Source organism: Protopterus annectens, chromosome 12.part0 (genome assembly GCF_019279795.1).
Source record: "Protopterus annectens isolate FY-2018-M chromosome 12.part0, PAN1.0, whole genome shotgun sequence".
Classification (NCBI taxonomy): Eukaryota; Metazoa; Chordata; order Ceratodontiformes; family Protopteridae; genus Protopterus; species Protopterus annectens.
Genome location: NC_056746.1, coordinates 2,085,693 through 2,148,192, shown reverse-complemented (window position 1 = coordinate 2,148,192; position 62,500 = coordinate 2,085,693). Strand labels below are relative to the sequence as shown.

The 62,500-nt window shown below is 38.5% G+C and overlaps 1 long non-coding RNA gene across 1 annotated transcript; it reads right to left on the bottom strand.

Moving 5' to 3' along the window:
* Window positions 1-15,355: 15,355 nt before the first annotated feature.
* LOC122817315 lies at window positions 15,356-35,370 on the bottom strand. Its single transcript, XR_006367195.1, has 2 exons — window positions 35,261-35,370; window positions 15,356-15,643 (listed from the first exon to the last, which is right to left on the bottom strand). It is a non-coding gene; the product is annotated as an uncharacterized LOC122817315 (long non-coding RNA).
* Window positions 35,371-62,500: the final 27,130 nt, after the last annotated feature.

Sequence of the window (62,500 nt, the reverse complement as noted above, 5' to 3'; positions counted from 1 at the left end):
AGCTCAGGTTGAATGGTTTGGGGACAAAGCCAGAGAGGTGAGATTGCATTGGTTTGGACATGTGCTGAGGATGGATGCTGAGTATATTGGGAGAAGGATGATTAGGATGGAGCTGCCAGGTAAGAGGAAAAGAGGAAAGTCTAAGATAAGGTTTATGGATGTGGTGAGAGAGGACATGCAGGTGGTTGGTGTGACAGAGCAAGATGCAGAGGACAGGAAGAAACGGAAACAGATGATCTGCTGTGGCGACCCCTAATGGGAGCAGCAAAAAGAAAAGAAGAATTTACAAGGGGAGAGAGAGATTTATTCATTCAAACATAATGCTCAAGTTATCCCTTCAAGTATGTGTTTGCTGCCCACTGTAATGTGACATCTCCTGTGACATCAGTTGGTAATATATAGCTGTAGAGAATGTGGACTTACATAGACAAGTGTTCATATCCAGCAATGTGTAACTACTGTGTTTTATTTTAATTGGTGGGTGATCTTCATTTATTTCTTGCTATACATTTTTGTGAGCATGCCCAGTTTAACGATGCATGTATTGCATTTTCCATTGTGTGAAAGCATAAAGCAGTATAAATAGTTAATGTCATTTGTCATTTTGTAGCAAAAAATGCTGAAAATTTGCCTTTGGCAGTATGGCGGCTGGGCTGACCATCACACAACAGAGGTAAGGGATGATGCATGAAGGACAAGAGTATTATAGGCCTGTCTTAAAATTGTGTCAATTCAAGCAGTTCACTGACAACCTGATTTAATATTGCAACTGTTTGTGGAGTATGTTGACTGTTGTGATCTATGTATTAGGAATTGTTGCACAATGCTTAGTTCAGTAATCATTTTCCAACATGTTCTCAAAAACCCTTCAACTATGCACTTTGTCATTAGTTTGTTAACTATTTATGTGTGGCAGCAGCAGCTAATACTCATGCAATGTGATTCTTACACAGGTTCACATGTAATACAATTCTTACACAGGTGCACATGTAATACGATTCTTACACAGGTACACATCTAATACGATTCTTACACAGGTGCAGATGTAATACGATTCTTACACAGGTGCAGATGTAATACGATTCTTACACAGGTGCACACGTAATACATTTCTTACACAGGTACACATGTAATAAGATTCTTACACAGGTTCACATGCAATATGGTTTTTACACAGGTACACACATAATACAATTCTTACACAGGTATACACATAATACGATTCTTATACAGTTACAAATGTAATATAATTCTTACACAGCTACACGTGCTTTCCACTTCCATCACATAACACTTTGAAACAGTGCACACAACAGTTGTTCATATACAATAATGAAATAATACACACGTGCTGTAATTAATTCTCCTCGGAAATAACTTTCATAAATGGCCTATCGCATTCATTCACGTGCACACTTACTGTATAGTCTGTAATGAGCTGCTTCCACATCTGTAAAGAACTGCCTCCACATTACTGTTTCTGACAATATTTCCATCTTTGCACAGATTTTCTGACATAACTCACATCTCCTGTGTACATGCATTTCACTTTTTAGTGGTGGATGGTTTACACGTCTGTAACAATTTATGCAGCATAATAATTAGTTTTCTGTTCTACTTGACATTCCTGTTTCTGTGGCATATCCTTGTAAATTGCACACTGTAATGATTTGGATGTGTTTTATGTCTCATTTCCTACCCTTCAGAACATTATTGTAGCCACTATTAATACTTTTCTGAGCAGTATATACAAGTGTTCCTTATTTTTTTTCCATCTGTCCATACATTTGTGTATTTTGTTTCCCGGTATTCCGACATTAATAGTTTGATACATATGCCCATGGGAATGTCAAAGCTTTTGTTACTTGCATGTCGTTTCAACCAACACATTTTCCATCTGAACATTTAATGACTGTTTTTTTAATGTGAATGACACAACCAGTGATGTTCTGCAGTTCTTTGAATTCACTCAGTGTGACGTACAGTAGTATAAACCTTCCTTCTCCACCTTTAGGTTGGCTTCCCTTTGCTGTCATGCATTCTTAATTTACCTGTCTGTTGTTGTACAGTGCTCACACACTAAATTACTGATCTCATGTTTCTTGTGTACACTCCTTTGATTACATCATGCACACACATAAGCCGACCTCTGTCTTACCTCGAGGAGGCCACAAACATGCGCAGGCGGCTTTTACCGAGGCTACTCATTTTATTATGTTGTGTCTTCGCTTCTTGCATATTTGATTAGCAATGCTGTTCACTGCACAAAGACAGTCAGTCATGTTAGCAATGTAATATATTCTTGAATAAAGAAAACAAGCATACCATTGGCCAAACCAACTTAGAAAATAACGGGTACATCACTGCATACAAATATGGTTGTTCTATTCTTCATAGGATCATAGGATCATAGGAGGTTACTAGCTAACAGTCCCAGGGCCCTTACAAGCCTAGCCAAGTTCAGCCCTTGTTTCCAATGATGCCTGGTTGGAGTTACAACCAAACTGATTCCACTTGGGAGCCTTTTGATTAGCATGTTTATGAAGACTTTGGTTACTTATTTTCAGGTTTCTTCATCTGCACTCATTCACCTGCTGTTATGCAGTTAATAAGGTGGCCAGTAACTGCCTAAAGCTATGAATCATAGTAAATAAAAATATGAGAAAACTCTTTTAACTTGAGAAAGTAAAGCAGTTTCTGCCTTACTTCATTAGTATAAATCATTTTCTTGCATTGAAAACAAGAAAGAAACAACAAATGGCAAAATGAATGCAAATTTAATGCATTAATGAATCAATTAATTAATACAAACACATCTATAACAAACATGCACAAAGACCTCATCCGTTCTCATTTTATAGACTTAATCTAAAACAAGAAAGCTATAAGAAATAAATTAAAAAGTTAAACATTTGCTGTAAAGCATATCAGTACAGTTATTACTGTTCCATATGGTTATTATTTTTATTTAAAAATTAAATATACAGATTTCTCTCTTTCATATTTAGAATATTTTGGCTATTATTTGACATGTTTTGCAATTAACTGCTATGCCCTTAGTAAACATGCTGGAATCACTAGTGTAACAGAATTTACGATACATAAAAGGGACTTTTTTAACAAAAGAAGAAATCATATAAAAAGACACACACACACACACACACACACACACACACACACACACACACACACACAACTGACATTTTCTAAGCATAAAAATGTTCTCTACATGGGTATTATAGGGAGCTATGCAATATTATACAATGACTCCCTATTAATATTCGAAAAAGTGCACGCTGATTGGCCAGCCCAACCAGCGTGCCAATTGTAAATCCCATAATATACCAATGGGAAAAGGTCCGGTCACCCAGACTTTTTTCCCTTGGTATAAACTGCCCCAAAACCTTTTTTTTTTTACAATTATAAAAAAGAGAGAGAGAAAACGGAGCAACGGAGACTCTCTTTTCTCCGTTGCTTCTGTTGTAAGCATTGATGTACTGGGTATGCTTGGGAACGCAAGTCCCATACACATGCTCAGTACATCAAAACGAAGAAGCAGTGTACCACAACCGATGGAAGAACAGTAATGTGGCATTATACAAAGACATTATTTAAGAAAAGTAAAGTTTTTTTTTCTTAAATAATGTATTGTATAATAGCAATAACCGACTCCGTGGTTGTGGTATATTGAAGATTTACCCACGGTTGCCTTTGTTTAATCACTCGGGCTTCGCCCTCGTGATTAAACCACACCAACAATGGGTAAATCTTCAATATACTACGCCACGTCATCGGTTATTGCTTAAATGTCTCATTGCTATTAAAAACATGCATGCTGATTGGACAGTCCAGCCAGCTTGCCCATTGTAAATTGTGCATATACCAATAGAAAAAGTCCAGCCACTAAAGTACCACTCAGTAGCCAGACTTTTCTATTAGCATATGCTTAGAGGACAGTGCAGAAAATCTGTTAAATTCTGCAAAACTAAAGAAACTCAGATTTACCTGATTTTCCTTGTATTTCTGTGCTGTCCTGCTTAAAGTTTCCCATACCCCTCAACTGTTCAGATTTTCATAGATGTTCAGATTTTTGCCTCGTAGTTTTTGGTCTTTTCCTCATAAAAAATGTAATTTTCTGACAAGCCACTGTGGACTGAAGTCATTAAATAATGACAGACGTGAAGTTTAGGCATCATATCCTTCAGAAAGTATGCTAACAGAAAACCTTCTATTCCATTAACTTTCTAAGTTTATAAGAGCAATAAAATGTATCCTTTTTTTGGACCTTTGCTCCTCCCATTATGTTGAACTTCGTCTAGGTTTCTTGCATTAGGAGTCTATAATGGCAGGGAAAAATTGGAATGTTGTTATTCATCTTTCTGTGGTCGATGTTTTCATGGTTAATATTTTTGTCCTTAAGGATTTTAACTGTATTCCAAATAACCTATACAGACTTACAAAGTTGATTTCTGTCTAATCAATAACCTGCTTGAAGTCAAGCATTACATGTTCTGGCCAGTAAAACTAACCTGGAGTGTAATGCCACATGTCAGTGCTATTCCTTTGTTCTTTATTCATGTCTCAATAAAAGTTTCTCATCTATATTAAGTACTCACTAATAGATGTTTTGCTTATTTTGCCTCATTGTGCTTTTGTCATCAGATACACCTTACTATGGCTATTATGCTCAAATTGTTTAACTATATTCAGTCAAAATGTAAATAATAAAGACATTTATAAATGGATTTGAACATTGAAATTTCTGTATTCATTCTACAATTGATTCATATAAGAGCACATAAAAGTCAATGACTCGAATAGGCTACAGTTTGTCTCTAATCACTGCATACACTTTCTTGGCTGACACAAGGGAGAATATCTGATAGATACAATTTGTTTGAGTGTTATAGAAAGGATTGCATTTTAGATCTGATAGCATTCCAGTAATTCCCTAATGCTCTTAGAACATTTCCCCTTTATGCTCTGAAAGAATGCGACAGTCAGTGATAGTTTTGTCCATAAGGACTCTAAGGAGGGATATTCCAGCTACCTTACATGCCAGGCACCGTACTCCCCCATTTGTAGACTTGGGTGACCCAAATGGACATGTTCATGCTACATGAACATTTCCTTCAGGTAATCATTTAGAATAAAATTCATGTGTTATATGTTATGGTTAAGCAATGCCACTTCATACACCAAACCTCAATCTTAGGGGCATGGCTAGTATGCCAAGGAGTTAGCAGCATAAACATTTTGTTCTGCCTCTGTTCAGTTTTTCTGACAGGATAATTCAAGTATAAACTAAAGAAAGTGACTCCAAAACATCAAGTAGACATGAGTCACCTTAAAGCTTCCTCAAAGGAAAATGGGAGGAAGAAAGACCTGCAGTTGCTTGTAACGAGTGTACAGGAAATGTCTGTAAATGTTGATAAACTGGAGAGTAAAATGGATGCCATAAAACAGGAAAATAAGAAACAAATTGATTTGCTTAATTAAATTATAAAGAAACATTCTGACCAGATCACTACTATAGAGGAATCCCCGAATGCTGTGGATAGCAGATTGAATGAATTGAAAGTCAAGTTGAGTTTCTGCTGAAACAAACCACCACTGTCTTAGAAAAGAAAGATAATCTTGAAAGCAGATCTAGAAGGAATAACATAAAAATATACAATATGCTGCTCCTTAAAAAGAAGGAAATACTATGGTTCATTTTTAAACACCTGGCTCCCAAAAATCTTGAACTTGCCAGAGTCACTTTCATTTCGGATAGAAAGGGCACACAGAACTCTATAAAACAATTCTTCAATAAAAACCCCATCCACACCGAGATCTATAACTGTCACATTTATCTGAACACAAAATGAAGATTTAGTCTTAAAACAGCTTGGAATAGCTCTCCAATAATTTTCAATGATAAAACAATTAGATTTGATAATGACTATACTTCTTTAATGATATCTAAAAGGAAGGCATGCATCTCATTAATTGTTTGTTTGTCTTTTCGGCTTTTCCCGGTTAGGGGTTACCACAACGGAACTCCGGTCTGCTAATGATTGGCAGTAGATTTTTATGGTGCCGAGTTGCCAGCCCAATGCCCAACCTTCAGCGAAGGCACGCCCATTCACGCATGTCTTTCAGAGGCTACTTGACCACTGAGAGGACATGCAGACTCCACACAGAAGGCACTCCAGCTGAGAATCGAACGTGAGAACCACTTGCTGTGAGGCAACAACGCTACTGCTGAACCACTGCGGCAATTAAAAGTTCAAAAAAATCAAACATCAAAGTTCAAATATTGTTTTCTGCAAAAATCAGAATGTTCCTTGCAGAAGCACAAAAGACATTTAATACATTGGATGAAGCTCTGAACTGTACATGGAAAAGTGGACTTGTAGATAAGCAAGAAGAAATGGACTGGTCATCAATAACGTTCTGATTTAAAAGTCCACGTTTGCGCTATTTTTCCACCTTTCCTGTAACTAGTCTAGTCCAGATACAGATTTGCTGTTTTCAGGACTGCTTGTAAGCTTCTGAGCTGCCAAGCCTTTCTGTGCTGGAGGGAAGCATTCTAGCTTATCAGTGGGAGTGGTAAGCACTAGGTAGCCTGTCTATCACAAGATCCAGGTACAGATTCTTAGTTTTAGCACTTGAATTTGATTATTCATGCTCAGCATTTGTTCAGAAGTTGTTGTTAGTACTAAATAAGCTACAAATTACTACAGCACTCAAACTTCCTCTTTACCTAGAGAAAAACAGTTTTTGTACTTACTTTCCTCACTTGCTTAGAGAAAAACAGTTCTTATACTCACTTTCCTCACTTGTCTAGAGGAAAGTATTTTTTTATTCAGGCATGTCCAAGGGTCAGCTCCCAGTGTTCTCTCCTGTCTATCTGATGGATCTGGACATCTTGAGGCAATGTAGCAATTGCTTCATGTACACAGACAACCCTCTCCTACCACTCAATACCACAACCTGTGAGAGGTGCACTTATCTAACCAAACTGGAGGTAAAGCTCTCTCCAGCCAAGACTGAACTTGGCAGTCAAGAAGAGAAGGTAAACATCTGCACCACACCACACTCATCACATAGTCCCACTAAACCTACACCACCAAAATTCACACAAAGAAACGCAAAAATATTCTCAGAGGTTCTCAATAATAATCTGCTCAAGCAACAGAGACCTTCAAAGCAGAAACATAAGCAACCTCCAACCACCAACACAACCTAAATGACACATAGCCCACAGACTCAGTGTGCCAATAAATCACAGCCCATAAGGCACACCAACGTACCCAACACACTAATCATAGGTGACTATATAGTCAGGCACACGGATATCCCACTCACCAGGCTAGACAAGGAGAAGGTTACTGTCAGCTGCCTGTTGGGTGCCAGGATCCACCACATAACCCACTCACTCAGGTCACTCCACAAGTACAAATATGACTCTGTTATTGCCCATGTTGGTGTGAACGACCTGAGATGTACCTCCCTGGACTACATGAAAAGAGACATGGAAGAGCTCTCCAATCCTGTAGCCCAGGCAGGTATGACCCTAGCCCTGAGTAGCATCCTGCCATCACCCAGAATGATACTGCAGTACAAGGACAAAATGATTGACTTCAACAATTGGCTAAGTTTCTGGTGTCATTCTAAGGGGATTCAGGATCTGTCTGCCTGCAATGACATGGTCGACAAACCACGATGCTTTGCCAGAGATGGCCTGCACCTGTCATCCTTGGGATTCCGGATACTGGCTAAGGCTCTTGCCGCCCCTATAGTGCCTTTATTAGGCAAGGTTCAAATGACAAATTCACCACCATAACAAGAACAGGCAAGTAAAAACTGAGGGTAATGCTACTCAATGCTAGAAGTCTAAATCTCAAAATGCACTCACTCGAGGTACTCCTTAAAATGGAGAACGTTGATACTGTGCAGTGACTGAGACCTGGTTCAAGGCTCTAGAGAGTACCCCTGCATTACCCCTGCAACGCAATATCCAGGTTGAAATGACACTTTATCAATACATCCTGTGTTGACATTGAAGCAATTAGAGTATAAATGATTTTTATTGGATGGTTTGTGCATGTGATTTTTTTTAAATTCAAAATTTGTATTTAAAACACAAAATGGCTTTTAAATTTTATGAGTTATAATGAAGTTCCAGAGGGAATGTAAGTGCTAAACTCTGAATTTGTGGAATATTAAACTGTGTTTTTACAAGATTATCCTGTTCTTCGGTGTGCTGGTTTTACAGAATTTTTTGCTCCATCAGCTGCTGCCTTTGTCTGTGTGTTTTTAAACTGTTGGTCTTCAAGTGATACATTTTATAGCTGTGTCAAGAATCTCAATGGCAACACCCAGATCTGCTCTGAGTTACAGGGTGGTCTTCAAGTGATACATGCTATAGCTATGTCAAGAATCTCAATGGCAACACCCAGATCTGCTCTGAGTTACAGCACAATGGCACGAAAATTACAGAACCAACTGATATTGCCAACATCCTGGCAGATAGGTTAAGTGCTAATTTTACCCCCCTCTCACCCCCTAAAGGGCCCATATCTATACAGGAAGAATGCAGAGTTTCTGTAATCACATCTATGCAGGTAAATCTGCACTCTCTAAAGTCAAAACACAGCATCCATGGGACCAGACAACATCCCAGCCTGCGTTTTACACAAACTTCAGAACTAATTGGCTCCGCACCTAAGCACCATGTTCAGTCATAGTTTCATGTCAGGCTTTATGCCCACTGAATGGCACACAGCAACAGTTATACACTCCACAAAGGGGGAGCCACCACTGATCCTGGGAACTATCGCCCTATTAGCCAGATGAGCCTGGTCTGCAAGGCCATGGAATGTATCATCATGGAACTCATAAACAAACACATTGGTAAGCTCCAAACTCTAGACCCCAACAAGTTCGGATTTGTGAAATGCAGATCATGCTTTCTGAACTTGATTGACTTCTTTGAGGCAGGCACCAAAGCTGTAGACGAGGGTAAGGTGGTTTACACAGCCTATATTGACTTTGCCAAGGCTTTCAACACCATCCCGCATTCTGGAATTATAGTTAAAATCACTAAACTAGGTATAAATCCCTATGTCACAAGATGTGTTGCCAACTGACTCACTGACAGAACCCACACTGTAAAAGTTGCAAATCTGACTTCAAACCAGTGAAAAGTGGAGTATCACAGGGTTCAGTCCTGGGATTTCTCCTGTTTGGTATCTACTTCTCTGAAGTACAGGCTAACACAGAAGGCCTCAGGCTAATAAAGTTTGCAGATGTCTACAAACTAGGAGCCATAGTTGAGTCCCCAAATGATGTGGACATCCTACAGAAGGGCCTCACTGACACAGATGCCTGGTGTCAGAGGCATGGCCTCAAGCTCAATGCCAAAAAATCCATTGTCATCCCCTTTGGTAAAAACTCTGTACCCATGAACTACCACATAAACAGCAGTCTACTTAACGCCGAATGTGTGATAAGAAACCTTTGGACCCAGGTGGACAGTAGTCTCTCCTTTGTTAATCACATCGCCACAGTAGTCAGGAAATCCTTCTATGTGGCACATCTCATCACAAAAGGGTTCTCATCCAGGAAAAAAGAGGTCATTGTTCCCCTCTACTCAGCACTCATTAGACACATTATAGAGTACAATGCCCCTTTTGGATTATACCTCACAAGACATCTGCAGCAGCTGGAAAGGCCACAGAAGTACCTCACAAAGAGGATTCCTGGCCTAAAACAGATGCCCTACACTGACCATCTCAAAAAACTCCAGCTTTACTCTATAGCATATCGCCTACTCTGAGGAGATCTCTGCCTAACATATAAAGCTATGTTAAACCCATAACTGTTGGACATGCTACACCTTAAGAATTCCCAATCCCTCAGAGCTACACACTCTAGGGACCTAAACCTTGTCACCACAATAAACAGGACATGCTGGAGGGATAGATTCCTGTCCCAGAGACTTCTTATACTCTGGAAAAAGCTACGCATCTATGTCAAGCAAAGTTCCTCATTAGCACTCTTCAAGAAAAATCTTGATGAGTGGATGGGAAATAGGAAACACACCCCAGGGATCACTTCTGTGGCTTTGCTTGACAGGGGCAAAGGAAATTAAATTTCTTGGGTGGCGTAAGCCCTGGAACCTTGTTGGCTAAGCTTACTTATGCCCTTGGATCGATAGCCTAATACCTACCTATGAACCTATAAAAAGATAGGCAGTCAAAAATGGATGGTCAGTAAAAGAACATAACACCAAAAAATTCAAAGGAAAGTAAGAAAGTCCTTAACACCTATTTTAACTTTGGACTGTATGTTTTGCCTTTGGTAACATGTTTTATTGGATCCCCATCATATGATAAAAACCTCATTTGACTGAAATGCATTTGACTGAAACCATAAGAGTGAAACCCATAATACTGAATTTCAGCATACTAAATTGTAAACAGAACCATATAAAACCAGACTAGGTGGGGGGATACACCCCCACACCCCTCAACATGGGGGGCTGCTCCCACCACACACCCCCAACTATATATACTAACTCCAGGATTGCACTAGAGTGGGTGAAAGGAATATACTTTTCACGTACCTTACATGGGTGAAAGGAATATACTTTTCACGTACCTTACATGGGTGAAAGGAATATACTTTTCACGCACCTTACATGGGTGAAAGGAATATACTTTTCACGCACCTTACATGGGTGAAAGGAATATACTTTTCACGCACCTTACATGGGTGAAAGGAATATACTTTTCACGCACCTTACATGGGTGAAAGGAATATACTTTTCACGTACCTTACATGGGTGAAAGGAATATACTTTTCACGTACCTTACATGGGTGAAAGGAATATACTTTTCACGTACCTTACATGGGTGAAAGGAATATACTTTTCACGCACCTTACATGGGTGAAAGGAATATACTTTTCACGTACCTTACATGGGTGAAAGGAATATACTTTTCACGTACCTTACATGGGTGAAAGGAATATACTTTTCACGTACCTTACATGGGTGAAAGGAATATACTTTTCACGCACCTTACATGGGTGAAAGGAATATACTTTTCACGTACCTTACATGGGTGAAAGGAATATACTTTTCACGTACCTTACATGGGTGAAAGGAATATACTTTTCACGTACCTTACATGGGTGAAAGGAATATACTTTTCACGTACCTTACATGGGTGAAAGGAATATACTTTTCACGTACCTTACATGGGTGAAAGGAATATACTTTTCACGTACCTTACATGGGTGAAAGGAATATACTTTTCACGTACCTTACATGGGTGAAAGGAATATACTTTTCACGTACCTTACATGGGTGAAAGGAATATACTTTTCACGTGCCTTACATGGGTGAAAGGAATATACTTTTCACGTACCTTACATGGGTGAAAGGAATATACTTTTCACGTACCTTACATGGGTGAAAGGAATATACTTTTCACGTGCCTTACATGGGTGAAAGGAATATACTTTTCACGCACTTACATGGGTGAAAGGAATATACTTTTCACCATGGGTAAAAGGAATATACTTTTAAAGGAATATACTTTTCACCTTACATGGGTGAAAGGAATATACTTTTCACGTACCTTACATGGGTGAAAGGAATATACTTTTCACGTGCCTTACATGGGTGAAAGGAATATACTTTTCACGTACCTTACATGGGTGAAAGGAATATACTTTTCACGTACCTTACATGGGTGAAAGGAATATACTTTTCACGCACCTTACATGGGTGAAAGGAATATACTTTTCACGTACCTTACATGGGTGAAAGGAATATACTTTTCACGTACATGGGTGAAAGGAATATACTTTTCACGCAACATGGGTAAAAGGAATATACTTTTCACGTACCTTACATGGGTGAAAGGAATATACTTTTCACCATGGGTAAAAGGAATATACTTTTCCACCTTACATGGGTGAAAGGAATATACTTTTCACAAAGGAATATACTTTTCACGTACCTTACATGGGTGAAAGGAATATACTTTTCACGTACCTTACATGGGTGAAAGGAATATACTTTTCACGTACCTTACATGGGTGAAAGGAATATACTTTTCACGTACCTTACATGGGTAAAAGGAATATACTTTTCACGTACCTTACATGGGTGAAAGGAATATACTTTTCACGTACCTTACATGGGTGAAAGGAATATACTTTTCACGTACCTTACATGGGTGAAAGGAATATACTTTTCACGTACCTTACATGGGTAAAAGGAATATTCTTTTCATGTACCTTACAGTGGTCTACATGCTGCCACTACTATGTCCTTTTCCCTGAAATAGTGAGATCCTATAGTTAGTATATTTAGTTAAGGGGGGTGTGGGGGGTACAGCAGCTTACATAGGGGGGTGTAGGGGGCATAGCCCCCCACCTAGTCTGGTTTTATATGGTCCAGTTTAAAATTTAGTATGTTGAAATTAAGTATTATGGGTTTCAGTCAAGTGACTTTTCCGTCTTTTGAAATTTTTTGAAATTTCAGTCTTATGGTCTCAGTCAAATGAGTTTCAGTCAAATGAGGTTTCTATCATATGACAGAGATCCGTTTTATTACATTGTAAATATTTTACATCAACACTCAGAAGGTCTTCAGAATTGCTAAGGTAAAGCATTTTTACTTCTTAATTTGGGAGCTATTATTTTACATATCAGTTTAATAATTAACAAATTAATATTTATTTGCAGCTTAACATTATTTATTACTAAAATATATGTGCCGACAAAGATTGGTCACTTTTTATTAGCTGGTTTTCAGCATATTAATGAAAGCCTGACAGTATAGCTCTCAACCTGCTGGCACAAAAAATCTGGACAAAGCCAAATATAATGGGGAGGGGGCAAAGTCCCCAAAATAGGGACAACTTTTATATATTGCTCTTATAAACTTAGAATGTTATTAGAATAACATTGTGTTGCTGTACATTTTTAGAAAGAAATAAAGTATGAAACTCAAATGCCTGTCATTATTTAGTGAATTCAGTCCACACTGATTTGCCAGAAAATCCAAAAAAAAAACTACAAATTTTATGATGGACAGACCAAAAATAGGAGTAAAAATCTGGACATTCTGCAAAATCTGCACAGTTGAGAGGTATGTCTGACAGTAGTTAATTAGAGTTTGATGCATTAAATGCCTTTAGTTTAAGATAATGACAGAGGAGTCAAATACTTATCATTCATGTCAAATCTTATTTAAATGTATCTATACAAAATGAGTTGTTTTGTTTTTCTTTTGTTTTGTTTTATTTTTTTCTTTCTAGTACATTGATTGCTTTATTTTGTGTTCCTATAAATGCTGTAAAACAACTTTAAAATGTGTCCTATCTTTGAATTTAGTGAATTGTTTAATGAAATGTTGGTTTTAAAGGTTTTGAAGCTGAATAAATTGGCTCAGTAACTTTCCTGTTGTGTTAAAAGATACAGCACTCTGTTTTTGCCATTGATCATTGTTTTTTTTTTCTTGTTTTTAGAATGTTTGGGTCACATGCATACAATTGCGAGCATGGTTGAAGCTTTTTGATAAATTTAAGTGGTACTTCCCACCTTAGGATTTAACTCTTACCTGGTTTTGTGGATTGGAATGAGCTTGTAAACATTATATATCCAAGAAGAAAGATATAAGGCATTACAAACTACCAGAAGTAATGAAGAGGTGTAAACAACCTTTGAATCTAGAGAATTTTCAGGATGGAAAGCAGCAATGGTAAGAAACCCGATTATGAATAAAAAACAAGACAACATGCTCTTTTAAGGAAATTTAAAGACTAAACATAAAACTAACAATATTTCTGAGGATATGATGGACTGTTCTGTAACATTTTGAATTACTTTTATGGATAGCGCAGTGGTGCAGCTCTAGCATTTTCACCACACAGCAAGAGGTTCTCTGGTTCTATTCTTGGCTGGAGTGCCTTCTGTGCAGAGTCTGCATGACTTCTCTGCATTTGTGTCAGTTTCCTCCCACATTTTTCAAAGACATGCATTTCTCCTTTGGCCTCCGCTGAAAATTGGCTTTGTTCCAAGTCCGACATTCCCAGTAAACAAATGTTAAATAAATAAATGATTGTTAAAGTAAATGTGGCAGAAATAAGTATTCTCCGTTCAGTTCATTGTGATAACATTTTTAATGGTATGAAGTTAAAGTATAGATGTTTTTTATTACTTTCATTATTGTAATGCATTATATTGCTTTTAGAAATATTTTAAGAAACATCATTAGAACTATCCACAGTGTCATTTAATGCAATTAGTTTTGCAGTTGATGCAAATGTTTGGGATCATATCCTGGATGGTGAACTGTTGTAAAATTCTAGTCTTCTAAAATTGGAACATTCTACTACTGATCTCTGAAATGCTACAAAGTGGTAGGTTTGAAAGCTGAACTTTTTTCACAACTTTGGTATGATTTCTTTCCTGAACTGAGTTGTAATGACCTAGGAATAGATTATACCATACCTCTCGACTTCTTAGCTTAAGAAATCTAGACAAAGTCTAAAATAATGGGGATCAAAGGACTGAAAATAGGGAGAGATTTTAAATATTGCACTTATAGACTTAGAAAGTTTCTAGAATAACAGGATTTGTCCTAGTGTGCATTTTCTAAAGGATATTAATGTATGTCACCATTTACTAACTTCAATCCTCAGTAATATGCTGGGAAAACCATTAGTTTTATGGGGATCAGAACAAATTTATGAGGCAAAACTGGACATTCTGTGGAAATCTGGACAGTTGAAAAGTAGGGATTTTATTACTAAACAAGATCTGTGTGTTTGGGAGAACTGCTCTCCCATATAAAAATTTGATGCTTTATTTTTTAGACTAATCGCATTTGCTGAAATCTGCAGTTTTGTTCCTTGGCTTAGTGTGCTGATATATATTCCAGTCCTTTAGAAATTATCATACTTTCTTTTCAGCTTTTCCCAGTTGGGGGTCACCACAGCGGAACTCCGGTTCACTAATGATTGGCAGTAGATTTTTTATGGTGCTGAGTTGCCAGCCCGACGCCCAACTTTCAGCGAAGGCACACCCATTCACGCATGTCTTTCAGAGGCTACTCAACCATACTGCAAAGGCCAAATTGTGTGGTGAGTCAGGAAAATAAATATTACAAAGGAATCAATGCTGGGTCAAACATAATGCCATTAGGTAGTGAATGCGTTGCAGTTCTGTAGGATGTGAACTTTGCTCTTAAGGGAAGCTCTCTTTTTCATTTCTTGTAACCATGTATTAGTGTAACATCTGTGTGAGGCAGAAACAGGAAAATGGAAAAACAGAAAAAAAGAAAAAAGAATATGGAAGACTGAAGTTTTATTTTAACACATACAAATGAGCTAACAGTGACATGCTAAAAATAAAATAATTCAGGCTATACATTGCAAGTCCATGTTCTCTTCCAGGGTTGATGGTACAGAACTACCCGACCATTCTATGACTAAGACGTCCTGTAGCTGTGGCCATCTATATCTCTAGTTGGTTGTTTTCCTGTACACTTTCCATTCTGTTGATATTAATCTTGTATAGCACACATTTCTGTTTCCTTCTATAGACCTTTCCTTCCTAAGGAGTCTTAGTGTATTATCTGTTTTAAAGGAAAAAAAGACAGGATAGGGCACTGGTAGTGTTTCAATAAAACCTTGAATAAAATATGAAATCAGCACAATAAAACATACATAAGTTCTATGTGATAGCTAATGTACTAAGTGAGTGAATTATCATTACGAAAACAGAATAGCAATATTTAAAGGATAATTCACAAATAATTAGCTTAAAGGAACTATTGCATTCATTGTGTTTATTCTTACCATATTAGAAACTTAAGAAATGTATCACTATTTTAACTCACTATGGTAAGTTAGAGTTATTCAATATGATCTTAAAATTAATATAATCTAAATGTAAATTGAATCTTACATTTAAATAGATTAATGTAATTTTTTATTAGAGGAAGATTGTTCAGGAGAGTATTGAATAGTGAAGATATCTCTTCAGAGGTAAATGCAGAAGAATGGCTAGAGAAGCATTAAAGATGTTAGAAGGAGATTTGAATGACTATGTCATCAAATCAGGAATGACACATTCCATTTTAAGGGTTGTAAATATTATTTTCATATTGTTACTGAATATTTTTAATCTTTTATCCTTAACAAAAAATATTAAAGTTAAGTACTGCAAAATATATAAGAACTATTATTTAAACTTACTAGATGCTTTAAAAGTTAAAAATGAAAATATATAAATGCATATCACAAAATATTAATGGTTTGAATAAACCAATGAATAGAGGAAGTTTGTTTAAGTACCTTAAAATAAATAAATAAAGCTGATTTAGGTTTTTTACAGGAAAACATTTAATAAAGAAGACATAAGCAGACTGACATGTAATCAATACTTCATACTGGCAGTTGCATATTACAATGTTAAAAGAAGAGACACCATAATACATTGGAAGAGTCTTTAGTTGTACCTAAGGTGAGTGACTTTTATACTGACAAAAATGGTATGATGGGGTTAGTTGTACTTAAAATAGATGAGAAATTGTACACTTTTGTCAACATTTATTGGATTCCTGGAATGGGTGCTAAAGTACCAAAAATATTTGAATATTATAGCTTAACATGGAAAGAGTGAAATGATGGCTGGTGACTTCAATTACATTCTATGAGAAAATGATACCAGTAAAGACAAGAGCCTAAAATAACTGCTGTTGCTAAACAATTAATTATTTTTACAAATATGATTAACCTCAGAAATATTCAAGAGTTAAAACTGGTATATTCCCTAAATTATACTTACTATTTATATAGATTTGGTATTCAAACAAGCATTGATAAAGTCTTTGCATCTAATGAGCTGTATTCCAGAGTAGAAGTATTAATAGCATCTTGTCCTTTGTCTGACCACAATGCCATTATCTTTAAACTTAGTTTAAAATCCAATGAATTAATACATTGGAAAAATACCTGAATATATAGTTAAAATTAAAGGCTTCAAATAATGTTTTTGAATGCATTAAACGCTTTTGTGGATACTAATAACAATGGTGAAGTCTCTGATGCTATGTTATGGGACACTCTAAAGGCCTATATTTATGGCAGAGTAAAAATTGGTATTTAATAAATAACAAGGAATGGGATAATTAATTAAAGATGCTTTAAACAAAAATTGACAGATTAAAATTAAAGTTAAAACCATCTGATAAAGATAAATCTGCAGAATTAAAAACATTGAATCAAAAATATATAGAAATACTAAATCATACAGCTGCAATAAACTTGTAGAAACTTAAATTACAAACGTATTCTGTAAACCCTAAAAATTTACATAGAAGATTACTAAGATAAAAAATTTTAAGCAATATAAATCATATTAAACAAATTATATGCCAGTGAACAATACACCAAAACGAGTAATATAATTCAAAGTTATTTTAGAAGCATTTAGAAAAAATTATGAAGAAATTAATAATAAAGATTTAACTCTAGATAATAGTGACTTAACTGATTGCTTTCTAAAGGGAAACATAAAACAAAAAATATTGAAAGAACAAAATGATAAGTTAGATAAATCCATTATTCTTAAAAAAACTAAAAGACCAAATAAAGAGTTTGAAGAGCAATAAATACCTTGGGCTAGATGGTTTAATTTCAGAATTATGTAAAATAATCCCAGATAATATCTTAGACATGTTAATAAATCCATTTGATGAAATTATAAATTCATTAAATATTCCTCCTTCATGGAAATATTCATTGGTTTCTCCTATTTTAAAACAACACAAAAATCCCAAGTTATGTTCTTCGTATCACCCTATTGCATTATTGAATGTAGACTATAACATTTATATGACTGTACTGACTAAAATTTTAAACAATGTTGTTGTTGTTTTTCTTTCGGCTTTTCACAGTTAGGGGTCAATACAGCAGAACTCCGGTCCGCTAATGATTGGCAGTAGATATTTACAGTGCCGAGGTGCCAGCCCGATGCCCAACCTTCAACTAAGGCATGCCCATTCATGCATGATTTTTGAATGCCACTCAACCACGGGGAGGACATGCAGACTCCACACAGAAGGCGCTCCAGCCGAGAATCGAACGGGAGAACCCCTTGCTGTGAGGTAACAATGCTACCGCTACACACAATATAATATCAAATTTGATTAAAGAGGATCAAGCTGGGTTTATCCCGGGTAGAAGAGTGTAAGATAATATCAGACTTCTATCCTTAATAGACTTTGCTAACAAAAATAAAAAATACTTATCAATATTAAGTTTGGACATTGATAAAGCTTTCAATTCAATTAATTGGCAATATTTACAAAAAGTACAAAGAGTACAATGTTTCTTCAGGCTTTATAGAAATAATAATGAAATTGTATAATAATACATTTTCTTTTTTAAAATTGGTTCCTTTCTCTCCATTTCTTTGAAACATTAAAAGGAACAAAACAAGGATGTCCACTATCTCCACTACTATTTGCCTTAACAATAGAACCCTTTGCCACATTTATTAGAAATAATGAAATAAAAGGTTTCACTATTAGTGATAATTATAACTCTAAAATTCAATTATTTGCAGATGATATTTTATTAATTATAAATAACATTAAATCTTCATTGGGGATTATTGTTAAATCAATAAAGTGCTTTGAGAAAATTTCTGGATTAAAATTTAATCATAATAAAACAGAAGTAATATTAATAAATAAAAAAGCCACACCATCCTTAAAAATAAAGAGTTTAACTGGGAAAATAAGCAACTCAAATATCTAGGAGCTAATATAAAAACTAAATGGAAGGAAACAGTATCATTAAACTATAAGAACATAACTAATAATATCTCAAAATTAGCTGAAAACTGGAATAAAATTTTCTTTCTAATGGAAGATCGCTTTATACTAATAAAATAATAATATTACCAAAAATATTATACCTTGCACAGTCATAACTTATACCACCCCCCTAATAAAATTATAAAAAGGTTAAACTATTTATTATTAAGATTTTTGTGACATCTTCAAAAGCCAAGAATGTCATATGATTAGCATGTAAGAGGCTGAAGAGAAAATGGTATTGGATTCCCCAATGTTGAACTCTACATTAAGTCAAATATCCTAAATATTGTCAGTTTATGGCTTAACTTATCATATGACTCAAATTGGAAATCTTTGCACGATGTAATTTTAGCTTCAAACATAAGAACTGAAATTAATTTTGATGTCATGCCAAACATTAATATAGCATATCTGGCTTTAAAAGACTATTGTATAAATAATAAAATTACTACAACTTATACTTTTTCTATAAAACATATTTAAAATGTTTACAAAACAGTTATGAATAGTGATTATCTACTAAAACAGATGTTGCATTTGATGTCCCATATACCATATACTACTGGTTGTCTAGACTCCTTCAATTTAAATACAATAACTAATCTTGGGGAAAATAATTTAACATTTTGGTACCAATTTTTAGGTGGAAATAACTTTTGCAGAAAAACTTCTAGCGAGATATAATATAACTAATAACAATTGGTTAGACATTCAGGCCTTAAGAAAATTTATAAATAACTTACAACTGTCATTAGGTATGAGCACTGAACCAATAGGAAAATTTTTTAGAATTATTTTTTCAGGTCAATAATATTAAATATAAAAATAAATCAAACCTATCAACAAGATAAAGAATTTTAAAAACTGAATTTATGGCTTTTGATATGTCGCATTGGGAATACTCTACAAAAGTAAATAAGTAAACATTCTCAGAGGTCAATAAAAAGCTGTATTTGCAATCTGTAAGTAATGCCACATCTTCCATTAACTGGAGAATCTTCACTTGGAAGTTTTTTAAATAGAAGCTTTTAACTCCATGTAAACTTGCATCTTTCTACAAAAACAAAAATATAAGATATTGGAGATGTCATAATACTCTGGTTGCAGACTGGGAACAAATGATCCTGGAGTGTCAAATGGATGTTGCATTCTGGGAAGAATTCAGAAACATTACTAAATCTTTGGGGGTCAGACAAATGTTATATAACAGACTCTTTGATTTTATTCAATGTACCAATTCCAGGTTCTATTCCTAAAACTCAAATGTCTCTCCTTTGGTCCATCCTAGTTATTGTCAGAAAGATTATTACAGTAAATTGGAAGAGTAAATGTTTTCTCTGTTTTTCAGAGTTTATCTGTCTAGCACCAGCAGTATGTAATAAAGAATTACAAATGTTATCTAATTGAACTATGAATGTTACTCTTAAGAAACTATCTTGGCAAAAACTCAAAGACCTATTTGAAAAATATGTGTGCTGTTGTTTCATGTTAATATTTATTGTGGATGTTGCATATAGTTTTTGTTTATGTTGCTTCATGTTTTTTGTTTCAGTTGTATTTTAGATTATGTAATTCTATTTCAATTTTTTTTAATGAAATAAAAATGTTTAAAAAAAGTTTGTGCCTTAAAGAGGGGGGTGGTCTGAGGGAGTAGTGAGCATTGTATGTATAATACAAGCTATTTCATGTAGGTGTATGTTCATCCCACCAATTCAGCTAGATTTATTAGGCATGAATTGTCTCTCCTTCCGATATCACAGCTCAGACAAACCATATCTCAATAATCAATAACTGGATTACTATTATACAATTAGTTAAACTTTTGTATTATCTTATATTTTCTTTGTTTTCTTTGATAACACTGTACACCTTCTACTCTTTTTTTGCATCTATTTACTCTGTACAAATACAAATAATTGCTGTATAAAACTGTTTTGATGTTATTCTCTATTAAATTGTAAGTTTAAAAATAAATAAATAAATAAATGAACACGTCATTCCTTGGTAACTTGCACCTATTTCCATGCCAAATAAACTGCTCAAGCAATCTTTACATATTTCCTTCCCATTTGTTTGTGCCAGAAATCAGGATATGGTGCAAGATAATAGAAAATCTTAAGGATGAAAAACCTTTTAACTGCATTAACAGAGATATTCAGAGAGACAATTCTGACCAGACAGGGTTAGATTGATTTACTGAAGCTTGAATAAGAAGGGAGCAGTTTGATACAAAGGTACTTTGGATAAATCTTGTAACTTTTGAAAGCCAGCTGGAGATCTCTGCCCATGTTCCCTCTGATCTCATCATTAACTAGAAATAATTCCATTTTTAATTATTTGCTTTCAACCATGAAAACACTCTAATCTTGTCTTGAAGGGTATGGAGTAGAGGTGCATCTTCAGATGGATTTTGAGAAAACACCACCCAATAAGTTTGCAAGAAGAATATGACTTAGTTCTTCTGATTCAGATTTCCAGGCCATCAGGGTGATGATTGATGACTGAGTTGTGATACAGTCTCAGCTGGTAAATAACAATGCAAGGGTTAAGGGTCAATAACAATGCAAGGGTTAAGGGTCACCTATCTTCTCATGCTTTGATTTACTTCCGAACATGACATGATGTGCATAAAAAGGCCATCATCAACCTCAGGTTTAAGAAATCACACCACATTGTTGCAAAGGATGGCATCTTTACTTTAATGTTCTTCTTCTTCTTCTGCTTGTTCCACAGTCCCAGTCCCAAATCGTTCTTGGTTAACAATCCAGTGATGATGGAACAGGAAGGTTTAGTCAATGCACACTCCAGCTGCAGATTGCCATTTCGTACTCCAGAAGTACCTGTATCCATCCCTTATAGCTCTTCTGGGAAAATAACCTAAAACCTGTTACATTTCTCAACAACAAATGGTTGTCTGGCCACTTTCTTACAATGGAGGTGCTCAGACTTTGTATGATCCTGTCTGTGTGAGTCCCAGGCTCAGCGTTAGTTAGACAAGGCTGATTTTCATTCTTCAAAGTAGTCATGTACTTGCTTGATCTTGAAGATACATTTACTCTCTGCTCAAGAACATTCTCTCTTACCAACCATAAAGGTAAGTTCATCATAGATGGTGTCAGGTTTTTCACAGCGTTGGTTAACAAATTTTGCTGGAGGCATAATGCAGTCTCTGGGGGCATACATCTGTATGTGATGTAATGACACTTGCTGAGGATGGTAGGATATTTAAACCTTGTAGAGATACCATTGTGAAAACAACATTCCCAGATGGAAAATGGAAACAGTTCTGCTTTCCTTGGCTGTTAACTCATTACATCAGCTAAATAATATTGGAATATACAAAGTATGAGCTCGTACTTTGTAATTTGTGCTCTCTTGCAGAAATAGGATCACAAGATCATAGGATCATAGGAAGTTACTAGGCTAATGGCACTAGGGCCCTTACAAGCCTAGCTAAGTTCTTCCCCTGTTTCCATGATCAGCACCTATTGCCTCTGTCCTAGATAGATACAGATGGACCCCCTGGGGTGAATTTATGGTCACCATCCAGTCATCCAGATTGCATTTAAAGAGGCCAATGAGGTGCTCTGCTTGACATGAAGTGGGAGTCTGTTCCAAAGGTGTGGTAACCTCTGGGAGACAAATCTGTCCCTCCAGCAGGTTTTAGTGCCACATATCAGGTTAGGGTATTTAAAGCGAGTAACCCGTGAGCCATTGGACTTATGGATATGCAGCCTTTCCAATAAAGCAGAATCAGAGACTGCCTTATATGCAATGCAGAGATCACCTTCGAGTAGTCTGTATGGAACAGATTAAAGTAACAGTGATTTCAGCTGATCCACATAGGACAGATGTTGAAGACCTTGAATTCTCATTGTGAGGAACTTTTGTTGTCGCTCCAATTGCTGCAGGTGCTTGAAAAGATACATACCAAAAGGGGTGTTTTACTCAATTATTGGCCTTATGAGGGAAGAATACAGGGAGGTTATAACTTCGTTTTTTCTGGAGGCAATCCCTTACTTATGAGATGAGCAATATAGAATGCCCTTCTTACCACTGTGGAGACATGGTGATCAAAGTTAAGGTTGTTGTCAACCCGTGTGCCCAGGTATCTCACTACTGAGTGCATGCTTAGGATGTTTCTATTAATGTGATAGTTAGCTGAAACATCACTCTTACCAAAAGGGATGATAATACATTTTTTTGCATTGAGTTTAAGGCCATGACTATGGCACCAATCATTTGTTTCCGTAAGACCCTCTTTTAGGATGTTGACATCATTTGAGGATTCTATGACTGCTCCCAGTTTGCAGCCTTCAGCATACGTTGTCATCCACAGAACTTTAGTTTTTGCTTGCACTTTGTAGAAATAAATTCCAAGCAGTAGAGATCCCAGGACTGATCTCTGTGGAACAACACTGGTTACAGATCTGCTGTTGGAGGTGGATTCTCCTGTTTTGACTGTATGGGTTCTATCGGTCAGCCAGTTAGCAACCCACCTAATGATATAAGGGTTGATACTTAGCTGGGTGAATAGTGTCAAAAGCCTTGGCAAAGTACAGGTAGGCTGTATGCACAGTTTTCCCTTTGTCTAGGGCTCTGGTGACTGTCTCAAAGAAGTCCACCAGGTTTAACAAGCATGATCTCTCCTTGACAAATCCAAACTGAGTAGGGCCAAACGTTTAGAGATTACCTATATCTTTGTTGATAAGAGCCATGATGTTTCACTCCATGGAATGGTAGATAAGGCTAGGCAGGGTAATAGTTCTATAGTTCCCGGGGTCAATGGAAGTACCACCTTTGTGCAGGGGGATAATGGTGGCCTTTTTCTATTCAGCTGGGATGAAACCAGTGCTTAGACTCTGATTGAAAAGAGTACCCAATGGTGTTGCAATTCTTGTTTGAGCTCATGTAGGATGCAACCTGGGATGCTATCAGGTTCCATAGATGTTATGTTTTGCCTTAGAGAGGGCATTTATGACCTACTCTATAGAGATACAAAGTTTGGGACAGGTAGAAATACTGTCATGGGGTGTGTGTGGTAGGGACAGGGGAGTGAAGTTTTTACAAAACCTGTTGGCTAACAGGTTTGTTATACCCCCAGACTCAGTGTATGTGGTGGCATTAGCTACCAGTTTGGCACAAGTCTGGGTCTTACCTTTTAGGTATGGATGTAACTAAAGAATGCATTATGTTTGTCCTTAGTTAAGGATGCTAATCTGGATTCATAGTTTGCTTTGGAGAACTTCACAAGAAGTCTTATTTGCTTGTTTAAGCTGAGGAGGGAGTGCTCCCAGTTTAGGGCTCACTCTCTTACTCTTAGACAGCAATTTCCTCCCCTTATTGTAAAGCCTCATTCCCTCCAGTACAGCTTTTTTGAGTGTGTACCTTTAATTCCCAGTGGGTGTGGCTTGAACCTTTAAAAAAATGAAATTATCACCTTACAGTTCTAACAAATACTCATTGACAAAGGTCAAATATCATTACAATTGTGTTTGCCATCATGTATGCTTCAGGATAAAATATTCTGATACCTTGGGAGGATGGTCTAATGGTTAAGGTGTTTGCCTTACAAACACAAGGTGCAGGGTTTGAATCTCCCAAGGGATAAATGGCTAGGCTTAAAATGCCTCACAAGGGCCGTTAGTTTAGTATGAATTGTATGTAGCATAGTTTTGAAATTATTAATGCTAATATGAACAAACAATATTTGATGCTTCAAGGTGCAGTAGGAGTTAACGGTTTACTATCAAATGGGTGATTGGACGTTGTTTGATTTACATTAGTCCAAAATGCCGCATTTGATAGTATCGAAAGAACGAACATATACATGTAGAAATGCACAACAGCGAATACACTACAGCATTCGCTGTTGTGACTTTCTACATTTTAATGCAGATCACACTATAGTGGGGATTGGGAAATGTACCCTTTCCCTGACTGTAGTGCGATCTCAGAGTTTGTGTGTGTGTATATATATATATATATATATATATATATATATATATATATATATATATATATGTAGTTTTACTTTGTGTTGCTCAGTACTAGCAGTTGCAGAAGTGTGGTGAATGTTGGAATTGTGTCAAATTTGAACATTCTCCACTTCTGCGTTCTACTTTCTTGTCAGTTGCTGTTTTTGTTTTCATTTCTACTGTTCGTACAAATGATAATTCGCACGAGGTGCGATCGTTGAAATGATAGTAAACTGGAGTTAACTGCAGAAATGCCTGGAGGCTCACTCGGCTGTAATGAGTTAATGGCAGTTGTTCACCAGGCAGGTTTGCTTTTCCTTGAAGAGCTTCTTTTGGTCCTATCAGGTACAGCCACGTCAATGCAGTTATACGTGTGTTTGTAAGCAGCATTGGTGTAGGATTTGGCATAGTTGCCAGTTCCATCTAAGGAGGGAGGTGCAGTGAAGCTATTTATACCATCCCTTAGAAGGATATAATCTGCTTTGGAGAAGTTTTTTGACTTAGTTGCTGTGGGGTGGGGGGGGGGGGGGGCTGGTGTGATAGTTACTTTGAATGAAGCTGATTTGTGGTCAGATCTGACAAGGGAAGACCTCACGGTGAGAGTGCTACAGCTGTCCCCCATATTGGAAAGCACCAGATCCAAAATGTTGACACCTCTCGTTGAGGTGTCCACCAACTGGTCCAGCACGTTGGAGTTAATGAACTCGAGGAACCTTTGGGCAAGTGAGTTTGAACACAAATAATTTACCCAATCAATGGATAGGTAATTAAAATCAGCTAGTACCATGGTGTTTGGATGTATCTTGATGGTTTCCACTAGATCCAATTAGGCAGTGTGGGTGTCTTGATTCATGGAGGGGGTCCTGCAGCTGGAAATGACTTGAACAGGCATCCTATCCTAGTTAGTTGCACCTGAAGTGTCTCCAAAGAATCCTACTGTTTAACCAAAGTGGAGGTGTATTTATCTTTAATAAATCTTGTTATACCACCTCCTGTAGTTCTCATGCCTTCTGTTCAATTCAAATTGTGTCCTGAAATCTAGCAAGTGAAAAATAACTTGTTTGGAGGTTGATTGGGTATTAGTCTGAACATCAGGGAGGGATGGTTTCTCTCATCTGTTTAATTCTCTAGACAATGCCAGCACAACTGTAAGTTATTTATAAAAGAAGGATAACATTTCACCATCATCAATACCTTCTTCAAGCTCTGCTAGTCTCATGTCATTCCCACATCCGCCGACAGCTCTCAAGGCTATGTATCTTGTCTTGTAAGGCTTTAATCTTTAATTATGCTGTTGTAGAGAGAGGACACTGACTAAAGCAATGTAGCTTTGATAGCCAATATCTTGATTTCCTCTGTACATTTTACTTCTGCTGCTTTTACATTAGTTGTGGCATTAGGGTCTGAGGCTTGTGCAGACCGACCATATGGAATTCCTGTCCAAGTTAACCCAAGAATGGATCCATTGCAGAAAACTATAATCCCACCAATACATACCACAGAGTGTAAATACAGCACACTCAGGTATCAAGTCAATACAATTATTGTGCATTAATGGCTAACAGAAGTAAAATACATGATATGAATTAAATTTAACTCAAGGTTGCAGAAATTATGCAGTGAAATAGCCATCAATGTAGGGTGGTCAGCTCTGGTCCCTACATTTTTTAATTAAAATTCAGTGCTTCTTAGCCTGTCCACAAATGTACTCCATCAGCAAACAGGTATTCCTTCCCATTACACAGCCATGGAGAACTTTGTTCTGAAACCCTATTATTACCTTATTTGGTTCGACCAGTTCTTAAAGTATTAACAATCACTTTCAATGTGCTTTCTTTTTCCAGGATATCATAAAAATCAATGCCCAATCTATTATATTAATTTAATTCTTTTACCTGTTTAGGGCTCAGACCAAAACAGTATTAAAGTCATAATGAATGACCTGCATATCATGCTTTCATACTATAATTTCTTGTACACATAGAATCATCCATTTTACGTTCTCTACAACTCACAATCACATGCTGCTGATTTAACCAGACATGACCTTTAACCAGACATGACCTAGGTCACCCATCGGAAGAACCACTGAGGGATGGACACACCTTAACACCTTTCTTTAATTATACACATTTCTTCAATATCTCTAGAATCATTTATTTTTTCTGTTGATACATTACTATTGCCTGAACTGTTAATCTCCTTATCACTGCACTCAGACCCATTACTTATGTCCATGAACTTTAATCTATGTTAAATTGATTACCAATATATCTTATGCCCCCACATTGACCAAAACATTACTTCTGTCCCCCCTCCGGGTAATTAAAAGAGGATAAAGAAAGCGTAACATTTTTCTTTAATCATGCATTTTTTTTCTTCAGTACTTCCAACAGCATTATCTATTGCAATCTGAAGTGCAGTTATTGTGACTGGTTAACTCATTTCACAGTAGGCTTCATCTCCTTTTCAGCATGGTTAGACTTTGTACTTGTATCTATTTTACATTTCTTTATATCTTGTATCGAACACTACATATCGACCATGGCATCACCTCTGCCATCCATCATAACAATCAACAGGTGATGAGGAAGCCTTAACATCTTGCTTTAATCATGCACATTATTTGAAAACCACCATCATTGCTTCTTTTTCAATTGATAAATCACAATCATCATAACTGCTATACTCATTTTACAATATACATCTCTCTCCTTATTAGTATAACCAGACTGTCGACTTATAAATGCGTCTATTTTTACATTCATTACCAGTCATTATCGCACCCCCATTTACCCAATATGCCACTTCAGCAAACCATCAGAACAACTAACAGTGGGTGAGAACATCCAATCATTTCTTTAATAGTGGATGAGAACATCCAATCATTTCTTTAATAGTGGATGAGAACATCCAATCATTTCTTTAACAGTGGATGAGAACATCCAATCATTTCTTTAATAGTGGATGAGAACATCCAATCATTTTTTTAATAGTGGATGAGAACATCCAATCATTTTTTTAGTCACCATGTAGTTCTGAATCATGTCCAGCATCCCTATCACTTCATTTAATAAAGCCGAATCATTAGGCATGGTTATCCTTTCTCCATACCTACTACACACTTACCGTACCTACTCAGTCTTCACACACTATGACATGCTCAAAAGAACAGCGCGATAAACTGTTATGCCCTAAAAATATAAAACTTAAAAGGAAGATATACTTTCGAATGACAGGATAGCACTCTTCTGCTAAACCGTCTGTGCCTGGCATGTTCCCTACAGTATTTAACTAATACTCATCTGAAAACTGTCTTCCTGTTACTTTATATCCATCTTTTATTCTTCCAATTTATTACGCACCAGGGAATTTGCTCTATAGTTCTATAAACTTATGACTGAATTCTAATAAATATCTAATAATTCCTCTGTACCTAACTGAACATGAATGATACACATGCAACCGTATTGTATGCTTCATCAGCCTATATGCATAGTTTTGCTTTACTTATTTTTGATATAACAAAAGTCAAAGGACAAAGGAAAACACAAATTGTCCTTCCCATTATATATTACTCACCAATGTGGTCTGTAGTTCACAATATTCTAACTATGACTCAAGTCTAACTGTTGTGTAGTCTTTGCTCAATCCGCTCCTTGTGTTACTTTTCCAAACTGTTACTCACTGGAATAGTTACTTTACCATACTCTAACTAGAGCTCGACTTTATATTTTCATTATAGTTTTCTCTTGTATTATTCTTAAAACGACTGCACAGTAGAATGGTTACGATTTCAGCATATTTAATTATTAATCACTTTTATACTTTCATCTCATTGGCCTTCTTCAAACGCAATCTGGGCGATTGAATCGGTAACCGTAAATTCACCCAGGAGGTTCCACCTGTGTGCCTCTTGGACAGGGGCAATAGGTGCTGATCATGGAAATAAGGGTAAAACTTGGCTAGGCTTGAAAGGGCCCTAATAACGTCCTATGATCCTATGATCCAGTCTTCACTGTTCCATCAGTCATATTACTCTCTCAGATTATTACTGCCTAGAATGGCGGATACCTTACCATATTCTTCGTATTTATTCAGTAGTGCAGTGTCATCATGTTGGTAAACTCCACCTTATCGTTCAGTAGATAACATGTTCAGTAAAGAGAAGAACAACAACTCTAAGAAACACAGACATTAAATACAAATACAGTCCTATATATCCTATATCTGACTCTCATCACATTTTCTTGAATAGCTAGGAGTTTTAAACATCTATTTTGAATATGTTGATATACAAATATTTAGCAAAGAAATATGTATTTGGTTTTGCTAATTTCAAATTTTCTTGAAGCAAGTGCCTAAGTTCTGTAACCCCACTTAAAGGTCACTCCTGCTTGTAAGTTTATTCCGTCTGCGAGTTAAATTATTTAGGGGTTGGGAGGGTGGCCTAATGGTTAAGGTGTTTGCCTTATAAACACAAGGTACAAGGTTTGAATCTCTCAGGGGATGACTTGCTAGGCTTAAAATGGCTCGCAAGGGCAGTTAGCCTAGTACTAGCCTATGAACTAAATAGAAGGGTGCAGGGAAGCATGGGGGTGGGAGGAAGGACAGGGAGCTTCTCCTCCTTCAACAACAGTTTCAGCATTTTTGCCATGTAGTTCTATAGCTTAAGTATTTTTTTATGTTCAATCATTTGGCTTTCATATGCTGACATGGCACCTAAATAGTGAATGAGGTTATGTCTCATTAGAATTAAATATTTCTTAGCAGAGTTTTCTGTTGTGCCACAGCAGGTTTTAAGAACACATTGATATGTGGATATCACATGGAAAGATTGTGTGAATGTCAATACCAGACATTAGTATGTGGTTTTGTATGAGTGGTCTAAAGGTTACATATAATAATGCTTTATTATGGCAGCTTCAGAGAGACTAGCAAATAAAAATGCAATGGATAAGCATCATGAGTTCAAAGGTTTGAAACACTGCATCAAAAGTAATACAGAAAGAAAAAAAGAAGGCCTGAACCTTGCAATATCTCTTATGCCAGATTCCTAGGTAGGATATTGCCTTAACTGTTATGTCGCAAGATTTCATAGGATCATAGGAGGTTACTAAGCTAATGGCCCCAGAGCCCTTTCAAGCCTAGCCAAGTTTAACCTGTGTTCCAAGGGTGTCTGGTTCAGGTCTATGTTATGTTATAGAAAAGGCTTTCCATTGAACACCATTTCATCAATCTGTAAAGAGCGAACTGCTAAATAAGCAAACAGCCACATCAGTGATATTCTTCCAAGGGAAAAAAAATGTTTGCCCTACGAAAAATGACACATCACTTCAAACATTACAAACTGGGAGGCTTTGCCCCCACACTCCCCAATGTGGGGGGATGTGCCCCCTACACTCCCCATAACTAAATATACCAACTCCGAGATCGCACTACAGTGGGGAAAAGGGCAAGCTCACTAGGATGGCCAAGTGATTTTTTTCCCCAGGGAAAAAAAATCACTGATGTAGCCATTTGCTGAAATGGCAGTTTGCTTTTTAAGAGTCGATGAAAAAGTGTTTGATGGAAAGCCTTTTTGATAACATAATAAGACCCATCTGGTTCATGCAGACACTAAAATCAGCACCTATTGCCCCTGTACAAGCGGGACACAAGTGGAAACCCTGGAGTGGATTTCCAGTTACCCATCCAATTGTCCAAATTACGCTTAAGTAGAGTCAGTGAAGGGCTTTGTTTAACATGGATAGGAAGCTTGTTCCAAAGGTTAGGCAACATCTGTGAGACAAATCTGTCTCTCCAGTAAGTTGTGCTGATGTCAAATACCAGGTTAAGGTCCTTTGAGTGAGTGACCCATGTGCCATTTGACTTGCGAATGTGCAGCCTTTCCATTAAAGTCAAGTCAGAGATTGCTCTACATGCAAGGTGCAGGTCACCTCTGAGCAGTCTGTATGACACAGAGTAAAGTGACTATGATTTATATCTGTCCACATAAGACAGATCTTGAAGACCCTGAATTTTCTTTGTAAGGAACCTTTGTGGTCTCCCCAATTGATGCAGGTGAACATTTAAACTTATATAGAGTCAGTTAGGATATACTGTGGTGGTGATAAAATATATTGTTCCTTAGACACCAATGAATTAATCCATGCAATACAGTAAACAAATAAAAAAAAATATGCTGACAAGGTCTTGGGCAGAATGCCTTCATTTAAAGAAAAATAAAGGCCTCACCAAGACCAACAACTGGTGTCAGAACCATGGCCTTAAGCTCAATGCCAAAAAATGTGTTGTCATCCCCTCTGGAAAAAACCCAGTTCCCATGAATTACCACATCGATGGTAGTCCACTGAACACAGAAGGCGTTATAAGGGATCTGGAAACACAGGTTGACAGCAACCTCTCTTTTGATCACCACATTGCCACTGTGGTCAGAAAGTCCTTCTATGTGGCACATCTCATTACTAAAAGTTTTGCATCCAGGAAGAAAGAGGTCATTGTCTCCCTCTACTATTCCCTCATTAGACCAATCATCGAGTACAATGCCCCATTTGGCATGTACCTCTCTAGACACTGGCAACAACTGGAGAGGCTGCAAAAGTACCTCACAAAGAGGATCCTAGGCCTTAAACACTTGTCCTATATGGATAGACTCAAAAAACTCCAACTATTCTTTGTTTCATATCACCTACTTAAAGGCGATCTCTGCTTGACTTACAAAGCCATGCCTGATGCAGCTCTGTTAGAAATGCTACATCTAAATAAATCCCAATCCCTCCACACCACACACTCCAGAGATCTCTACCTCATTACCACAATCAACAGAACAAGCTGGAGGGACAAGTTCATAACCCAGAGACTGCCCATGCCATGGAATAGACATCCCATACATGTCAATCAGAGAACCTCACTGGCCCTCTTCAAGGGAAATCTTGATGAGTGGATGGGAAATAGGAAACTCACCCCAGGGATCACTCCAGTGGTGCTACTCGACAGAGCTACTAGGAACTAAGGTCAGGTGGCATGGTGCCAGGGTAAGCATATGGCTAGGCTTGTAAAGGCTCCGGGACCATTAGCCTAGTACACACGTATGAACCTATATGCTATGATTTGATATCAAGCTCATTTTATATGTTTTTTTTACGTGTCACTGCCCTTTTCCTGACAGTTTGTATGTTGCCTGCACCATGTGTCCAGCCATCTCCTTACTCTAACATGTATGATTGAATGCAAATCCAGTGATGCCTGTGACTTCTGTATAAAAACAGACCTATCATGCAGCACCTGTAGCATTTTTCACTTACCATTTCCTTATCTCTGCCCCTCACTAGTGAACTATAAAGACCTTCAACATGTGAATCTCTCATGTGGAGATGGAGTAAAATCACTCAAAGAACATCATCTACCTTGTCCTACAGGACAAAAAGTTTTATAGAGAATTGGGAAACAAGGTAAAAGGAACTGAAAGACCACCAAAAAAGAAGGAAATAGATACATTTTGGAGAAGTATCTATGAAGATCCTGTGGAACATAACATAGATGCTAAATGGATAGAAGAAGTTAAAAAAAGAATAAGATGCTTAAAGGTACAGGATATGAAATGGGATGAAGTAACAGCCAGAGAGATTGAAATAAAGTTAAGAAAAGCCTCTAACTGGAAAACTCCAGGCCCAGATGTAGTACCTAACTTTTGGCTGAAAGTATTAAAATCTTTGCACGAAGATTTAGCCATGAGTAAAAACTATTTATATACACACCCCAAACAGACACCAACCTGGTTAATAACAGAAAAAACAATGCTCCTACTTAAGAGTGAACCTGCAAGCTACCCTAAAAATTATAGACCAATACCTTGCCTTCTGACGACATATAAACTATACATGGGAATTAATGCAGACAGAGTTTCTAGTCATTTAGAAGAAAAATCAATTATGGCAGCAGAACAAAAGGGCAATAGAAGAAAGTCATATGGAACAAAGGACCATTTGTTGTTAAATAAAGTCATAGTGGAGAACTATAAAAAAGGGAAGACTCTAAGTATGGCATGGATTGACTAGAAAAAAGCATTTTGATAGTATCCCATTCATGGATAAAAGAGTGCTTAAAAATGTACAAAATACACCCTACACTGATTGACTACATTACAATGACCATGAAACAATGGCAGACCACTTTGGTATTAAGCCATTATAAAGGACAGATTATTATCCCAGGGATAAAAATTCAAAGGGGGATATTCCAGGGTGACACTCTGTCATCGTTACTGTTCTGCCTTGGCGTTAATCCATTAAGCTGTTTACTTAACAGCTTAGACCATGACTACAATTTGGCTCCTAGACTTCTCATCTTCTCTTTGTCGATGATTTAAAACTGTATAGCTCATCAGATGAGGAACTGAAAGCACAGCTGCAGGTTGTCAAAACGTTTTCAGATGCTATTAGAATGTCATTTGGTCTTGATAAGTGTGCAAAAGCAACCTTTAAATCAGGAAAACTGCAGCACCAAGAAAACATCAGTTTGGGACAAGAATGTGATATAAAAGAACTTGAGAGCAAGACAGAATGTATAAATACTTGGGAATTGATGAAGGATCATCAATAAAACATGAACAAATGTGAATAAAACTCAGTAAGGATACTTTAGAAGACTTAAATTAATCCTGAGAACAGCATTGACATAGGTTCATAGGTTAGTACTAAGCTAACTGTTCTTGCGAGCTACTTTAAGCCTAGCCAATTATCCCTTGTGAAACTCACACCCTGCACCTTGCATTTGCAAGGCAAACACCTTAACCATTAGGCCACCCTCTGAACAATCTAGTAGATAAAAACCAGGCAGCAACTGAATATTAAATCTAGGAACAAGATACAAGCTATAAATCATTTTGCTCTTCCTGTCCTAACTTACAGTTTTGGAGTGATTGACTGGTCCCAAAGCATGTTGGCTAGATTAGATAGGAAAACAAGAAGGATGCTTCATGCTCATCAAATGATTTATAAAAATCAGTGTATACCAAGATTATATATTCCCCATTCCGAAGGAGGGATGGGCCTCCTTGAACTTGATTACATGTATAGATTTGCAATTGTGGGACTCCACACATATCTACTGACCTCACAAGATCCAAATGTGGTGAAAGTTTTGAAACATGAGTACAATAAATCTAAGATGACAACTCTGCTTAATTTAGCAGAAGCATATCGACGTCAAGCAGGAATGGAAATCAAACCAGAAGTAGATAAAAACCAGGCAGCAACTAAATGTGCTAAAAAACAAAAGAAAGAATATAAGGTGAAGGACCAGATGAGAAGGCAAGAAATGTGGAAAAAACATAAATATAGTTGCAAGTATAGAAAACTTCTGGAAGAGCCTCATGTTGATGAAGAATGAACACAGAAATGGTTAAGGAGTGTCAAATTCAAACCAAGAGATAAAAGGTTAATATTGGCAGCCCAAGACAGTGGGCTATGTACACGCTGGTTTACAAAGTCCATTGAACATGTGGGAGAAACAGACAAATGTAGGTTTTGTAAAACCGAATTGGAAACAATCACACACCTTGTTGCTGGTTGTGCCATACAAATAGCAGAAGGACTGTATACTAAAAGGCATAATAATATGGTAAGACTGTTGCACTAGGGATTGTGCGAACATTATGGTACTGAAGCGGCTGAAAAACACTGGAAACATGAGCCACAAAGCATCATAGAAGATGATGAAGTTTACATCACATGGGATCACCCAATACCAACAGTTCAAAAGATAGATGCTAGAAAACTGGATATAGTGGTCCAAGAAAAGAAGACAAAAGTAGCATTGATCTTTGAAATTGCCACACCCAGTGACTATAGTGTCTTGCGTACAGAGAGACATAAAGTCATAAAATACCAGGATCTGCTGGCAGAAATGAGAGCCATGTGGAAGAAAGATACTCAGACAGTTCCAATAGTAGTAGGAGCAATGGGTCTTATAAAAAGGTATTTACAGTTGTATTTAGATATGTTACCAATCCATGTAACCCCATAAAAATTGCAGAAGGAGTCATTACTGGGCACATTGTGGGTGCTATGAAGAGCACTCTTGGCTGACATAAAGATTGAAACAATACAAATTTCATGAAGTTTAATCGTACTTTAACTTAGGAATGGGGTGTATTCTTGTCATGGTATTACAAACCCAAAAGATTTGGAGAAATTAAAAAAAACAAAAAGCATCAGTAAAATACTGACACCTGTATCCTGACCAATAAGAAACAAAATCTGTTTTATTGTCCGGAGTCAATGTTTCTGTAATTAAAAGTTGGCAATCCCTGGCAAACACTGAATCTAACAAATTCTGAAACAAAATTCAGGCCATGTTTCCAATGAGATCTTATACAGATTACCTGAGAAGTGGTGATGGCTACAGACAGAACATCCACAGATGTTTGAATTTACTGCTTCATATAAACTGATTTCTTTTCATCAGAAAGTTTGCTGCACATAGTCTGACATCTAGTCTGAAAACAAAATAACACACATCTTGGTTTGCTTTTTTGTTTGTTTTTTCATTATATACTTATCAGTCACTCTTTGTACATATAAAAATAATTTACTTTTTGTTCAATTTACACAACAGACCATGCATTTGTGAATAGGTTCGGCATATAGGTAGTGCATGCATTTGTTATTAGAATTATAACATAGTACCATAATGCTCAACTAGACATGGGTTATGCAGTAGAAAGCAATACACATGAGGAATGTTTGTTTCTCCTGTTGTACATACATGCTGGTAGGAAAAGCGTATAAGTCTTCCTTTTTCTCCGACAGTTCAAAATAGGTCAACAAAGGATTAAATAAAATAAAGATCAAAGAATTCAAACTCCACATGGTGAACATAAAATGAATAGCCAGAAGAGAGGTTAAACCAAATGGCTCTTATCACAGAATAAAATGACTACTGTAGTAAAAATGTAAAAGTGGCGTGCATACATATAAACACCAAGGTACCATAGTGGAACTGGGCAATGGAATAAGTTTTTTTCATTAATGTTAGCATGTTATTGTTAGGGATATTCTCATAAAGTTAAAATGTAATATTCTTTCTAATATATGATGGCTTTATCATTCTATCCAGTTGTACAATTTTTACCAGACTGTGTTTTCCCAAAGAAAAATCTTAGAACCTGATTTCTTTGCAGATAACAACTATATATAAAAGAACATATATATTTGTAATTAAAATAAATATTGATTTTAAAGATAAACTGCACTGCAAGTTGTGGAATCATCACATTTCATGAATGTGTGCATATGGGTGACAGTCTTATGAAAAATGTGAAAAACGAATGTTGTAATTTAATCCTTGCTTCATAAAATATCCGAAGATTAGTACTTTACACAATTTCCCACATCTAATCCTCCAGGAATTTCAACAGTCTCAAATCTTTCCGATGAAATAAGTCCAAGGGTATGGCAAAAGAGAACAAACACAAAATGGAAGTCCGGTGAACCTTAGTGCTTTTGGACATATATTTAAAATGTTCATCATGCATTTTCCCTTATCTTATGTTGTAGAAATGTTTTGTTGTTCTGTTGTATACCTGTGGAACATATATTAATCTAAATGTTCTTCAAACTTGCCAGTTTGTTCTGCTCCCATATCTCGACACTTGATTACAGCACACATTATGAAGGGATTCTTGTGATGTCTGTGGACCTGGCATATTATCTCTTTCTCAAGACCCGCAGGTCCCCCTCATATGATTACTGAGCTGTGAACAGCTGACTCTTGACAGCCTTTCACATTGTTCTGCCAAGTCCTTTGTGTACTTGCTGGCAAATGCCTCCCTTGCATTTTCCAGTCTGGTACAATACAGCAAAGTGCCTGCTGTTATCCACTGGTAAACAGCCAAAACTACTTTTGTTTCCATAACTGAATGATGCCATATGGTCCCAAAAATACAGGATGGAATATCAGTTAATGAGAAATGTGCAAAATGTTTACTAAACCTTCTACAAAAGAATTTCTGATGTTAAAGGTAGCTCGCAGAAAACTGTATAATTTATTAGATAACTACTGCTTTAGTTTTAAGCACTATGAAATGTCTTTTAAGGTGTTCTGTCCAACAGGGTACAGCCTGCTGTCACATAAATGTGCACAAATCATGTTCTAGCTGTTAGCATATCTCCTGAGTCAGGCAGTCTTATATGGTGCGATATTACATGAGAGCAGTGTCATAACATTTGGCAGAATAGAACTAGCCGCATGTAGTGTCACGGAGCACAAAGTTATTGTTAATTAAATAGGATGAGCCATGAAATTCACCGTTTCTCTCTGCTGGAAGACTGGTGATCACCAGCTAAAATTAGGCATGGGAGTTTCTAATTAGCAGAATAGAAATAATTAATTATTTCTGATAAAAAGGTGCAGAAAAATAAACTTATTTCCTGGTAATGCATTTTCTCTTTAAAGGTTTGAATTGATGAACAAGGCTACTATCGGCTATGCTAGGTGGCTTTATTCATATCACCCACAGAAGGTGGTCCAATTCTGAAGTTTTCTTCAGTAAGCAATATTATTCTTTGTAACTGTGACGCTGTTTAGTTAATATCCTTTAAAAACAGGCAGTAATTCATGGCAAATATATTTTATTCTAATTCAGTTATTATTAAGTAGACTTAGCCAAACATAATTTTCAGCTTCTAGCATTTATTATTTATTTATTTATTTTATTTATATTTGTTGATCGGGAGTGTCCGACTGGACGTAGGTCCATTTTCAGCGGAGGCCTGGGGAGAAAAGCTCCACAGTTAAAATAAACAGACAGTAGTTACATTGGATTACATAGTGATTAACAATTTACATAGTAATTACTTACAACATATTTACAGATGAAGAACATAGTACATCAGTAGACAACTAGAATATTTATCTGAGAAGTACATAACAGACATTAACAAATGTTAGAATGAGAAGTTCCTGCTGTATAATAAGTACTAGGCTTATGAGCATCTGAGCTTGCTATATTTATTTACTACTATTATTATTACTATTATTGTTATTACTACTTATTATTATTACTACTTATTATTTTTATTACTACTACTATTATTATTACTACTTATTATTATTACTACTTATTATTATTATTACTACTACTATTATTATTACTACTTATTATTATTACTACTATTATTATTACTACTATTATTATTACTATTTATTATTATTATTACTACTATTATTATTACTACTATTATTATTATTACTACTATTATTATTACTACTATTATTATGACTACTTATTATTATTATTATTACTACTACTATTATTACTACTACTTATTATTATTATTATTACTATTTATAGTTCCACATTTACACTAATCTTTAGTAATACTGATATACTATGTACTTTTCTATAGGAAGCAATGAGTCAGGCTGTTTTAAAGATCAGGATAATATCTGGCTGTGTGATACACAGAAAGGAAGCTCTGCCTACCCTGTAGATGATAAAAGGTCGATTAGCAGGCCAAATGTTTGAGGAGCTGGGTGAGGTGGGATGGAAGTGAGTAAACGACTAACAGCAATTCATCTATCCTGGGGAGGGATGTTGGATGAGTCTGCATGAGTATTACCTAGGGGAGGGTAATGCATCCTCTGAAACATGACCTCAGGTAGGATGAGTATGCTAATGAGTACAGGTACAGTCGAGATGTGGATGTGGCTATATGGAAGCATGCAGTTACAGTCAGACTAATATAATGGCCATTGAACAGTGCCATCAAGCCAGTGTAGGATGCTTAGGAGGATAAAGAACATCTCCTTCCCCATCTTGGGTGAAGCTGTAACCTCCAGCTCTCATGTTATAGAAGTGAGGAATCCAGTGGTCTAATAAAGGGTAAGGGTTGATAAATGGAAGAAATGGAGCCATAAATGAATGGCAAATGAATAGATTACAAAATACCTACTGTTACATTTGAAGTGACTAAACTCAAAAAACAAAGTGATGGTCTTGTAGGACTTTGTTATTTTCTTGCATTTCAGCTCCTTGAATGTTGTTTTTTCTTTTTTTCACTCTCTTGATTTTTTCTTATCAGTTGTTAACTGGGATAGAGCCCTCGTCCAGACTGGCAATTTTTAGGCCCAGCTCAGGAGAAACAGACTGTGAGAGTAGCGATAGTGAAATCCATCCATCCATCCTATCTAGGAGATTGTAGAGCTTGGTAAGGAGAGTAGGTGGGGGGTAAAGGGTAAAAGAATCCTTAACCCAAAAGAAAATAAATTATTACTGTTTACACCCACACAGAAGTCCCCCCTCCCATAAATTTCATACTTATATAAAATAATGGCACAGACATTGCTCCCGACACCACCACTAAGCTCCTGGGTGTAACAATAGATAACGATCTCAACTTTGACACACACGTTAACTCAACTATTAAATCGGTTAACAGAAAACTTGGATTCCTCTGTAGAATCAAACCCTTTCTCACAGCCTCAGCTAAGATATCTATTGCCCAAACCCACCTTATTTCCACCCTTCTCTACACCTCCCCTATCTACACTAACCTATCTAAAAGCAATCTGAATAAACTAGCAACCTCCTACAACAACATAGCCAGATTTGCCACCGGTGCCCCTTTCTGTACCCACCATTGCCATAATCTTAAACTTCTATGATGGCTGGAAGTACAAAACCAACTTCTTTTCCAGCAACTTATTTTTATCCACAAGATTTTATATCATTCTACACATACTTATTATTAATATTATCATATTAATTTCTAAATAGTTGCTTCTGTAAGAACATGCTAATGCTAATACTGTTATATTTTTTTCTCAATTAACTAAATTTGTAAAGTCTGATATTAATGTCCGTATCTGGAGCTTTTCTCCCCGGGCCTCTGCTGAAAATGGACATATATCCAGCTGGACCAGCCCGGTAAACAAATGTAAAATAAAATAAAATAAAATACTCCCATACTCTGTAACCTTTATAATTCCTATAAAAATCTTTCAACCTTAAGATCCGCTAAGAAGCTACAAGTAGCCACCGCAAAATCCAACAACAAATCCGGGGACTGCCTGTTCTCTAATGCTGTTGGTAATACTTGGAACAAACTTCCAAGAAAAATTACATCCCTTACTTCCACCAACCTTTTCAAGAAACAATTGAAAATCTTTATTAAAAACAAATGGATCTGCCCCTGCTCCAGTCCTGACTGATACTATTTCTCCCTTTCTCTAAATACGTATCGACTAAAAACATTTTTTCTGGTAATTCTCTATCCTCTACATTTTTTTCATTTGAATCAGTTAATTTTTTGTTTCTTTTTTCCTCTTTACTGTGCTGCATAAACTCATGTACATTAAATGTTTTTGTTTATTTTTTATACAACTGGATAAGACCGATATGTTTTTTCCTATTTGCAACTTCACAAATGTTGCTAAAACATATTACCAATCAGTTTCATACTTATGTAATTGTATTTTGTTTTTTGCCACAGTTTTTTGTGGGCTCTATGTATATTTGTTTCTCTGAGCTTATCTCCGTGGGCCTCTACTGAAAATGGACATATATCCAGTTAGACTAGCCCAGTCAACAAATGTAAAATAAAATAAATAAAATAAATTAATAAAATAAAGAATGATGGAGGGGGAGTACTGGGGTAGAGGAGATAACCAGAAAAGTAAGTCAGGTTGTTAGTGAGCAGGTAGGTGCCTTTGTGAGAAATCAGAAATGAATGAATGAAAGGAGATAGGGAGATGACAGGTATGGTTATGCCCTGATGAGTGAAGCAATGTTGATATGTTTTCATTTTTTATTCTTGTTTATGCAGATGACCCAGGTTTTACCCACTGAATGTATATAACTGTCTTGACAAGACAGAAAATGTTGATGTTTAAACCTCAGCTGCACAAAATCATTATATTATTATTATTCCTCCATTTGTTCTGTGCTTTAAGCAGTGGGAATACATGTCTTAGTATTATTTAATAGCCAGTCTGACCTGTCCACATGTTCTGACTTTCCCTGGTGGATGAGGCTATGGTTTCCAATGCATAAAATGGGTTGTCCAGCGATGGCTGCTGCAGCATTAATTGTCCCTTAATTTTTGGTAGCTCCTTCAGTCTGAACTGGCCACCCTCAGCTACTGCCTCATAGTCCTAAAATCTGTGATGTGTATGTGCCCTGCAATAATGCCCAGAGTTTGTGAAATTTCCCAGTTCATGTATAAGTTCAGCAAACTTGAGAAGATGAAAATCATGTTAATCTTGACTCTTTTTATGAACAGTCACACCATTTACTGCAATCCTTCAAGATAACGCTCACCTGTTATGATTAGTATCATAACCCATATAGGCATATAACTTCTACAATCATTCCCACGTTCTCACCTGTTATGATTAGCATCATAACCCATATAGGTAAGTAACGTCTACAACTTTTTCCAGATCATTTGTACTCCAAATGAGACACTAAACCCACACTTGCAGAATTTTTGATTACCGTAATGATTATAATAAAAGAGCCACTTCATTATTTTGTTATTAACTTTAAATTAGGAGCTAAATGTCTAACAACCTGGATTTATAGCAAGAATTATGAGCATCTGTGTTGCAGTTTGTCATGCTTAGTGCAATTAAACTCTCCCTGGGATTCATTAGCAATCGTGTAGGCTTCATACAAAGCTTACATGATTAAAGCATGTTAGAGTAATGAGTAACAGTGGTATTCGAACGTGCATGTTGCTCATCACACTTACATGATTAAAGCATGTTAGAGTAATGAGTAACAGTGGTATTCGAACGTGCATGTTGCTCATCACACTTACATGATTAAAGCATGTTAGAGTAATGACTAACAGTGGTATTCGAACGTGCATGTTGCTCATCACACTTACATGATTAAAGCATGTTAGAGTAATGAGTAACAGTGGTATTCGAACGTGCATGTTGCTCATCACACTTACATGATTAAAGCATGTTGGAGTAATGAGTAACAGTGGTATTCGAACGTGCATATTGCTCATCACACTTACATGATTAAAGCATGTTAGAGTAATGAGTAACAGTGGTATTCGAACGTGCATGTTGCTCATCACACTTACATGATTAAAGCATGTTAGAGTAATGAGTAACAGTGGTATTCGAACGTGCATGTTGCACTATTTAGATACAGAGCAATGGCAAGTTTTTATTGAACTCTGATGAAGCATTGTAGACCAACGTGAAAGCGCTAACTTTTGGGATCCTCCTTGAATAAACCTTGAAGTGAATACTGTGGTTTGGAGTTTTTTACCTTCTTCTGCCTTGGTGTACTACCCCTTTGTAGAATGTCCACATCATTAGGCGATTCTATTATGGCTCCTAGTTTGCAGTCATCTGCGAACTGTGTTAGCCAAAGACCTGCTGTGTTAGCCTGGACTTCTGAGCAGTAGATGCCAAACAGGAGAGGACCCAGGACTGAACCCTGTGGTACTTCACATGTCACTGGTCTAAATTTGGATTTGGAGTCGGCTACTTTCACTTTGTGGGTTCTGTCAGTGAGCCAGTTAGCCATCCATCTTGTGACATAGGGATTTATGCCCAGTTTATTGAGTTTATCTATAATTCCAGAGTGGGGAATGGTGTTGAAAGCCTTGGTGAGGTCAAGATAAGCTGTGTGCACCACCTTACCCTCGTCCACGTCTCTGGCGACTACTTCAAAGAAGTCAAACAGGTTTAGGAGACATGATCTACCTTTTACAAACCCAAACTGAGTGGGGTCCAGAGTTTGGAGGTCACTTATGTCTTTGTTTAAAAGGTCCAAGCTGATACATTCTATAGCCTTGCAGACCAAGCTCATCAGGCTAATGGGGCAGTAGTTCCCGGGGTCCTTGGTGGCACCCCCTTTGTGAAGTGGGATAACCATTGTTGTGTGCCATTCAGTAGGCAAAAAGCTTGAAGTGAGGCTATGATTGAACATGGTACTTAGGTGGGGTGCCAGTTCGTTCTGTAGTTTGTGCAGAACACAGCCTGGGATATCGTCTGGTCACATGGATGCTGTGTTCTTGACTTTGAGGAGTGCGGTCTTTACTTGTGCATCTGTGATTACAGGGGCTTTGCATTCTTCCTGTATAGAGATGGGCCCTTTGGAGGGTGGGGGGTGGGGTAAAGTTTGCACTGAACCTATCTGCCAGGATGTTGGCAATATCAGTTGGTTCTGTATTTCTAGTGCCATTGTGCTGCAGCTCAGAGCAGATCTGAGTGTTGCCATTGAGATTCTTGACATAGCTGTAGAATGCTTTGCGGTTATCTTTAGAATCAGTGTTGATTTTATTTTTGTAACTAGCTTTGGCGGATTTTATGAGGGATCTCAGCTTCTTACTAAGGCTGTCCAGGGAGTTCCTGCAATCAGGGGATTTTACTCTTTTTTGCAACAGCTTCTTCTTCTGTTGTAGAGTTTGTTTATGACAGGGGGCCACTAGATTGGCTTCCTTTTTTTGGAGGATACCATCTTGGTTCTGTTGGGGATGGCATGATCCATGCACTCGTGTATGTGCTTATACAGTGCATTTGTATAGCATTCAGCAGATGTACCTATATTTTCCGTCTGTTTGGGTGTCATGAAGTTTGCCACTTCTGTCTTAAGAAGCATGAAGTTGGCTTTGGAGAAGTTTTTTATGGTGGTTTCCTTAATGGGGTGTGGGGGCAGGATATGGATGTCTAGGGTGATGAGCTTGTGGTCGGATCTGACCATCAAGGAGTTAACCTGTGGTGTGGAACATTGGTTACCCATATTGGTAATGACCAGGTCCAGAATATTGCTGCCCCTAGTGGGGGTATGGACAAGTTCATCCAGGGCATTGGAATTTATGAATTCCAGAAAACATTTAGCAAATGAGTTAGTACCTGACTAGTTTTCCCAGCTGATGTTGGGGTATTAATGTATTGGGCTGTACTTTAATATTTTCCAGTATATCAAGAAATGTGGAGTGGGCATCCTGTGGCAAGGTGGGGGATCTGTAACAAGCTACTAGCTGGATTGCAGTCTTGCCCAGTGTTAGTTGCAGTTGGAAAATTTCAGATGGATTGCTAAGTTTGCTACTGAAGCCTCATATAAGTCCCACCACTGTCTATGCCTTAAGCAGCTCAACTGGCTTGAGTTGCCTCATATACGTCTACTCAATCAGCCACTGTCTATGCCTTAAGCAGCTCAACTGGCTTGAGTTGCCTCATATACGTCTACTCAATCAGCTCTCTATAGCACATAAACTGTACTACCTTCCTGAGAAACCCCCAGCACTTCAGCATCTAATTCAGCCCCACATTCCCTCTAGAGCCTTAAGATCTAGTAACCAGAACCTCATAACTGTCATGCAACATAGAAATGATGCCGGTAAATCCCTCTTTGCCAGCACCATTGCAAAACCTGGAACACACTACCAAGCCAAATAACTTCTACCACCTCCTTTATTCATTTAAAAAAACTCCTGAAAACCCACTATTTAAGTGACTGGCTATGTTCCTGCCACTCACCAGGCTAACCCAAACCAAGAGAATTTTTCTGTGTACAACTAAGTATAAACAGTTCCCCTGAAAGCTTCTGAACCCGTTGATATTTACTTGACAAAACTTATAACTGTAAAAGTAATACAAATGCTGTTTTAAGTTTATTATGTACCTCAATGATTGCCTACTATAAGATTTGTTTATCTCTAACATATTGTGTATGTTTGCTATACGTATGCTCTATTTTTTCTCTTCTCTCATGTACTGTATTGTTTTGTGGAGCTTTTCTCCCTGGGCCTCCACTGAAAATGGACCTGTGTCCAGTCGGACTTTCCCGGTAAATAAATGTAAAATAAATAAATAAATTATGTTGAGCAACTAGCCTGGAGGTCTGGATATCCTTACTGAATATGGACACTCCTCCTCCTTTAGTGTTTCGGTCCAGGTTAGGTGGCCAAAAGGTGTGGTATGAATTATAGCCTGGTAATGCAGGGGTGCTCTCCAGAGCCTTGAACCAGGTCTCTGTCACTGCACAGATGTTGATGTTCACCATTTTAAGGAGTGCCTTGAGTGAGTACATTTTGAGGTTTAGACTTCTAGCATTGAGTAGCATTACCCTCAGATTTTGCTTGCTTGTACCTGCTACAGTGGTGAGTTTGTCGTTTGAACCTTGCCTATAAAAGGCACTATAGGGGTGGCAAGGGCCTTAGCCAGTATCTGGATCCCAGGGGGGCAGGTGCAGGCCATCTCTGGCAAAGCATTGTGGTCTGTTGATCATGTCTGTGCCTCTCTGAGGCTAGTTAGTCTCTCCTGATGCATCTCACATCTCCGCTATCTCTGCTGCAGAGAAAACAACATAGATATATGAAAACATAATGACTAACTGCATCTGATGGTCATCATAGGCAGGTGACTGAGCAGTATATTTACACAACTGAAACATGTTTGCAGTCTTAAATTAATTCTCACATCAGCTCAGTATGTCCTGCTTGCGTCTCTTCATAGCCTCGTTCAGTTCATAGGAGGTTACCAGGCTAATGGTCCTAGGGCCTTTACAAACCTAGCGGTGTAAAAGAGCTGTGAACCCTAATTGACCATAGTTAGATGGTCATTGTTAGGAGAGCAATTCTTTGATCAGCACCAATGACCCCTGTCCATTTGAGACATAGTGCAACCCCCAGTGTGACTTCATGATTACCCATCCAATTGTCAAGGTTGGGCTTAAATAAGGTCATTGAGGAGCTCTACTTCAAGTGAAGTGGGACCTTATTACAAAGGAAAGGCAATCTCTGGGAGATTTATCTGTCTACCCAACATGTTTTGTTAATGTGACAGGCTAGGTTATGATTCCAGGAGCAAGTGAGTCTTGTCCCATTCGATTTGTGGAAGTGCAGCATTTCCATTAGAGCAGAGTCAGAGACTGCTCTGTAGGCCAGGCACAGGCTACCTCTCAGCAGCCTGTATAATACAGAGTACAGTGACAGGGCTTTCAGTCTATTCATGTAAGTCATGTTTTGGAGGCCCTGGATTCTCTTGGTTATAAACTGCTGTGGTCTCTCCAGTTGCTGCAGGTGTCTAGTGAGGTACATACAGAAGGGACCATTGTACTCAATTAGTGGTCAGATGAGAGTCAAGTGCAGTGGAGTTATAACATCCTTAGTCTTATAGGTTCATAGGTTCATAGGTAGGTACTAGGCTATCTGCCCTAGGGCATTTATAAGCCTAGCCAGAATGTGTTGGCTTTCGCCACCCTTTTAGACTAGATTCCTGATCCTCTGTCCAGCAGGGCCATAGAAGTGATCCCAGGAGTAAATTTACGATTTCCCATCCACTCATCAAGATTTCTCTTGAAGAGGGTCAGCAAGGGGCTCTGCCTAACATGAACCGGGATTCAATTCTGGAGCGAGGGAAGCCTCTGGGATATGAATCTATCCCTCCAGCATGTCCTATTTATTGTTGTGCTGAGGTTTAAATCCATGGAGCGTGTAGCTCTAATGGATTTGGCTTTCTTGAGGTGGAGCATGTCCATCAATTCCGGGTTAGACATGGCCTTGTACATCAGGCAGAGATCGCTTCTGAGTAGGAGGTAAGCAACTGAGTAGAGCTGGAGTTTCTTTAGTCGAGCAGCATAGGGCATCTGTTTGAGGCCCATGATCCTCTTGGTGAGGTACTTTTGAGGTCTTTCCAGCTGTTGCAGGTGTCGGGTAAGATACATCCCAAATGGGGCATTGTACTCAATTAAGGGCCTGATGAGCGATGAGTAGAGGGGCACAATGACCTTTCTTGATTTAGATGTGAACCCTTTTGTGATTAGGTGAGCTATATAGAAGGTTTTTCTAACCACTTTGGCAATGTGATTGTCAAAGGACAGGTTACTATCTACTTGGGTCCTCAGATCCCTAATTACTTTTTTCGTACTTAGTGGATTACCTCCTGTGTGGTAGATTGTGGGCACTTTGTTTTTCCCAAAAGGGATGACTATGCACTTTTTGGCATTTAGCTTGAGGCCATGGTTTTGACACCAAGTATCCGTCTCTGTAAGACCCTTCTGGAGGATGCTTGTGTCAGCCGGAGAGTTGATTATGGCTCCCAGCTTGCAGTCATCTGTGAACTTGGTCAGCCACAGTCCTCCCATGCTTGCCTGTCCCTCAGAGAAGTATATACCAAACAAGAGGGGTCCCAGGACTGAGCCCTGTGGAATGCCACTTGTAACCGGTTTAGAGTCAGACATGGCACCCGCAACTCTGACCATGTGAGTTCTATCTCTGAGCCGGTTTGCAACCCACCTTGTGACGTATGGGTTGATGCGATGCCCTTATTTATGAGATGCACAATGTTGAAGGCTTTCCTTACCACTATGGACACATGGTAATCAAAGTTTAGATGGTATCAACCTGTATTCCTAAGGCTCACACCACTGGGTTTAAACTTAGAGGGGTGCTATCTATATGATAATTACCAGTGGCTACTTCTTTGTCAAACAGAATAATGAGGCATTTTTTTGTATTTAGTTTTAGTCCATGACTTTGGCACCAGTCATTTGTTTGCATACGCCCTTTCTATAACATATTTACATCACTGGGGGACTCGATTGCACCCAGTTTGCAATCATCTGCAAACTTGGTAAGCCACAAGCCATCTACTTTAGCCTGGACCTCAGAGAAATAGATTCCAAACAGCAGAGAGCCCAGCACAGGTTTTTGTGGTACCCCAATTTTAACTGGTCTACTGATGGAGGTGAACTCCCCAACACTGACAGTGTGCATTCTATTGGTGAGCCATTTGGGTACCCATCTAGTAATGTATGGGTTAATCCCCAGCTGGGAGTGTTTCTCAATGATCCTTGAGTTGGGTACTGTGTTAAAAGCCTTAGCTAAGTCAAGATAGGCCATATGTACTTCTTTGCCCTCATCCAGGGCTTTGGTGATATTATCTAAGAAGTTCACTAGATTTAATAAGCAGGATCTACCCTTGAGAAAGCCTGTGTCCTTGTTAATAAGGTCCATGATGATTCTTTCCATGGCCTTACAGATAAGGCTGGTTAGGCTTATGGGTCAATAGTTTCTGAGGTTGATGATGGCCCCCCTTTGTGCAAGGGGATTACTGTTACTGTTATCCACTTTGAAAACACAAATAAGACAAAAAAAACTACTAAATCCTCAGTGTAGAACTTGGCGAAACCAAAAAGGCACCCAACGAGCAACACCGGATGTAAAAACTTTTAAAAATTTTGAAGCGCTTTTTCAAACTCACTATACGAGCCGCCCTGAATAGCTGACCTTTAACAACCGAGTGTTTCTGAAAGCTAGGGTGGCAACTAGTGAAGTTTGGATTAATTTTGCAATTATATACTATTTGTACGTACACGTTTGTTAATGGAACTGCTTAAGAGTAGTATTCTATAACTAGTTGATGTGGTTTAGGTTACCTCTGTTAGTTCATTTTTGAGTGTAACTTAATCATTTTTCACCGACTGCTTATTTATTTTTTAAGTATATATACCCAATACTAGTAAGCCACTCAACAATATGTGGTCGTATGTGGACAGTTCATAGGAAGTTTTAAGACTTTAGATTTTCAGTTAGGGATTGTAATTTACTTTTATTTTAAGAGGATGATGGATTGAACTTGCTGGGGGAGTCGTACTTATGGCTATTTATGGTTTAATTGCTTAACTTTAGATTGCTTGTTAAACTGATTGTTTTTACCAATTAGCCAATTGTAATTATTTGAATTCCTTTATAAGGAATGGTTGAAATTCTTTTAAATGTTTTTCTGAGGAAGTCTGCACACTTTGCAGACGAAAAGTGCTTCAAAATTATTAAATGTTTTTACATCCGGTGTTGCTCGTTGGATGCCTTTTTGGTTTCGCCAGGTTCTACACTGAGGATTTACTGTTCTCCACATTGCCTGAACAAAGTCAGTGCTCAGGCTAAGGTTAAAGAGAGTGCCAAGTGGTTCCACTAGGTCTTTTTTTGGGTTGTTTAGTAAGCAACCTGAGATGTTATTTGGTCCCATAGATGCCATGTTTTTGGTCTTGGAGAGCAATTGTATGACCTGTTATTTAGAAATAGTCAGTAGAGGACTGGTGTCAGGAATGCTTCGGGGTATGGCTGGTGGGGACAGGGGGGTGAAGTTATTATCAAATCTGTCAGCTAGTAGGTCAGCAATTTCCTCATGTTCAGTGTGAGTGGTACTGTCCACTTCAAGTTCAGCACACAGATAGGCATTCCTTTTTAGATTTCGGGCGTAGCTGAAGAATGCCGTATTGTTGTCTTTAGCTATGGATGCTAAGTTTGTCTTGTAACTAGCCTTAGAGGACTTTACATAATATCTGATTTGTTTGTGCAAGCTGTGGAGAGTATTCTTCCTCTGTTGTGTAAGTTCCCTTGTTTCTTAGATATCAGTTTCATTCTTTTGTTTTTTAACTTATTTATACTTACAGTCCACCAGAGTGGCTTGTTTTTTTTTTTTTTTTGGCAGGACCTGGTTTTAGTCCTGTCAGGTATAGCTGAGTCAATACATTTGTTTAAGTGGCTATAAAGGGCATTTGTCTACTCTTCTGCATAAGAGTCATTGTTGGCTTTGTTAGTAAGGACTTTTGAACTTTTTATACCATTGCTTAATAGGCTATAATTTGCTTTGGAGAAATTTTTCATTTTTTTGCGCTCCTTTGGGGGTCTGATCTTTACTTCAAATGAGAGTGATTTACGGTCTGATCTTACTTGGGAGGGAAACAGACAAGGGATAGTGTAATGACCCCCCCCCATGTTGGTGAGCACTAGGTATACTACATTTGAGACCCTTGTGGGGGTGCAGACCAACTGTTCCTGGGCATTTGAATTAACAAAATCTAGGAACCTCATACTGATCATGGTTGTGTTCATGTAAGCCAGCCAATCAATGGAACGATAGTAGAACCCTCCCATGACCAGCCAACCAATCAATGGAATGATAGTAGAACCCTCCCATGACCAAGCTGATTGGCTGTATACATGTTTGTGTTCATGTAAGCCACCCAATCAATGGAACGATAATAGAACCCTCCCATGACCAGCCAGCCAATCAATGGAGTGATAGTAGAACTCTCCCATGACCAAGCTGCTTGGCTGTATACTGAGTGACTTTAGCAAGTCAAGGTAGGTGATGTGCTTCTCCTAGTTCATTGTGGGGTACTTATAGCTATTGATGATGATGTGGTAGGGTATTCTTATAGCTAGTGATGATGATGTGTTAGGGTATTTTGCCTATAGTTATTTGGACATGGAGTAGCTCAGGAGAGTTGTACTGCTTTACCAGTCTCAAGGTGTATTTGGACTTAATGAAGATTGGTATCCATTCACCTTTGGGTCTTTCATGCTTGTTTTTAGGTGTGAATTAAGAAAGGCATTGTAGCTTTGTATGGCCGGGGTGCTCTCTGTGGACTTCAATAAACTTTCACTGACTGCACAGACATCAGCATCTTCCAAGATGAAGAGTGGTCCCAGGGAGTACAGCTTACTGTTTAGACTCCTAGCATTAAGCAGCATGAACTTGAGTGTGTCATGTGACTGTAGTAGTGATGACATCACCCCTAGTGTGTGGGATTCCACTTGCACTTGAAACATCCTTGGCCAAACTATTCCAAGCTTCAGTTTTATACCGAGGTGTGGTATAATTCCCTTGGTGCAGCCTCCTGCTGTAGCACCTCATAAGACGTGCCACAACAATCCTGAACTTCTCAACCCCCCCCCCTATTTTTGTGATCTAAATGGAACACCATCCTTACCATTGCCAGCCATGCCTGCTGCAGTCATGGTATAAATATATGTCAAAACTGACACCCAATTCAGATCTCATGTGCAACAACTTATGTACAAATCCAGTCCAAGGTACCAAAGAAGAATCCAAACCAGCCACCAGAGAACAGTTAATTCAGTTTAATAACAAACATATTAAACTTATTTTAGCTTATGTACAAAGACATGCAACCTTGCCAAGTGCATTTGTGCAATTACAAACACAGCAAAGGACTGACCGACACATTTACATCAAAAAGCAAAGAAGATATGAAAATAATGGTGATTTGTCTACATGTGATGCTCAAACTATTCACACGTTCCAGCGATAGACAATCAAATGCTTTATGGAATTTGTTATAACCATGGTTGGTTGGAGGATTCACACATGTTCCAATGTTAAACAATCAAATGTTTTATGAAATTTGTTATAACCATGGTTGGTTGGAGGAAAATATATGACTTTTGACATACTGGACTCTTGGGACTTATAGACTAAACATTGAGTATAACCTTCTGGGAATTGAACCCATGAGAAAAAAAGGATAAAATGTTAAGCTGTGGTTATTAACTGTAAGTGCCACAGGAGAACATAAATCCTGACATGGTAGTTAGAAGTAAACTAATTTAGGAATTAAATGAAATGCACTTAGGAGATGTCTGTATCTCTGTGACTTTACTTTGTCACAGGACTTCATTTATATGTAAAATGCATTATTTGCAGTTGTAAATCTATTTCAGATGTACGCAGTTGCATGACCTGAGTAATACATGCTGGGTTATGTTGCATACATACTTCACAAGACATAATGTCCTATACACATACTTATGATATGTGATAACTCATAATAACTATAACAAAAATATTGTGCTTGTCATCCCTATGAAAGTGGACTTAAAATTACATATGATCATTTCCATGTTTATACACACTATATTGGGCTTCTATAGCAAGCAGTAGGGATGCATTTAATGCTATACACATATTTATATTACTCATTTGCATTTATTGTTACATTCATAATCAAAATGTTATGACAAATGGCATTCTTATCCCCTCTGTAGAGGTATCTGACAGCTAGATTCAAACCCTGAATCACCTTTCTTTGCTCTTTAAAATTATTATACTTTTACATTGTGCCACACGGAACGTTACCTACCAGCTCCAAAGTGATAATAGCTGTGCATAACCAGGCTTATTTGTGCTATAGAAGGTTGCTAAATTAAATTTTTCACTTTTTTTCCTTATGAAGTTATGTGTGCTTTTTGCACTGCAAAGTAGAGCACCAATGCAAAAGGCATCAAAAAAATAAAACATAAAAGCTGAAAGGAAAATTTAGACAAAGGGTATAACTAGAAATGACCAGAGTAGGAAGTGCATTACAGTAACATATTAATTTGTTTCATATATCTGTGCCTTATCAAAAATTTAATTTCAGGCACACAATATCAGGACTGGAGTTAATGCCAATGTTACTAATTCTGAGAATAGTTGAATTTTAAACAGCAACACTGTGATATAATGATATGTGTGCAAATATGTATTCAGATCCATCTCCCTTAAATTATCAGTTTACTGGATTTGAACCCTGCATCACCTCACTGCACTTACACCTTGTGCCACAAAGAAAATTACCTGACAGTAAAAGTCCCTGTCACTGTACTCAGTACTGTATAGACTTCTTAGGGGAGACTTATGCCTGGCTAGTCCCTGTCACTATACTCAGTCTATACAGTACTGAGTATAGTGCTTATGGCGGTGCACCATTGCCAGGCTCATTTTTCATTAGGAAGTGAACCCTGTTTCTATACTGCCAAGCAGAGCATAAATGCAAATGCTCTTAAAAGTATCTTGAAAATACCTATGTAGCAAGGAACAAATCTGTTATAGCATTAGCATGTCACAGTCATCATTTTTGCATCTGATTTCAACATTAGAAGTATTATTTAGGTTCCAAAGGAGGTCATTCTTGCCACAGTACATGCAATTACCCATGACATCAAAGTTTACAATATAATGTATAACTGTCATGATGAATAATTGTGAGACATGGATAAGTTCTACAGCATATATGCCAAATATGTCCACATTACTCATGTACCTGCTTTTGTGATACCATACTCTAAAAATGCCATATGTCGCAACATCCATAGCAAATATTGCTTCTACTAATGAGAAGAGGTGAGTTTACAACAACACCTTTGTAACATCAATTTAAAGGGACTACAGGTAAGATGTTTATCTTGTGTAACAGACTTCGGCCTTCATTTCATATAAAGCATTAGGTATAAATATTCATTCTGATTTCAGTCACATCAGAATATCTGTAAATTGTACTTGAACCCTTTGTTATGTGCCCTCTTTCTCTAAGCTCACTTCACTGACTCCTTATGCCACAGAGACAGTTAGCTGACAAGTGGAAGTCATTCACTGAGTACTATGCAGAGTGTTGCTGGCTGTGCATTCATGCTAGGCTTGTTTGTGCTACAGAAGGCATCTGAAATTAATTTTTTTCACATTTTTTGTAAAGAGGTGAACTATTGTTCACTGACTGGACTGTTACCAGTCAAGAGACAGCAATGTCAAATGGCACATAAATGATGAAGAGAAAAAAAAAATACTTACGTAGAGGAAACTTTATTAAATAAGTAGCTAAAGTGTAGAGTTCTCATGTTTTCTCAACTCTGTTGTCTTGCACCATGAACATATGCTCCTTAAATATCATTATGTTCAAGCAACCCTCCCTGAATTTGAACCCTAGGACACCAAGGCATTCACAACACATGCCTGAGATTGTTGTCAGCATATACTATGCACACATGCATTTTCTGTGAAGAAAAAAGAATATTACATACACCAATTCATAGGATAATAGGATCGTAGGTGGTTACAAGGCTATTGACCCAGAGGTCATTTCAAGCCAAGCCATTTCATCCAATTGTAATACCATAGATACTCTAGTCAATACCCAAGATTGTGTTTAGTAATGACTGCCCATTTCCAGGAAGGTTATGTGCACCAGACCCTGTAAAAATGTACGGTGCTTCAACCACTCATCCAGGTTCCTTTTGAACAGTGTCATAGAGGTGCTCTGCATCACATGAATTGACAGCCTATTCCAAAGATGCAGCAGCTGCAGGGAGACAAATCTGTCCCTCCACCACATCGTTTTCAAGTCACAGGCCATATTTAGGTCCCTGGAATGGGTAGCTCTAGTGGTGTTTGATTTACAGATGTGCAGCAAATTCATTAGGTTTGGGTCTGATTGCTCTGTAAGCCAGGCATAAGACTCCCCTAAGAAGCTTATACAATACTGAGTACAGGGACGAGACAGGCATAAGTCTCCCCTAAGAAGTCTATACAGTACTGAGTATAGTAACAGGGACTAGCCAGGCATAAGTCTCCCATAAGAAGTCTATACAGTACTGAGTATAGTGACAGGGACTAGCCAGGCATAAGTCTCCCCTAAGAAGTCTATACAGTACTGAGTATAATGACAGGGACTAGCCAGGCATAAGTCTCCCTTAAGAAGTCTATACAGTACTGAGTATAGTGACAGGGACTAGCCAGGCATAAGTTTCCCCTAAGAAGTCTATACAGTACTGAGTATAGTGACAGGGACTAGCCAGGCATAAGTCTCCCTTAAGAAGTCTATACAGTACTGAGTATAGTGACAGGGACTAGCCAGGCATAAGTCTCCCCTAAGAAGTCTATACAGTACTGAGTATAATGACAGGGACTAGCCAGGCATAAGTCTCCCTAAGAAGTCTATACAGTACTGAGTATAGTGACAGGGACTAGCCAGGCATAAGTCTCCCCTAAGAAGTCTATACAGTACTGAGTATAGTGACAGGGACTAGCCAGGCATAAGTCTCCCCTAAGAAGTCTATACAGTACTGAGTATAGTGACAGGGACTAGCCAGGCATAAGTCTCCCCTAAGAAGTCTATACAGTACTGAGTATAGTGACAGGGACTAGCCAGGCATAAGTCTCCCCTAAGAAGTCTATACAGTACTGAGTATAGTGACAGGGACTAGCCAGGCATAAGTCTCCCCTAAGAAGTCTATACAGTACTGAGTATAGTGACAGGGACTAGCCAGGCATAAGTCTCCCCTAAGAAGTCTATACAGTACTGAGTATAGTGACAGGGACTAGCCAGGCATAAGTCTCCCCTAAGAAGTCTATACAGTACTGAGTATAGTGACAGGGACTAGCCAGGCATAAGTCTCCCTAAGAAGTCTATACAGTACTGAGTATAATGACAGGGACTAGCCAGGCATAAGTCTCCCCTAAGAAGTCTATACAGTACTGAGTATAGTGACAGGGACTAGCCAGGCATAAGTCTCCCCTAAGAAGTCTATACAGTACTGAGTATAGTGACAGGGACTAGCCAGGCATAAGTCTCCCCTAAGAAGTCTATACAGTACTGAGTATAATGACAGGGACTAGCCAGGCATAAGTCTCCCTAAGAAGTCTATACAGTACTGAGTATAATGACAGGGACTAGCCAGGCATAAGTCTCCCCTAAGAAGTCTATACAGTACTGAGTATAATGACAGGGACTAGCCAGGCATAAGTCTCCCCTAAGAAGTCTATACAGTACTGAGTATAGTGACAGGGACTAGCCAGGCATAAGTCTCCCCTAAGAAGTCTATACAGTACTGAGTATAGTGACAGGGACTAGCCAGGCATAAGTCTCCCCTAAGAAGTCTATACAGTACTGAGTATAATGACAGGGACTAGCCAGGCATAAGTCTCCCCTAAGAAGTCTATACAGTACTGAGTATAATGACAGGGACTAGCCAGGCATAAGTCTCCCTTAAGAAGTCTATACAGTACTGAGTATAGTGACAGGGACTAGCCAGGCATAAGTCTCCCCTAAGAAGTCTATACAGTACTGAGTATAATGACAGGGACTAGCCAGGCATAAGTCTCCCTAAGAAGTCTATACAGTACTGAGTATAGTGACAGGGACTAGCCAGGCATAAGTCTCCCCTAAGAAGTCTATACAGTACTGAGTATAGTGACAGGGACTAGCCAGGCATAAGTCTCCCTAAGAAGTCTATACAGTACTGAGTATAGTGACAGGGACTAGCCAGGCATAAGTCTCCCCTAAGAAGTCTATACAGTACTGAGTATAGTGACAGGGACTAGCCAGGCATAAGTCTCCCCTAAGAAGTCTATACAGTACTGAGTATAGTGACAGGGACTAGCCAGGCATAAGTCTCCCCTAAGAAGTCTATACAGTACTGAGTATAATGACAGGGACTAGCCAGGCATAAGTCTCCCCTAAGAAGTCTATACAGTACTGAGTATAATGACAGGGACTAGCCAGGCATAAGTCTCCCCTAAGAAGTCTATACAGTACTGAGTATAGTGACAGGGACTAGCCAGGCATAAGTCTCCCCTAAGAAGTCTATACAGTACTGAGTATAGTGACAGGGACTAGCCAGGCATAAGTCTCCCCTAAGAAGTCTATACAGTACTGAGTATAGTGACAGGGACTAGCCAGGCATAAGTCTCCCCTAAGAAGTCTATACAGTACTGAGTATAATGACAGGGACTAGCCAGGCATAAGTCTCCCCTAAGAAGTCTATACAGTACTGAGTATAGTGACAGGGACTAGCCAGGCATAAGTCTCCCCTAAGAAGTCTATACAGTACTGAGTATAGTGACAGGGACTAGCCAGGCATAAGTCTCCCCTAAGAAGTCTATACAGTACTGAGTATAATGACAGGGACTAGCCAGGCATAAGTCTCCCCTAAGAAGTCTATACAGTACTGAGTATAGTGACAGGGACTAGCCAGGCATAAGTCTCCCCTAAGAAGTCTATACAGTACTGAGTATAATGACAGGGACTAGCCAGGCATAAGTCTCCCTTAAGAAGTCTATACAGTACTGAGTATAATGACAGGGACTAGCCAGGCATAAGAATCCCCTAAGAAGTCTATACAGTACTGAGTATAGTGACAGGGACTAGCCAGGCATAAGTCTCCCCTAAGAAGTCTATACAGTACTGAGTATAGTGACAGGGACTAGCCAGGCATAAGTCTCCACTAAGAAGTCTATACAGTACTGAGTATAATGACAGGGACTAGCCAGGCATAAGTCTCCCCTAAGAAGTCTATACAGTACTGAGTATAGTGACAGGGACTAGCCAGGCATAAGTCTCCCTAAGAAGTCTATACAGTACTGAGTATAGTGACAGGGACTAGCCAGGCATAAGTCTCCCTAAGAAGTCTATACAGTACTGAGTATAGTGACAGGGACTAGCCAGGCATAAGTCTCCCCTAAGAAGTCTATACAGTACTGAGTATAGTGACAGGGACTAGCCAGGCATAAGTCTCCCCTAAGAAGTCTATACAGTACTGAGTATAGTGACAGGGACTAGCCAGGCATAAGTCTCCCCTAAGAAGTCTATACAGTACTGAGTATAATGACAGGGACTAGCCAGGCATAAGTCTCCCCTAAGAAGTCTATACAGTACTGAGTATAGTGACAGGGACTAGCCAGGCATAAGTCTCCCCTAAGAAGTCTATACAGTACTGAGTATAGTGACAGGGACTAGCCAGGCATAAGTCTCCCCTAAGAAGTCTATACAGTACTGAGTATAATGACAGGGACTAGCCAGGCATAAGTCTCCCCTAAGAAGTCTATACAGTACTGAGTATAATGACAGGGACTAGCCAGGCATAAGTCTCCCCTAAGAAGTCTATACAGTACTGAGTATAGTGACAGGGACTAGCCAGGCATAAGTCTCCCCTAAGAAGTCTATACAGTACTGAGTATAGTGACAGGGACTAGCCAGGCATAAGTCTCCCTAAGAAGTCTATACAGTACTGAGTATAATGACAGGGACTAGCCAGGCATAAGTCTCCCCTAAGAAGTCTATACAGTACTGAGTATAATGACAGGGACTAGCCAGGCATAAGTCTCCCCTAAGAAGTCTATACAGTACTGAGTATAGTGACAGGGACTAGCCAGGCATAAGTCTCCCCTAAGAAGTCTATACAGTACTGAGTATAGTGACAGGGACTAGCCAGGCATAAGTCTCCCCTAAGAAGTCTATACAGTACTGAGTATAATGACAGGGACTAGCCAGGCATAAGTCTCCCCTAAGAAGTCTATACAGTACTGAGTATAATGACAGGGACTAGCCAGGCATAAGTCTCCCCTAAGAAGTCTATACAGTACTGAGTATAGTGACAGGGACTAGCCAGGCATAAGTCTCCCTAAGAAGTCTATACAGTACTGAGTATAATGACAGGGACTAGCCAGGCATAAGTCTCCCCTAAGAAGTCTATACAGTACTGAGTATAGTGACAGGGACTAGCCAGGCATAAGTCTCCCTAAGAAGTCTATACAGTACTGAGTATAGTGACAGGGACTAGCCAGGCATAAGTCTCCCCTAAGAAGTCTATACAGTACTGAGTATAATGACAGGGACTAGCCAGGCATAAGTCTCCCCTAAGAAGTCTATACAGTACTGAGTATAATGACAGGGACTAGCCAGGCATAAGTCTCCCCTAAGAAGTCTATACAGTACTGAGTATAGTGACAGGGACTAGCCAGGCATAAGTCTCCCCTAAGAAGTCTATACAGTACTGAGTATAATGACAGGGACTAGCCAGGCATAAGTCTCCCCTAAGAAGTCTATACAGTACTGAGTATAGTGACAGGGACTAGCCAGGCATAAGTCTCCCTAAGAAGTCTATACAGTACTGAGTATAATGACAGGGACTAGCCAGGCATAAGTCTCCCCTAAGAAGTCTATACAGTACTGAGTATAGTGACAGGGACTAGCCAGGCATAAGTCTCCCCTAAGAAGTCTATACAGTACTGAGTATAGTGACAGGGACTAGCCAGGCATAAGTCTCCCCTAAGAAGTCTATACAGTACTGAGTATAATGACAGGGACTAGCCAGGCATAAGTCTCCCCTAAGAAGTCTATACAGTACTGAGTATAATGACAGGGACTAGCCAGGCATAAGTCTCCCCTAAGAAGTCTATACAGTACTGAGTATAGTGACAGGGACTAGCCAGGCATAAGTCTCCCTTAAGAGGTCTATACAGTACTGAGTATAGTGACAGGGACTAGCCAGGCATAAGTCTCCCTAAGAAGTCTATACAGTACTGAGTATAATGACAGGGACTAGCCAGGCATAAGTCTCCCCTAAGAAGTCTATACAGTACTGAGTATAGTGACAGGGACTAGCCAGGCATAAGTCTCCCCTAAGAAGTCTATACAGTACTGAGTATAGTGACAGGGACTAGCCAGGCATAAGTCTCCCTAAGAAGTCTATACAGTACTGAGTATAGTGACAGGGACTAGCCAGGCATAAGTCTCCCCTAAGAAGTCTATACAGTACTGAGTATAGTGACAGGGACTAGCCAGGCATAAGTCTCCCCTAAGAAGTCTATACAGTACTGAGTATAATGACAGGGACTAGCCAGGCATAAGTCTCCCCTAAGAAGTCTATACAGTACTGAGTATAGTGACAGGGACTAGCCAGGCATAAGTCTCCCCTAAGAAGTCTATACAGTACTGAGTATAGTGACAGGGACTAGCCAGGCATAAGTCTCCCCTAAGAAGTCTATACAGTACTGAGTATAGTGACAGGGACTAGCCAGGCATAAGTCTCCCCTAAGAAGTCTATACAGTACTGAGTATAATGACAGGGACTAGCCAGGCATAAGTCTCCCCTAAGAAGTCTATACAGTACTGAGTATAGTGACAGGGACTAGCCAGGCATAAGTCTCCCTAAGAAGTCTATACAGTACTGAGTATAGTGACAGGGACTAGCCAGGCATAAGTCTCCCCTAAGAAGTCTATACAGTACTGAGTATAATGACAGGGACTAGCCAGGCATAAGTCTCCCCTAAGAAGTCTATACAGTACTGAGTATAATGACAGGGACTAGCCAGGCATAAGTCTCCCCTAAGAAGTCTATACAGTACTGAGTATAGTGACAGGGACTAGCCAGGCATAAGTCTCCCTAAGAAGTCTATACAGTACTGAGTATAGTGACAGGGACTAGCCAGGCATAAGTCTCCCCTAAGAAGTCTATACAGTACTGAGTATAGTGACAGGGACTAGCCAGGCATAAGTCTCTTCTAAGAAGTCTATACAGTACTGAGTATAATAACAGGGACTAGCCAGGCATAAGTCTCCCCTAAGAAGTCTATACAGTACTGAGTATAGTGACAGGGACTAGCCAGGCATAAGTCTCCCCTAAGAAGTCTATACAGTACTGAGTATAATGACAGGGACTAGCCAGGCATAAGTCCCCTAAGAAGTCTATACAGTACTGAGTATAGTGACAGGGACTAGCCAGGCATAAGTCTCCCCTAAGAAGTCTATACAGTACTGAGTATAGTGACAGGGACTAGCCAGGCATAAGTCTCCCTAAGAAGTCTATACAGTACTGAGTATAGTGACAGGGACTAGCCAGGCATAAGTCTCCCCTAAGAAGTCTATACAGTACTGAGTATAGTGACAGGGACTAGCCAGGCATAAGTCTCCCCTAAGAAGTCTATACAGTACTGAGTATAGTGACAGGGACTAGCCAGGCATAAGTCTCCCCTAAGAAGTCTATACAGTACTGAGTATAATGACAGGGACTAGCCAGGCATAAGTCTCCCTAAGAAGTCTATACAGTACTGAGTATAGTGACAGGGACTAGCCAGGCATAAGTCTCCCCTAAGAAGTCTATACAGTACTGAGTATAGTGACAGGGACTAGCCAGGCATAAGTCTCCCTAAGAAGTCTATACAGTACTGAGTATAGTGACAGGGACTAGCCAGGCATAAGTCTCCCCTAAGAAGTCTATACAGTACTGAGTATAATGACAGGGACTAGCCAGGCATAAGTCTCCCCTAAGAAGTCTATACAGTACTGAGTATAGTGACAGGGACTAGCCAGGCATAAGTCTCCCCTAAGAAGTCTATACAGTACTGAGTATAATGACAGGGACTAGCCAGGCATAAGTCTCCCCTAAGAAGTCTATACAGTACTGAGTATAGTGACAGGGACTAGCCAGGCATAAGTCTCCCTAAGAAGTCTATACAGTACTGAGTATAGTGACAGGGACTAGCCAGGCATAAGTCTCCCCTAAGAAGTCTATACAGTACTGAGTATAATGACAGGGACTAGCCAGGCATAAGTCTCCCTAAGAAGTCTATACAGTACTGAGTATAATGACAGGGACTAGCCAGGCATAAGTCTCCCCTAAGAAGTCTATACAGTACTGAGTATAGTGACAGGGACTAGCCAGGCATAAGTCTCCCCTAAGAAGTCTATACAGTACTGAGTATAATGACAGGGACTAGCCAGGCATAAGTCTCCCCTAAGAAGTCTATACAGTACTGAGTATAGTGACAGGGACTAGCCAGGCATAAGTCTCCCTAAGAAGTCTATACAGTACTGAGTATAGTGACAGGGACTAGCCAGGCATAAGTCTCCCCTAAGAAGTCTATACAGTACTGAGTATAGTGACAGGGACTAGCCAGGCATAAGTCTCCCTAAGAAGTCTATACAGTACTGAGTATAGTGACAGGGACTAGCCAGGCATAAGTCTCCCCTAAGAAGTCTATACAGTACTGAGTATAGTGACAGGGACTAGCCAGGCATAAGTCTCCCCTAAGAAGTCTATACAGTACTGAGTATAATGACAGGGACTAGCCAGGCATAAGTCTCCCCTAAGAAGTCTATACAGTACTGAGTATAGTGACAGGGACTAGCCAGGCATAAGTCTCCCCTAAGAAGTCTATACAGTACTGAGTATAGTGACAGGGACTAGCCAGGCATAAGTCTCCTCTAAGAAGTCTATACAGTACTGAGTATAGTGACAGGGACTAGCCAGGCATAAGTCTCCCCTAAGAAGTCTATACAGTACTGAGTATAATGACAGGGACTAGCCAGGCATAAGTCTCCCATAAGAAGTCTGTACAGTACTGAGTATAGTGACAGGGACTTGCCAGGCATAAGTCTCCCCCAAAGAAGTCTATACAGTACTGAGTATAGTGACAGGGACTAGCCAGGCATGTCTCCCCTAAGAAGTCTATACAGTACTGAGTATAATGACAGGGACTAGCCAGGCATAAGTCTCCCTTAAGAAGTCTATACAGTACTGAGTATAATGACAGGGACTAGCCAGGCATAAGTCTCCCCTAAGAAGTCTATACAGTACTGAGTATAATGACAGGGACTAGCCAGGCATAAGTCTCCCCTAAGAAGTCTATACAGTACTGAGTATAGTGACAGGGACTAGCCAGGCATAAGTCTCCCTTAAGAAGTCTATACAGTACTGAGTATAGTGACAGGGACTAGCCAGGCATAAGTTTCCCCTAAGAAGTCTATACAGTACTGAGTATAGTGACAGGGACTAGCCAGGCATAAGTCTCCCTAAGAAGTCTATACAGTACTGAGTATAGTGACAGGGACTAGCCAGGCATAAGTCTCCCCTAAGAAGTCTATACAGTACTGAGTATAGTGACAGGGACTAGCCAGGCATAAGTCTCCCTAAGAAGTCTATACAGTACTGAGTATAATGACAGGGACTAGCCAGGCATAAGTCTCCCCTAAGAAGTCTATACAGTACTGAGTATAGTGACAGGGACTAGCCAGGCATAAGTCTCCCCTAAGAAGTCTATACAGTACTGAGTATAGTGACAGGGACTAGCCAGGCATAAGTCTCCCCTAAGAAGTCTATACAGTACTGAGTATAGTGACAGGGACTAGCCAGGCATAAGTCTCCCCTAAGAAGTCTATACAGTACTGAGTATAATGACAGGGACTAGCCAGGCATAAGTCTCCCTTAAGAAGTCTATACAGTACTGAGTATAGTGAAAGGGGACTTAAAAC